The sequence below is a fragment of the Rana temporaria genome, chromosome 4, assembly GCF_905171775.1.
Source record: "Rana temporaria chromosome 4, aRanTem1.1, whole genome shotgun sequence".
Lineage (NCBI taxonomy): Eukaryota > Metazoa > Chordata > Amphibia > Anura > Ranidae > Rana > Rana temporaria.
In genome coordinates this window covers 183,584,243-183,656,331 of record NC_053492.1, presented here as the reverse complement: position 1 = coordinate 183,656,331, position 72,089 = coordinate 183,584,243, and the positions used below count along the sequence as shown (strand labels likewise).

Below are 72,089 nucleotides of genomic sequence, written 5' to 3'. Positions count from 1 at the left end.
GGAGTTCCCTTCCAACACATGATCTCAGTCTTATATAAGCTGCTCAACTCGGCTGCCCCTAGCCCTACACTGACCTATATTAGGGAATGGGAACGCGACCTCCAGCGTGAGTTATTTGATGAGAAGTTGAAGCACCTATATCAGTTGACACACTCCAGCTCAGTAGATACCAAGACGCAGCAGAATAATTACAAAATATTGACAAGATAGTATTTGTGTGCTCATAACCCATGCCCGGATTTACCTGTCCTTTTCTGAACCTTTGTTGGAGAGGTTGTGGTCAGAGAGGCACGTTCCTCCATATGTGGAGAGACTGTCTTGCAATAGGGTCTTTTTGCGCAGATATCCGGGACTGTGTAGCAGAGACTCTAGGCATAGACCTCCTTCTCTCTCCATTGTACATCTTACTCCATGTTCCAACTCTTCTACTCATAATGCTCTCCCTCATCTTCTCAATGCCATTAAATACAGTACTTGTGTTCCAAGTCCTTGTGTTCCAAGTCATGGGGACTTGATTTAAGAAGGTGACTGAGGAGTGGATTGCTACATGTAAAGGTACTTGGTACTCAAGACCGTTTTGAACTGCACATTGTTTAGTTTTTCTTAGAATTTTTGTCTCTTTTGCTTACATTCTGCTGTGAACAAGGAATCCCTGCTGACAGTAGATGAGTCACTGGTTGTAAACAGGAAAAGCCGTGTATCAGCCTTTCCTCATTCGTGTCTGACAGACGCGAGTAGAGGAGAGATGAGGATGCATACCAGGACCACCAGTAATGGTCACCACTGATGACCACCAGGTATGCCACCCATGGCCACCAGGGATGCCAATGTGTGCCCACATATGATACCAATCAGTGCCCATCAGCAATGCCTGTCAGTGGCTCCATAGCAGTGATGCCCATCAGTGCCACCCATAAGTACCCATCAGTGCAGCCTTTCAGTGCCCATCTGTGCTGCCTATGAGTACCCATCAGTGTCACATATTGGTGCCACCTTATCAGTGCCCGTTAGTGCAGCCCTATCGGTGCCCATCAGTTAAGGAGCAAACGTACTTATTTACAACATTTTATAACAGAAACAAAGAAAAAATTATAATTTTTTCAACATTTTCTGTATTTTTTTATTTGTTTAGCAAAATATCCACTTTCGGAAAATAATCTGTATGTGCATGCATGGTGTAGCACCCTTTCCTAAACATGGACTACCACCTAACTTTAGCTTTGGTGGATGGTAGTCAGCCCAATCTGAACGTGAAGTTTCTTTCATCACTGATTTCTTTCTTGTGTCACTGTTACCCCTGGCAATAGTAGTATGAGATCCACAAGAAGAGTTATGAACCAACCCAGTGGGAGGTTCTTTACCACTGACGCATGCTGGGTGGGGGATGGGAGGGATATAAATATTTGGGGCAGACCTTTTCAGGCTCTTACTTCCCCTAGGCTGCGGCCTGGGATGATGCTGCTGAAGTGACCTCATATATTAAGCTCATAGCCTGTGTGGGGCCTACCATGTGCTCTGGATGTGGCGATAGGCCTGAAGGCTGCCCTGCCTGTCAATGTGGAAAGCTGGGTCAAGATCAAGAACCAGAAGGAGGACCTTACTGGAGAAGGCTAGGATGCTTCCTACAGTGTTGCCAAGTTGGCTTAAAGATTATGATACTGTGAAGCTTAAAATGGATCTGGAGAAGTCTGAAAGTGTTCTTCTGGGATCCCTAACCCTCTCCTCCTTATGTGTGATGATCAATAAAACGTCTAAAAAGACAGAAAGTGACCGGCGCCCATTGTTTTTTCAGACCTTCATTTTAGTTATGGACTCATCCCTCGGGTGAAATGCCGGCCCATCCTTGTCTCTGGAGATGTCACCATGCATCCAGGGGTCAGGTGGATGCTACATGGGTAAATGCAGACCCACAGAATCATAGGTGTTTACTAGTGTTGAGCAGAATATGCCATATTCGATTTTGCGATATATCTCGAATATATATTCGAATATTCGAGATATATTTGCTAAATTCGAATATTCGTGATATTTTATCGAAATTAAATGATTGCGATTTTTCGCTATTGCGAATGCGAAAATAATTGCGAATTTTTAATAACTGCGGTAGGAGCACTCTGATTGGCTCACAATATTCTTGATATTTTGTCGAAAATTCGCAAAATGCGAATGCGATATTGATGGCGAAATTTCGACAACAGCGCTAGGAGCACTCTGATTGGCTGAGAATATTCGTGATATTTTACAATACAAAATAATTGCGAATATTCGGCAAATGCGGAAGGAGCACTCTGATTGGCTCAGAATATTCTTGATATTTTATCGAAATTTCGCAAAATGCGAATGCGATATTTATTGCGCAATTTCGACAAATGCTGGAGGAGCGCTCTGATTGGCTCAGAATATTCGTGATATTTTATCGAAATTTCGCAACATGCGAATGCGATATTTATTGCGCAATTTCGAGAAATGCTGTAGGAGCACTCTGATTGGCTCAGAATATTCGTTATATTTTATCGAAATTTCGCAATATTGCGAATGCGATGATTATTGCGGAATTTCCCCAAATGCTGTAGGAGCGCTCTGATTGGCTCACTCTGAAATCGAATATTCGAGATATTTTAGCGCAATTTCACAAAATGCGAATGCGAAATTGATTGCAGATATTTCGAAAACTGCTGTAGGAGCACTCTGAAATCGAATATTTATGATATTTTAGCAAAAAAATATTGCGATTGCGATTTTTCGATCGCGCATGCGCAATCGCGCGAACAACACGCGACCATTTCCTGGACCCTTGCCAGTTTCCAACTTTATGATCGCAACGCAATCGCAGAGCAAGATGGTTGGAAGTAATTTCACTGTATCTGAGCAAAAGATGCTGATTTGTGTAAGTATTTTGACCACTGTTATTTCATTATCTTCAACTGCATTTTAGTCTAGTTTAAAAGTTAGTATATATGATCAGATATTAGTATTTCACAAACAATGTGTCTCCTGCTTTTACAAAACTACAAGTCCCAGCATGCCTGGACAGCTGCAGACACCCTGGTTGGTAAATGTGTATTTAGGCACTTTTCCTTGTTATTTAGCATAATGAATTTAACATTTTTTTGGACATAGGACGTATGCGAACGTCCTGACTTCAGGGTCCTCAAGGCCCAAGGACGTTCGAATACATATTGCCCTTTAGATGTTGCAGAACTACAACTTCCAGCATGCCTGGGAATGCTGGCACTTCTAGTATTGTAAGTTCTGCAGGCCCACATTTTTCAGGCCTTTATGCACGGGTCTCTAAACTGTGGCACCCTAGATGCAGCAAAAGTAAAATTCTTAGCATGCACTGACAGACCGTGGCTGATGGGAGTAGTAGTTTTGCAACAGCTGGAGGTGGACTGGTCTTGAAACCCTGAGTTAGGTAACAAACCCGTAGTGTTTTGCAACCATTCTGCCTCCAGCTGTTTTTTTTCTGTTGAAAAGCCTGTGGCGTGCAAAACACAACCCAAAAACTCCACCCGGTGCAGGGAAAAATGTGCACACACCTAAAGAGTGACATCACAAAAAACTGCGACGGGTGCATACGTCAGTGGTCCTCCGAAAAGGTCCCGTCTCTGACCCCCCGGGGCGTTAGGCTCCTGACAGGGAAAAGAGTTACTGTGGTCCATACAGCCGAAGCCATATGGACCCATCTCGGTCCAAGCAGCGCAATCGCGCGAACAACACGCGACCATTTCCTGGACCCTTGCCAGTTTCCAACTTTATGATCGCAACGCAATCGCAGAGCAAGATGGTTGGAAGTAATTTCACTGTATCTGAGCAAAAGATGCTGATTTGTGTAAGTATTTTGACCACTGTTATTTCATTATCTTCAACTGCATTTTAGTCTAGTTTAAAAGTTAGTATATATGATCAGATATTAGTATTTCACAAACAATGTGTCTCCTGCTTTTACAAAACTACAAGTCCCAGCATGCCTGGACAGCTGCAGACACCCTGGTTGGTAAATGTGTATTTAGGCACTTTTCCTTGTTATTTAGCATAATGAATTTAACATTTTTTTGGACATAGGACGTATGCGAACGTCCTGACTTCAGGGTCCTCAAGGCTCAAGGACGTTCGAATACATATTGCCCTTTAGATGTTGCAGAACTACAACTTCCAGCATGCCTGGGAATGCTGGCACTTCTAGTATTGTAAGTTCTGCAGGCCCACATTTTTCAGGCCTTTATGCACGGGTCTCTAAACTGTGGCACCCTAGATGCAGCAAAAGTAAAATTCTTAGCATGCACTGACAGACCGTGGCTGATGGGAGTAGTAGTTTTGCAACAGCTGGAGGTGGACTGGTCTTGAAACCCTGAGTTAGGTAACAAACCCGTAGTGTTTTGCAACCATTCTGCCTCCAGCTGTTTTTTTTCTGTTGAAAAGCCTGTGGCGTGCAAAACACAACCCAAAAACTCCACCCGGTGCAGGGAAAAATGTGCACACACCTAAAGAGTGACATCACAAAAAACTGCGACGGGTGCATACGTCAGTGGTCCTCCGAAAAGGTCCCGTCTCTGACCCCCCAGGGCGTTAGGCTCCTGACAGGGAAACGAGTTACTGTGGTCCATACAGCCGAAGCCATATGGACCCATCTCGGTCCAAGCAGCCGAAGCCACAAGGACCCAACATCCTCGGAGGGACTGCCGAAACAGAACCCTCCTCGGTGAGGCTCCCCCTAAGGGAGACCCCATGAGAGCCGGTGAACCTAACCAGAAGGCCGAGTCTACCAACTCCCAAGACTTTCAGAGACCGGCCCGAGGACCAGCACCCTACTCGCCACACATAAAGTGCAAGCACCAAAACAAAAAGAGTGACAAACAAAACAGAACACGGGGAAAAATAATAAAAGAAAGTTGGGAAAAGGAAGATGGGAGAGTGAGGAAAGTGACCAATGTGAAATAATTCTGCCTCCAGCTGTTGCAAAACTACAACTCCCTGCATGCAACTGGCTGCAATTACCCCTCTCCCCCAATGTGAATTTACAGGGTACATTCACATGGGCTGTGGCTTACAGTGTGCTTCTAGCTGAAGCAAATTCGGCGCTGCAGCTCAAACCCTCAGCGGGAAACTACTGTGAACCCCATGCCTCCCCGTTATTACCGGACAGCCATTAACTGTCCAGGCATGCTGGGAGTTAAAGTATAATTGTTGTACAGCTGGTGACGGATGAGCTACATGGTGTATCAGAGCATGCTGGTAGTTGTAGTTGTTAAATAACATCAACTCCATTATTTATTCTAAATTAATTAATCAAAAAGTCAAAAGAAACAAACATATTCTTGTTCCTATATAAAGATAGGGATGAAAAAAAATAATCTATTGTACAGGCCCATTATCAGTGTCCAAAAAAAATTATAGCGGTCAGATGAATAGCAACGCATATCTCCCCTATACGTGTATCCTGTGTTGTTAATCATATATACATAATTATGCAAATCATAATGGCTGCTATATTTATGCAAAAAAGGTGGCGACCGAAATGGCAGGATATAAAATCTGTCATGTTACCCCTGTCATTGATTAATAAGGCGAGAATGCTTCCAATTGTTGAATACCATACATTTACGTCATATATCCATAAGGCTGTCAACAAAAGTATTACAATATACTTTGTTCTTCATCTTGCAGAAGTTCCTGGAAACAGGGTACGATGAGCTGCGGAGGCAGCAAGAAAAACAGGCAGTTGTAAGCTCCCTAATTGAGGAACTACGCGCCCAAAACGGCGAAGCACCCAGTCGCATGGCGATCCTCAAAAAGTGGTCCGACCTGAAGAGGCGCCAGATGAACCGGGTCAGGCGTATCCGGAATAAATATCATCCAGGTAAGTTATTGGTCACAGTTATGTTTTTTTTTCCTAAAGTGTATTTTGTGCGTGTACTCGAGAGAGGAGCCGGACTGCAGGAGTTGGGAGTAGGCAGGCCTCCCCCAGAGGTAATCTGCCACCTTTCTCCATGCCCCGGGTGGCAATGGCGGGTGTGAGGGGGTCCTCCCACACAGACCGTCCTACCTGCTCCGCTTCGAAGCCCAACGGGGCAGAGGGACTCCCTATAAGGGAGTGAGAGGATTTGCCCGCTCAACCAGCCCCGTTAGTCCTTCGCCTCTCTTTTTAGAGACCGCGTGGTCAGAGTGCGTGCATGTTAACCCAATTGCGAGTGTGTGTGTAAGTGTGGTGGTTTTTGTGGGAGGGAGGTAGGCGTACTAAGCGCAGGCTTACCTCGCATAGCACACCCACCGGGGGCCGGGCTGAGACCACCAAACTCAATTCACATGTAGCCGAGAGCGGGATCCGAACCCCTAGCTGCAGAGGTGAATGGCTTGTCAGCGCAGTGGCAATCGCGTTGAGCCACCGCAGCTCCTTTGGTGACAGTTATGTAAGGTCATATGTAATTAATGTAAGGTCAGATGTTGTTAACCAAGACGCCATGTTGTTGTAACATATATCACCACCAGCCAAGGTATTCATAGTACTGTTGGAAAAAGACATGGGACAGCAGACAGGAACACAGAAGTTATGTGGGAACATACTTTTCCCATTGCTTTGCATGGGACTTTAAACAAAAACCCCGACCCTCACCAATGGGGGTAGTTAAGGGATAAATTAACGATCCTATACTTTAAGTGGACGTATAGGTAACATGTGACCAAGTGTTATCGAAATATCTACAGCTGTTATGAAGTAACATGTATTTCCCATAGAGTTGAATGGGACTTTAAAGAAAAACCCTGACCAAGGCAAATGGGGGTGGGTAAGGGTTAAACCACCTATCCTATGTTTGTGGCTGACATATAAGTAACCTGTGTGCCAAGTTTCATGTAAATATCTTTAGCCGTTTGGACGTGATGGTGGAACATACATACATACATACATGCACACACACGTTGAGTTTTATATATATAGATTCCCACTAAATTCCTGTGTTAGGCGTGGGGTTGTTATAGTAATCCCGTGTACTCCACCAAGCCCTTTTTTTAACATGAGATCGTCTGAACAAAACAAAGGAGACAAAAACAGCTCATTTTACCATGGTGGCAGCCCAGCTCACGCTCAGTCCCCTGTAGTGCCCACAAGACCCTTTAATATAACATTGTCCCATTGGTTAACTGTCTATATAAATTAATTTGTATTCATATACAATACAGCAGAGTACACAGAATTTGCATACATCATTAGAAAACATTTTTATAATATATGAACATTGTGTTATTATAGGAGCTCCGCTACCAACTGTGCGCCCCAAGCGCACAAGGCGACAGGCCGCAGAGGAGGAGCAGGAGGAGGATGTGGAAGAGGAGGAGAGGGATGAGGAGGAGCAGCCAGGGCCATCCACATCACCACCCCCAGCTCCTGTGGAGGAGCAAGAGGAGGAGCTGCACCCCCCCCCCCCGAAACTTCTGGTGGAGTAGTGGGTGACGAGGAAGAGGAGCAGGATGAGACGGTTAATTTTACCATCAATCAGGAGGGTAAATATGTGCACAGAGATTAATAAAATTTCAACAATAAAATGTAGCTCTAAAAATGGACAGCATTTAAAGCAGGGCTGTGGAGTCGGTAGATAAATTTTCCGACTCCGACTCCTCAGTTTTATGTACTTCAGACTCCGACTCCCCGACTCCGACTCCTCTGTATTAATATGCGAATGTATTTTATAGATTCCTTGAGGGAAAGAAACGCAACCTACCACAGGACTACTGGCTGGGAAGCCAACAGTCTACTGTATTGCACAGTTTAAGCAAAAGACAAACACAATGAAAACAATCAAGTGACTGGATAGTAGAAGCAGGCATAAACATCAGGAACAGGATCTTTACCAGTTCAAAAATACAGACCACATTATTTGGCTGTTTTAGAACAAAAACAAAGCTTATCTATAATGAACCAAAAACAAAATCTGAAAAACCTAGAAATGGTTTATATTAATCTTGAAATGTAGTTCTAGGCTTAGCAAATGCAAATAAATGCAATGTAGAGTTCTAAGGAAGAGAATTGCCTCTGCCAGATCCTCTTTCATAGAGTCTCTTAAGTCCGACTTTATTATTTTTAGGGCTGAAAATAATCTTTCGTAACGGTCTTTGAAATCCAAATGTTTTTTTCTTATATCCTAACAGTTATAAAAAAGCTCAAGGGGAAACAAGCTGCCCTGAAAAATCTGACGCAGAGAATACTGGCAAATGAGCAGCAGATTCTTTTTTTTACGCGCCAAAATCAGCAGCTGGTGCAACAAATGGCGAAAACCATAGATGAGGTGGCAGAGCTTCAGAAGTTCATGTCTTAATTTTTATTTTATTTTTTGTTTTAATAAAAAATGTTATATTTTGCAAAGGTTTCATTTCTTATTGAAATTGTTAGTTTTTTAAACACATCTAACTTCACATCTAACACATCAACATCAACATCAACATCAACACATCTAGCTTAATAATAACCGAAAACATTTTATACTATTACTAGCTGAATACCCGGCGTTGCCCGGTCTTCCTATCTTAACCTTTTGGGGAGGAAAATCATAGTAATATAAATATACCCATCTTTTATATAAGGGTGTTGGTAAGGGTTAATTTAACTGTTATATATTTTTATTTGGCATATAAGTAATATGTATAGCAGGTATTATTGAAATATCTCTAGGCGTACAGAAGTTATGTGGGAACATACATTTCCCATTGATTTGCATGGGACTTTAAAGAAAAACCCCGACCCTCACAAATGGGGGTAGTTAAGGGATAAATTAACTATCAGTGGTATCAGTGAACAGCAGTGGTAATAGGAGTATATAGAGTGGGAAATAACTGCTGACATAGGTGTCTTGACTGAGCAGCAGCAGCAGTAGTAGTAGTAGTAGATACAGAGTCATATCACTTGGGCAGGAGGTGCCATGATGAACAGCAGTGGTAATAGGAGTATATAGAGTGGGAAATAACTGCTGACATAGGTGTCTTGACTGAGCAGCAGCAGTAGTAGTATTAGCAGTAGTAGTTGATACAGAGTCATATCACTTGGGCAGGAGGTGCCATGATGAACAGCAGTGGTAATAGGAGTATATAGAGTGGGAAATAACTGCTGACATAGGTGTCTTGTCTGATCCAGAGGAGTCATGGGAGAAAGTCAGGTGGTCAGATGAGACCATAATATAACTTTTTGGTCATAATTTCACTAACCGTGTTCGGAGGAAGAATAATGATGAGTACCATGCCAAGAACGCCATCCCTACTGTGAAGCATGGGGGTGGTAGCATCATGCTTTGGGGGTGTTTTTCTGCACATGGGACAGGGTGACTGCACTGTATTAAGGAGAGGATGACCGGGGCCATGTATTGCGAGATTTTGGGCAACAACCTCCTTCCCTGAGTTAGAGCTTTGAAGATGGGTCGAGGCTGGGTCTTCCAACATGACAATGACCCAAAGCACACAGCCAGGATAACCAAGGGGTGGCTCTGTAAGGAGCATATCAAGGTTCTGGTGTGGCCTAGCCAGTCTCCAGACCTAAACCCAATAGAGAATCTTTGGAGGGAGCTCAAACTCCGTGTTTCTCAGCGAGAGCCCAGAAACCTGACTGATGTAGAGAAGATCTGTGTGGAGGAGTGGGCCAAAATCCCTCCTCCAGTGTGTGCAAAGCTGGTGTAAAACTACAAGAAAGGTTTGACCGCTGTAATTGCAAAGAAAGCCTACTGTACCAAATATTAACATTGATTTTCTCAGGTGTTAAAATAGTTATATTCAGCACTGTAAATACATCAGGTCCGGGGCTCCATCAGGGAATGCATGACAAGGGACCCTTCAGCGCCCTGAACCGACGACGGGTGCCAGAAAGTCACCGCCGATCCAGGACTCATTCATCTTTATGAATGTGAGTCTGTCCACGGAGTCTGTGGACAGACGGGTCCTCTTGTCCGTGACCACCCCACCTGCTGCGCTGAATGTCCGCTCAGATAGTACGCTGGAGGGGGGGCAAGACAATAACTCCAGCGCATACTGAGCGAGCTCGCGGCAGGTGTCCAATCTGGCAACCCAGTACTCCATGGGGTCGTCGGTGCTCATACTGTCAGAAGCACCGACGGACGCCATGTAGTCTGCCACCATGTGGGCCAGCCGCTGGTGGTGACTGCTGCTGCTGCTGGTGCTGGTACTGGGTCGCTCGGTTTGGAAGAACATCCTCATCTCATCCATTAGGTCCCCTGCTCGGCTGCTGCTGGGTGCAGCCACCTGCTGGGTGAGATGAGGGGGGACAACTGGAGGCCGGGGAGTTGCCTGCTCCAACCGGCTGACAATGCCTGCCTGCAGTTCCTCCATCCGGTGCTGCCTCCGGCTGGCTGGGATGAACTGCTCCAGTTTCCCCTTGCACCTGGGATCCAAAAGGGTGGCCATCCAGAAATCATCCCTTGCCTTGATGGTCTTAACCCGGGGGTCCCTCCTGAGGCATCTCAGCATGTGGGCAGCCATGGGGAAGAGCACAGCCCGCTGTGACTCCTCACTGCTGCCCAGGTCAATGAGGTCCGACTCTTCATCCCTGAGGCGCTGCTGGTCACGCTCAGAGATGCCCAACCCCCGGACTATCGGTGCCCCCAACACCGGCTCTCCCTCCTGACCAGGCCCTGACTCCGGGATGACACCAGCAACCACCTCCTCCTCATCATCATCATCCTCCTCCTCCTCCTCCTCGTCCTGGCCCTGGTCTCGGTGGAGCATTGCTGACTCCTCCTGCTCCACCAAGGCACTCTCCCCAGCTTCGAGCAGGCGATCTAGTGTCCTCTCCAGCATGAACACTATTGGCAGCACGTTATTGAGGCCGACATGCTCACTGCTGACCATCTTGGTCGCCTGCTCGAAGGAGGACAACACTTGGCAGACCTGGTGTATCTGCCCCCACTCCGCACAGGCGATGAAAGGGAGTTGTGGTGAAGCCCTCTCAGTGCGTAGGTCCATCAGGTACTCCCTCACCGCCCTTCGCTGCTCCCACAACCTCTTCAGCATGTGGAGGGTGGAGTTCCACCGCGTCACACTGTCCACAATCAGCCTGTGAAGGGGCAGACTGTAGTTCCGCTGCAACTCGGACAGGGACGCGGTAGCGGTTGGGGAGAGCCTGAAGTGGCTGGCAATCCTACGCGCCTTTGCCACAATGTCACTCAACCCGGGATAAGTGCGCAGGAACTTCTGCACCACCAGGTTGAGGACATGTGCCAGACAGGGCACGTGGGTCAGACTGCCAGCACTGAGGGCGGCGAGTAGGTTGCTGCCGTTATCGCAGACAACCATACCTGCCTGGAGCCTTCGGGGTGTCAGCCACTTCTGGACCTGAGCCTGAAGTGCTTTCAGCACTTCTTCTCCAGTGTGTCTCCGGTCCCCTAAACTAACAAGCTGGAGCACGGCCTGACAGCGCACGTGCCCCACACTTGAGTAGCTACGGGGGCGCTTGCTGGGAGGCTCAGCAGCTGCGGAGACAGTGGCTTGAGGGAGACCAGCAGTTCTCCCCTGGACACCCCGGGGCGGCACCACAAGATCGGTTGCAGCCGATCCCTCACCGACGCCTCGGAGGGAAACCCAATGGGCCGTGAAGCTGATGTAGCACCCCTGCCCATGCCTGCTGGTCCAGCCATCCATTGTCAGATGAACCCTGTCGCTGACAGCGTGATCCAGCGACAGGGTTACATTCTGCACAATGTGCTGGTGTAGGGCAGGGACACCAGTCCTGGCAAAGAAATGGCGGCTGGGGACACGCCATTGGGGTTGGGCCTGCTCCAACATCTGCCTGAAGGGGTTGCTGTCAACTATGTTGAAGGGCAGCAGATGTTGGGCAATAACCCTTGCCAGGAGCCCATTGAGGGAACGCACACGTCGGTCTCCAGGGGGGAAGGGAGTGGTGCGGTCAAAGGCGTCTGAAATCGACGCCTGGCGCCGGACGGCAGTGCGGGACACAGACGCGGAGGGTGCTGTGGAAGTAGAGGTCTGGCTGCCGGTACCAGTACCTGTACTAGAGGGAGCGGGGGGGCATGACCTGCTGGAAAGAGATGAAGCTGTGGCAGGGGCTGCTGTACCCTGCTCACTTGTGGTGGTGGCGCTGCTACCACCACCACGCTTCATCTCGTCAAACACCCCCCAGTGGTTTATCCTCAGGTGCTGGTTCAGGGCTGTGGTACCCACCTGAGCCAAACACTTCCCTCTCTTCACCCTCACTTTACAGATCCGGCAGACGGCCACGGTAGGGTTGTCTGCCACCAGGGTGAAGTAGTTCCAGACAGGTGACTTCAGCACCGCCCTCCTGTCAGATGGGGTGACGCTTACTTGCACCTGCTGGAACTCGGTACGCACAGGTGGAGCTGCCTGCTGCTGCTGCTGCTGCTCCTCCTGACACCTCCTGCTGCCATCACCAGTGGAGACCCTGACGATGGTCTCCCTGGTGGTGACCTGGCGCACGTTTCACCAGGGTGCCTACCTTCCCCGTCGTCACTGACGTAGTGAGCCGACGCGTCAGATGGCAACCATGATGGGTCACCCTCTTCGCCCCCAGAGATGTCAGACCAAGGGCTGAGATGTGTTGGTCTGAGGGAACCAACTGACATGGAGCCTCTAGCCTGGCTCCGCTGTCCCCTCACCCACGCCTGGGTCTGACTAGGTGCTGCTGTTTCCTGCACCAAAACAGCAGCACCAGTTTTAAGGGATGTCTCTGGGATACTGCCAGCAGGTATCCCATCCTCCTCATCCATCCCTTCAAAAAGGTCCTGACCATCAGGACAGAGCTGGAGGTCTGCCTGATGCATGGCCTCCCCCAAGATATCCCTCTCACTGTCGCTGTCGAACAGTAAGATGCTGGACTCTTGGGGGCTGGGGGGGGGTACTACAGGCACCGGTGTAATGGTGGTACAACTGTGAGTCGGGACCGACGACTCAGTGGCACTGCTGTGCCCCATGTAGTCCACCACTACTTCAGCCTGAGATGGCAATATCGGGCGGCTGCCCGATGGGAAGAACTCCCGGATCAGGCGGACTCCCCTTGCACCCGATCCTCTACCACTAGTAGGGGCACGAGAGGTACCCCGTGCTGGCAGCGACCCAGCACTGGGAGTAACTCCCCTACCCCTGCTGCCACGGCCACGGATGCCGCTCATGATTGCTGATGTGTGTGGGGGGGGTAAACTTTATTGGGGGGGGGGAAATGTGAGGAAAATGTGTTTTTGTGTTTTTTTTACAAGACAGGCATGCAGACAAAGACGTACACAGACAGCTACTAAACTATAATAAAAGTAGTACACCAAAGACAAGGACTACAAAATTAAAAAAAAAAAAATGCACTGAACAAACACTAACTAAAGTTTTTTTTTTTTTTTTTAACACAAAACAGACACTAAACACACTAAGCTAAGCTAGATGAAATAAATGTACACTAACAGTGTGTACACTTACTACACAGAAATCTAACTAAACTGAACAACACAAAACTTAGCTTTTAGAAAAGCTCTTTAAGAAAAACTAAGCAAAATGTGCACTGAAATCACTAGCAAATATCACTGAACAGCGAAGCTGCAAGATCAAACAGTAACACAAGATGAACAAAACAGCACAAAACTTAGCTTTGAAAAAAGCTCTTTTAGAGAGCTCAGCAAAATGTGCCCTGAAATCACTAGCAAATATCACTGAACAGCGAAGCTGCAAGATCAAACAGTAACACAAGATGAACAAAACAGCACAAAACTTAGCTTTGAAAAAAGCTCTTGGGTCTATTGCTTTGAAAAAAGCAGTTGATAAACTGGAAAAGATGCACTGGAATCACTAAATAGCAATGCAGCACTATGCTGATGATGATATCAATCAATCAGGAACAAAGACACAGGAACACAGAAACAGCCTCCACACTCTCTAGCCAGCTTCTGAATCTGCAATGAAATGGTGCTGGGAGTGACTTTATATAATGTCCGTGCAGGCAGGTTCCTATTGGTTGCTAACCTCTGACGAGTGTGGAAGGAGAACTCTGATTGGCTCTGATGCAAAAGGGCGGAGAAAATAATCGCGCAATATTCCTATTGCCGAATATTCGCATTGCGAATATTCGGCAATATAAAATGATCGCTTCAGCTACTCGGCCCAAGGTCTCTAATCATACCAGCAATGCTTTTAGACGTCTATGGAGATCACTAGGATGTAATCTGTTTTAAAAATGAAACTGTAAAAATCGCTCTGATGCGGAAGATAGGGGCGAAGAAAATAATCGCGCGATATTGCGATTGCCGCATAATCGCATTGCGATTTTTCGGCAAAATTCAATGAACGCTTCAGCTACTCGGCCCAGGGTCTCTAATCATACCAGCAATGCTTTTAGACGTAGATGGAGATATCTAGGATGTGATCTGTTCTAAAAAAAAATTGTAAAAAATCGAATATTCGGAATTGTGAATATTCACCGCGAAATTCGAAATATAGCGCGATTTCTCGAATATGCTATATTCGAGTCGAATATTCGCAATGCAAATATTCGTGAGCAACACTAGTGTTTACACAAGTACTGGGTCGTAGAGCCTATCACTTCTATGGTTGGTTGTTTGCTCCACCTGTAGCACCTTGAGCGACGAGCGTGGGAAAACACTGGGAATTTAAAAATGGCCATATTTTATGTAAGCTGAATAAAAAGCAGCATCGCTCACATACTCCTGTCAGATACATTGGTCAATTCGAACATTGCTGCTGGGTCCTGGGTCACTGGTAAGAACAAGTCCATCCATATAGCCACAAATGTTTCCCAGGACAGCACACCAATATAGTGAATCACAAAACAAATTAACACAAAATGGCTTCAACTGGCTCTCCACTCATAAGGTAAGCACCTCTAAAATTGTTCAACCTTATAGGGTTTAATCATAGAGGCCTCAATGATTAAGCCCTATATGGGTGAACTATGTTAGAGGGGCTTTGCTGGTGGGTGAAGAGCCAGCTGAAGCCATGTTGTATTCATTTGTTTTGTGATTTACTTTATTGGTGTGTGTTCCTGGGAAATATTTAAGGCATATTATATATGCATACCTCCCAAGTTTTTGAGATAAGAATGAGGGACACCTATCAGAAAACGTATGCAGGCATAGGACACATCCCTTGCCACGCCCCCTTAAAGGAGAATTGTACAAAAAAAAATTGGTTAAACCCACATGTGCTTTTTTTTTACCACTACTATTCCTTTATATTGGCTTTTAGAATTGACAAATATGCAGCAATTTACAAATCATATGAAATGTTTAGCACTGTGAGACACTTTTTAATAGATACAAAGTGCATTCTATATACATCTGTATAGATCAGACCAAAATGAGGGACAAATGAGGAGGAATGAGCGACAGAGGGACATTGCTCCAAATCAGGGACAGTTGAGAGGTATGTATATGCATGCAAATATCTGTGCATGAGGCCTTACTCCACCAAAGGTCCCATTTAGTGATATTCTGGCCCACATAACCATTTATATATAAAAATAAATAAAAAAAATCCCAAACCAAGACAATTTTCCTTTAAATTATTTATAAGATATAAATACAACAAAAATAACATTTTTACACAAAATGCATTATCAAAAGATAATTTAAAATGTTCTGTATAAATAAAATCTAAGATGCTATAAAATAACTCAGATGTCTGGATTCTTGCAACAATTATTTACAATAGGTGAAGTGGGAGCAATAATTAGGGGGACAATAAATCCTTTTTTTTTTTTTTTGTGGTGGTCTAGGATGTCATCTTATTTCCTTTCGTAATGCATGGTTACATTCATTAGGTCAGCCTGTCATGTACCTGAAAAAAGAGGAAACAAACTTAAATCATATAGTTAAATGGTGATAAAGCTTACATTTTAAGATAAAGATAAAGTGCCAGATTCAGAAAGAATCTCCTATCTTTAGGCGGGCGTAGCGTAGCTCAGATACACTACGCCGCCGTAACTTAGAGCGGCAGGTCCCGTATTCAGAAAGAACTTGCGCTCTAAGTTACGGCGGCGTAGTGTAAATGGGGCGGCGTAAGCCCGTCTAATTCAAACTAGGCTGGTAGTGGGCGTGTTGTATGTTAATGAATCGTGACCCCACGTAAATGACGCGCTTAACGAACGGCGGAAGCGCGCGTATGCTAAGTATAACGTAAAATTTTCTCCGTAAATTACGCCGGCTCAATGTTTAGTCGACGTGAACGTAACCTACGCCCATCCCCATTCACGGACGACTTACGCAAACGACGTAAAATACGACGCTGTTCCGACGTTTCCGACGTCCATACCTAACATGACTTACCTCTGCTTTATGAGGGGTAAAGTTACGCCGGACCGACGCCTTACGTAAACGGCGTATATAGATGCGCCGGACGGAACTACGTTTGTGAATCGGCGTATCTAGGTCATTTGCATATTCGACACGGAAATCAACGGAAGCGCCACCTAGCGGCCAGCGTAAATATGCACCCCAAGATACGACGGCGTAGGAGACTTACGCCGCTCGTATCTTGGCAACCGTGAGGCATATCCGATTCTTTGAATCAGGCGCCAAGATACGACGCCTCACACTCAGACTTACGACGGCGTATCTGAAGATACGCCGTCGTAAGTTGTTTCTGAATCTGGCCCAAACTCTCATTTGAAAAAAAAAAAAAAAAACTAATCATCTGTGTATTCTTAACTCAAAAAAGTATCTTCCTTTTGCTCTTGACCTCTACCAAATCTTTTGCTGATGTGATTCAATTTCCTGTTGGAGGGTGGCTACATTTATTCTCCACGGTCTCACTGTATGTAGGAATGTAGCCACTTGCTCCTGAGATGGAGTATGGACTAGAAATTTGTAATGTGCATGTCCAAAGCACTCGCATATCAAATCGAGTTTCCCCATAGCAATCAATGGAAACTCAGATAATTATTTCCAGTGTCACTGCTAGTGTATGCAATACCACATGTGGCCAGAGGTGAGGGGGTCGCCAGAGATGTCTCCGAGTGTCTCCGGGGGCTCCCCCATCTCTGGCCACACGCGATACTGCACACCCCAGAGGCTTGAATCCTACTCGTTTTGTGAGACAACACTTGCAAATCAAGTCAGGATTGAAAAAAAAAAAGCAGTGCTCACATTGCGAAACGCTTGTAAACCATGTTACTCGCAATCCAAGGTTTTACTGTATTAAGTTTAAAAAAAATAAAAACATTTAAACTTTGTTGGAAGCAGCATCGATCAAATGCTGCATCTGTGATCAGATAGTCAGTGACTGTAATGCCCTGTACACACGATCGGTCAATCCGATGAGAACAGTCTGATGGATTTTTCCATCAGTTAACCAAAAAAGCTGACTGATGGTCAGTCGTGCCTACACACCATCAGTCCAAAAAACGATCGTGTAAGAACGCGGTGACGTAAAACACAACGACGTGCTGAAAAAAACGAAGTTTAATGCTTCCAAGCATGCGTCGTCTTGATTCTGAGCATGTGTGGATTTTTAACCGATGGACGTGCCTACAAACGATCGTTTTTTTTCTATCGATTAGGTATCCATCGGTTAAATTTAAAACAAGATTGAATGTTTTTTAACCGATGGATAAATAACCGATGGGGCCCACACACGATCGGTTTGGTCTGATGAAAATGGTCCATCAGACCTTTCTCATCGGTTTGACCGATCGTGTGTACGCAGCATTAGTCTCACTGGGGGGAGGGGAGCAGCTGGCTCAGGCTCTCAATGACACATCAGTCAGGCATCTGGGTGGATCCCGACTGTAAAGTCTGCATCTTTTCTGAGCCTGGACTGGCCGAGTGACATCCTCTAAGGCCGCGTACACAGTCGTTCCAAACCTGTCCTGTTGCAGTGGCCATGCACAGAACAGCCCGGATCCTCTTCTTCTTGGGTCCCTCTTCGCTGCTCCTGGCCCCTCCCTCCTGACGAGTGCCCCCATAGACCAGCAGCTTGCTATGGGGCCACCCAAGCCATGCATAAGCTCCGTGTATCCATTCAGAAACGGAGCCCCGACCCGGCCACACCCCCTCTCTCCTCTGGCTGACTGACTTTGAATGAAAGTCGTGGGAGCCAATGGCGCAGCGCCAGTGACTGTGCCCCAACCTATCAGGAGGAGAGTCCTGGATGGCCGAGGGAATCGTGAACATCTTTGGATAGAGAAGGGGCTCAGTGTAAGTATTAGGGGGTCCTGCTACACACAAAAGGTTTATTATCTTAATGCATAGAATGCATTAACCTTTTGCCTTTACAACCCCTTTAAACAAAAGCGTAAAACTTACAAGCATTATCTTATCTCCTTGATATCATCTCCTTTCTCTGACTTTCAGCACTTTAAAGCCCTTTACACATGGCGGGAGACATTTGCCGGTACAAAAAATACTGACCGACATTCTGCCCGTGTGTATGTCGGTCTGTCCATGAAAAAAAAAAACAGTAGTTTGTACCAGGCTTAAAGCCTCTGGTAAACACACTGCAATTTTTTTTTCTCGTGCAACCCGCTCAATTGGGAAGCCGCTGTACTAACCATGCAAGGTTAGCCAAGCAATCTCCCCTGCTGCTGTTGTGTTCTGACAGAGGTCGGCCCCCTCACCAGAACACTTTGATCAGCACCATTGGCTGAGAGCACAGACTGGGTGTCGGATTTTCCAATGCATGTCCGACAGAAGTCAACCAAACGTCCGGTTTCTGTCGGACAGACAGATATTCACACAGGCAGAATGTCGGCCGAGAAAAAAAGCCTGTCTGACTTTTTTTCTCAGAAAGTCCGGCCGTGTGTATGGGGCATAATAAGATTCACAGCATGGTTGGATGAACAAAGCCCAACTAGAATATAGTCTCATAATATATTTATTTTGCCAAGCTTATAGAATATGTTAGCTCCAAAATGTCATATTCCTGATATGTGTCTGTTAAACCATGTACATGTGATAAAAAAGTATCTTGTTCTCTATATTGCTTCCTTTGTGTGAAATACCCTGTGATCCTGCCTGTCCCCCTGCTTTCCTAATAAAAACTGACCACGCTGGGCATGAGAGCACAACCATCTCAGTTTTCTGGCTGTGCTAGGAGAACAGGCTGCTTGTCCTCCAATGATCAGACTTGTGCTGACACGCATCCCCCTCCCCCTACATTGCCATTCACTGGGAAGATTACTATACTGCTATTTCTCCACCCCCACCTCTCTAAGGCCCTTATGCAGCTGAAAACAGAGATTATGTGATCACTTATAAAAGACGTATAATAGGTATTTATAATTATTGTTATCAACTGTATATACACATATGTTTTACGTTTCATTTCTATTTTAAACCGAATGGGTTGTTTTACAAGACTCTGCCTGGATTGGTTTGGCTGTCAAGTAGTATCGCATGCAGATGTATTGATTAAAAGTGCAAGGAGATCAGTTCAAGTGCCATATTCCAACCAACCAGTTTGAATTCACCCTTTTTGGTTAACTAACCTCATCTAAATAAGGGCGTGTTGAATGTTTTTTCTATAGACAATTCTTCTTGATTGCTGTAGACTGCTCTCAGTTTAATGTGGTAGGACGTTGATGGTTTCAGGTTCTCAATAACCACACAGGCAAAGTCCTGTAATACATGGCCTGTAAATTACTGTCATGTAAAATACTTTTTAGGTGTGTTAATACAATGTTATAGTAATTTAGAACATTATTATAGAATATTTCCAGAATATTGCCATTTAAAATAGGAATATTTATGTCTCTATAGGCTTATAGGACCACTGAACCCCAAAAAGATGTTTAGGTGTAATAGGCGCCATTTTGTGTTCCACGCTGGAACGCATACGGCGACCGTGTGATGACGTCATCGCCCAGCGGGGCATGCGTTCCAGCCTGGAACGCGTAAGTGCGCTGTGGATCAGCGCTGTTTCTCGATACAGCTGCCTCGTATTAGTGCTTATGCACTACACCTGTGGGGGACCTATAAACAGAACAGTGTGCAGACTGCACACTGTTCTATTATTGTCGACCGTAGCCAGCTTGGCTACCAAGCTACCGGTACCATCTGTCCCTAAAGCTAAAGAGCATGCCAGGCTGGATCCCTGCTACATTTATGCTAATCACCGGACTGGATCCACGCTGCCACCCGTACTGGCACTACTGGGGACATCCTAAAGATATCTATCTTCTTAAATCCCTACACTACGGAACTCCATTGCTGCTAAACTACAATAAGACTCATCCTCTGCAAACGGATAAGTAGCCATTGTTTCACTTGTAGTGCCTTTAGAATCATCTACTACATATATTGCTTCTAATCAGTTGCTGTATTGAACTCTGGCTTACTAAGTACTAACATACTGCTTGAGATTGTCTGTTGTGTTCTCGGCTACTTGTTGTGGAGTATCTTAAATGGACATACACTCTCAAATTACCTGAGCTATATTTGCCTCTCTTATGCAACTACCAGTTGCCTACACCTTGCTTAATTATTACGTGCTTGACATAAGTTGTTACTTGTTTATGGGCCCATACCCGTAGTTACTGAACATGTTCGCTTTAACCTTTCTATGCTAAGGTTTGAAGGTATTTCATGACGGAGTCGTGTGACGTCACTCCTATCACGGCATGACCCCAGCTAGAAACAGCACAGCGTGCCCTTTCTAAAGTGTGCATACACTGAATACACCGCCGTACAGGCAATTGTAAATATCTCCTAAACCGTGTAGGTTTGGGAGATATTTCCAGCACCTACACGTAAGCCTTAACTTAGGCTTACCTGTAGGTGAAAGTGGTCTGTAAGGGTTTACAACCACTTTAATGTCAATAAACCTATGGCTATCCTATTCTAGCACCTTCAGTACTCCTAGGCATAGTCAGCATTTGTCTACTGACATCACTTCTGGCTCATTCCCAGCCAAATGGCACTTAGCTAGTTATGGCCTTTAGTATCCTCTTAACCTCCCTGGCCGTATGATTATGTCAGATTTTTGAATCTCAAAGCGGTACATTGTTTTGCATAGAAATTTGGCGTTTAATATTGTAGGCCTGTAATTCTTAGGGCACTTTCACACTCGGGCGGGCGGACGTCGGCAGTAAAACGCCGCTATTTTTAGTGGCGATTTACTGTAATTTTTGCAGCGCTAAAAGAAAGGGTTAAAAGCGCCACTGCAGCTGAGCTTTGCTGGCTCTTTGATGGACAGGGGCACTTTAGGAGTGGTGTATACACCGGCAGGACCCTCAAAAAAGTCCAACAGCGCCTCAAAGCTGCTGCTTGCAGGACTTTTTTGAGCGTCCTGCCAGTGCACCGCTCCAGTGTGAAAGCCCTCGGGCTTTTACACTGGAGTGAGAGGAGAGGTGCTTTACAGGCTCTTTGCAGCTGGTATTTTTAGCACTACAGCACCTGTAAAGCTCCTCAGTGTGAAAGTAGCCTAATGCCTCGTACACACGATCAGAATTTTTCCGATGGAAAAAGTCAGACAGAATTTTTTCAACGGATATTCCGAACGTGTGTATGCCCCATCTGACTTTTTCCGTTGGAAATTCCGCCGGAGTTAGAAAGAGAACATGTTCTGAAATTCAGTTCATCTGTATGGAACTCCGACAGAGAAAAAAACATGCATGATTGGAAACAATTCGACACATGCTCAGAAGCATTGAACTTCATTTGTCTAGGCTCGTTGTAGTGTTGTACGTCACCGCGTTTTTTATGGTCGGAAAAACCTGTCGGAGTTTATTCCTGACGAAAACTCTGATCGTGTATAGAGGGCATTAGTAATAACACACTTAAATCTGTCCAAACAAGAGTCTAGTAGACATTCCGGGTATGATAAAGTTTGAAACACAAAATCATAAATTATAATATAATAAATAACTATAAATGAATTATAAAAAATAATAATATAATAATACAATGTATTACCCCACGATTCACTATCGCTCAATTCTACAAATGATTCTAATTCTGTCGCTGTTTTCTAGCTGGTCTAAAACCGCTTTTGATGTAAAGAGACACTTTTTGGTTGCCATGGACAATCTCAAGTTTCCAGGCAGAAAGAACAGTATATATAATATAAAAGGGCATGCAGGGCACTGGATAAAGCATTAGGGACAAAAGGGAAGTGAAATGATTTCATACAGTAATGTAATCTGTAAGATTACAGTGAACTGTATGTGTTAATGTTTTGTGTACTTTTTGAATGTGGAGCACGTCTGCACGTGTGTCCTCATAAAAACCTGGCTTGCTATGGGGGCACAATCAGGAGAGGAAGAGCGGACAGCGCCAGCAGAGGACTCCAGAAGAGGAGGTAAGGGGACGCTCTGTGCAATACAATTACACAGAGCAGGCAAGTATAACATCTTTTTTCTTTTAATAAACAAATTAGGCTTCACAGTCACTTTAATCTCAATCTGCCATCCGTACTTACAGCTGGTAGTATCTGTGTACTGTAAACGGCAGTAGCTCCTGATATCTCTGCCCAGCTGAACAGGAAGCCAGTAAGGTTTTGCATTGGGACTTTTTGAAAGGCTTGCCATTGAAATTCCCCTTGAATTTTGCCATTTACTTCATGAAAGGCAGCAGTTAATTTTTCTGTTTTTTGAATAACATTTCTGGACAGACGGTGGCGACCTAGAGTTACAGATATAACGCATGTTTCAGAACTGGACATAAAACAACAAGGTATTAATCTGCGCATTTCAAAATAATATTGTTATGGTCTGGTTATTTCAAATAAAAGATTTGTTTTCAAATTTTTTCATCCTTTGTTGTATCTCTGTTGAGCTGTTTTGGCTACATGCCATTTTCCAGGCAGGTTTCCTGATGGTTAAAGCAGTAAAGCATGACTGTGTAATATGTGTTAAAACAGCAGCTTGTGCTCTTCAGCTTCTGACAACTCAGGATCACAATTGGGAGGCAGAGCGTCATCTCTCCATAACAGGAAGTACCTGAACAAGGATTTCATGGCAGTATTATTTTAACGCAATATATTTGTTTTAGTTTTGCATACAGTAAGGAAGTTGTCACAAGAGGCGATGGTAAGTCATCCAATGGGGTCAAATGTCTCGGTGACAACTAAGATTGGATTTCTTTCACCTTGGGGGAGAATTTCTTTCTTATTGTTTACAACCACTTTAAGCAAGAGAAGTACACTTTAGGCTGGGTTCATACTATTGCGAATTGGATGCTGTTGACCGCATCCAATTCACAATAGCAGGAGATTTTGACCGGCTAGTGGCAGAACCGCCATTGTAATATGGCCCTAAAAGTGTACCTGTTATATACACATGCTAGACATGTTTAAAGGAGTTGTAAAGGAAAACGTTTTTTTCACCTTAATGCATTCTATGCATTAAAGTGAAAAAACTTCAGAGTATACCGCCGGCCCCCCGTTATACTTACCTGACCCCTCAAAAGTCCTGTGCTCGCTCCTGACATCCTCTTGGTCGCTCAGCCTGGCCACTGATTGGCTAGAGCGGATGGATTGAAAGCAATGCAGCCATTGGCCGAAGGGCGGGGCCGAGTGATACAGTGGGCGGCTATGGCCGCAAGGACTTCACACAATGCGAGCTCTCTCGCATGAATGTGTGTAGTTCTTGCAGGGAGGACCAGAGACAGCCGCCGAGGGACCCCAGAAGACGTGGATCGGGTCCACTCTGTGCAAAACGAGCTGCACAGAGGAGGTAAGTATAACATGTTTGTTATTTAAAAAAAAAATTGGGTTTACAACCCCTTTAAGTCAACATATTAATATTGCAGACAGTAATTTCATTCCTTTTTTTTACATGTTGACTTTTTGTCAGGTTTTAATAGAACTTTGAATACTTCACCTCTGACAGATTGAACACACTGTTAATGTGTTTTAGATATTGCCTTTGTTTTAATGGTCACTCACCCTGTCTTGGACACTGTGCATCTTTCAGGTTTTTAACTTTCATGTTGTTGCACCTTGGTGTCTTTACAAATGTCATCTCTTCAACTGATGATGCCTGAAGGGTGAATGGCCGTACTGTTACTCTATACTTGCATGCAAACAGGAGCCCAGAAATGACAAAGTTTGAACCCTGCAATGAGAAATTCAAAAGTCCTCATTTAACTCATGTCCCATAAGATTACTGTATGCATCAGGGAAAAATGTAGTGTAATAAATTATATATATATTTTTTTCAATTTAATTATGTATGAAAGCTATCTACTGGCTTTGTTTACATAGCAATTCCAGATATTTCCCAGACAATTGGGAACAAATTCATTCATTTTTAATTACTGTTGTAAAAAATAAATAAATATTAAGAATTATCTTTTCACTGCACTTTTAATTTAAAAGCAATCTCCAGGAAAAACACAAATTTAGTAATAGAATTTATTTGGGGATATTGAAATTAAAAGTTTTTGACAAAATTGCCGGCCGTAGTATCCCTCTTACACCCCTAATCTGCCTCTTATTCTGCCCTATTCAGGATATTCCAATTTCAAGCACAAGGCTTATCCACACATTTCTCACTTCCATTCATTGGGTCATAGCCTTTAATTGGCGCTCCGCTTCTGTACCCTGGCCACAGATTCTCAGCCGTATAACAAACATCAAACTCTCAGAGAGGATTCACCATACACTATATGTTTCTATGCCCCAATATAAAAAAAAAATGGTCTCTCTGGGACGCCACGCTTCTGATTCAGGTTTAATTGTTACTAACCATAACCCTTTCTCCCTATTCAATGTATATTATCAATGATACTTGTATACATTCCTGTACCATCACTGTTATTCTTTTTTTTACCTTGACTTTTTCTACAATAAAATCACTTGTAAACAACAACAAAAAAAAAAATTTAAAGTTTTTTTTTGGGGGGTTGGGCTTTGGTCTTTGTAGCAGTGTATTAAGGGTAAATTCACATATAGTGCAGTGACAGTGTTTTACTGCATCGTAAAACGACTGTTAAAGCAAGGAGCCTGGAGCTGCACTGCAGCGTGCAGTGATAAAATGCAGCATACTGAAATTTTATCGCAGCGCACTGTACAGAACCGCATGCAGTGCTGATCCTGACCTCCCTGGGGCCCTAAGCAAAATGACATGTCACATTAAAGTTGAGAGTGAGGGGCTGAAAATGACTTCTCACCAGACGGGGCCTCTAGTAATTTGGGGGGCCCTCCGCAGCTTTGCGGGGCCCTAAGCGGCTTGCATAGTGAGCCTATAAGCCGCATGTACAGCATTGCGTAGCTCTACAGCGACATGAAGTATACTTTTGTTCACTTCAAATAAAGTTTGTACAAAAACAAAAAAGGGAGCTGTATGATGCCCTGAATCACACAATACATTGCCCCGTACCGCAGTCGGGAATGGACAGCTGCCGGAAAGGTAAAGCGATCCATCAGCTGTCCTTTCTAATTGTGAATTTGTCCTAGGTCAGTTTTACTCAAAACCCAGCTCCTTGTGTAATGGATAAAATAACTAATTTCTTTACTTTCAGCCTCACCAGGGCAGAGATTTTTCAGCTCACAGGACAATCTAAGCATCAGCAGACTGAGAGCAATCCTCACAGGTGCAAGTTAACTCTGTAGTTGACCCCTAACACACAAACAGCAGCCACCACCATGTGTTTTGTTGGAAACACACACTATTTACAGCATTCACTTTTGCAGTTCGCTGCCACGCCTAGACAGGAATGTAACAGGGATTTAAAATGCAATAGCCCTCACAGAAGCAAAAGTTCTTTAATATCTAATTTATTCAGAGATTCAACTTCACAAATTTAAAATGTTTTAAAGACAAGAAAATAAACTTTACATTTGTCTCCAGAACAAAGGGTGGGGTAAAATCTTTCAAAGGAAACACCTGTTCCTGTGACAACGGTCTACAAGAGGATTTCCCTCACTTGATAGAAATTTCCTTTTGTTTCATGTTTTGTCAGGGACCAAGACAGCAAAAAAACAAACCAAAGAAAGATTTAACACTTTCCCACTTTATTCAAAATAAAAATATTTTTTTTGGCTTTATCTACATTGTAATTGAAGCCATTGCGACATATATCTTCCTACAGTCTGGACTCAGGAACAGGGTATTATGGCTGAGCGCCCAAGACTAGTCGACACTAGCTTAGATGCAAGCTGGAACTCACTTTATCACATTATCACATTATCCTAACAATGCAAACTATAAAAAGGAATATAATTAACATAGCTAAGGAACAGTAATAATAGATGTAGCACCCTGGGGTTTAGTCAGGGTGCTCCTCACAAATTTACTTGCCAGGAGTAGTTACCTTGGCCAATTGCTAAGGATCCATAGATTTCTCCCTGAGTTTGACCTGGTTGCACTTTTTTCTGAGGCAGCATTCTTACTGAACGGGCACGGTGGAGAATCGGGAAACTTCAGGTGGTGATCAAGTCAGGGACCCAACTAACGGAGGTGACGCTTGCAGAGCAGCCTTGTGAGTCAAGCCTGGGACCGAGCCCGTTAGCAGGGGTAAAGCTTGAGAAGTATCTGGAGTGCCAAGCTAGGGACCCAGCAGGAAAGTGTGGGCGACGCTTGAGGGGGATACCACCGCAAAGCTTTAAGGAGCTCCAGGTATTCAGAGTCAGTGAATCAGAGGGTCCAGTGAGAGACCAGTTGCTCAAGGGGCTGAAGAACTACAAGTAGAAGTTGTAGTGAAGCAAAGAGGACTGTAATGAATTGTGTTAGGAACTTTTAAAGACTGTTGACATAGGAAAGAGTAATCCTGCACGTGCAGATGTGGCACCTTGCTGGGGGCCTTTTCCTGTGCGGCTGTCCTACTATTGAAGTCTCTGAGTCTGCCAATTAAAATTGCAACTGCTTAAGGGTGTCCTGGCCCTAACCCTCTTTCCCTCTCAAAATATAAAAAGGACTATTAAGAGAAATAAAACCTCTTTTACATCCAAGAAGTGTCTGGCACCCAATAACTTTATCCACCTTGTACCCACTATGCCTCCCAACCCACCACATACAGAAGGATGTAATCTTTGGCCCTGAAGGTTCTCATTAGACTGGAGAAGGCTTAAGACGTTGCTACATAAACATAAACATTAAGATAAATAAATAACTAGCCACCTAGATGACTCAGTGCCCACTCAGACTGTTCGGCATCAAGCCCACAACCCTGGATGCAAAGTACATTACACACTATCATAAGCATAAAAATCCCACACTGGTTCGATAACAAGGTACAGTAGTCATAATATTAATCACCTCTCCAAGAGATGATCAGACAGACAAACAATAGGTGACTCAATTAACAATGGGAATGCACACCTAGGAGGCACACAATAGGAAAGAAATACTTAACAGAAAGACATTTAACACCTTTATAAATAGACTATAGCAGGATACCCCAGTATCAAGTTGCTTTGAGCTGATCACATTAACACCTGCTCTGAGTCTCATTCTAAAGCAGTCATTGCTGGTTTGGGCATAGAGGCCCCAATATGTATCTGGGTCCCCCAGTTCCCAGAGTCTGTGTGTTCTGGGAGGATGTGGAGCAAGACCACTCCAAAGGTCCCCCAGGTACACACCTCCAAAAGAGTAGTGTTCACTTAAAAGCCAGGGCCCATAGTCAGTAGGCAAGAGGCCACCCTGCAGTCACATCCAAAAGCCACTGTCCTGGTCGGGTCTGTCACAAGCGCATCCACTTCTCATAGGTCCAAAAATAAATTCAAAGCGTACATACCCTGATGACATGTCACTAGCAAGACAAACATTGCACCTCAAAACTGATTTCTGATTTCTTCCAGTAGGAAATGTGTGTAATTAAATGTCAAATTTATAGGTTAGTTTATGTATCATTTCTAGACTGTAAGCTTTAACCAGCAGGGCCCTCTGATCCCTCCTGTATTGAATTGTATTGTAACTGTACTGTCTTCCCTGATGTTGTAAAGCACTGCGCAAACTGTTGGCACTATATAAATCCTGTATAATAATAATAATAATAATAAGTATAAGGTTTTTGATAGCATACATTAATAATTATTTAGGGCTCAATAGAATCAGATGCATTTTCATGCGTTTTACACTACTGCACAGGTAAAATAAAAAGACTATTGGTTTTAACAGGGCCAATAGCCACCAACATGTTATATATCTTTATAGTGCATGCTGCATGTTTTGGTGCACTGACCAGCATTTTTCAAGTCAAATGAAATGTATCTAAAAATTATTTAAATTACCAAACATGCATTAACATGTGCATTTTGGTTTTTACAATACATTAAAGCAAGACTGAAGAGATCTAAATAATACAAGAAAATGATACAGTACTGTTAGATTTTCAGCAAAACAACCTATGAACCTCAAACTCCAGCGTACCTATGCACGCTGCCCGCTTCCTGGTAACCAACAGTGCCCATCCATCCTCGCCTACTGAACGTCACTATTGGTTATGAAGCTGCTTATCAGAGTGGTGGGTCAATAGCATGGCTTAGAAGGCGGATGAAGCTGTCAGGCTCATGGAGAGCTGTGCTGAAAATCAGGTATTACAGGCAGACATAATAAACTACACAGTGTAGTCCCCGCAGTACCTATAGGTAAACGTTAACATTTTCAGAAGAATTAAAATATATTATTTTCTGACACACTCTTGCCTCAGTGGCGGTGCTCAGCGGTGGCTCAGGAGAAGAATGCAGCCAGCTGTTTGTTGGTAAAGTGGAAAACAAATCAACCTGTTCGTGTTTTTACCTTTTTGCCCCTTCTCTGTCAAGATCAATGGCACATCTATTAGTCCGCTCCCCACATGCCAGGGTGCTAGGGGTAACCTTAGACTCTGAACAGTCCTTTCAGGTCCACATACAAACCCTGTCCAAATAATGGCGCCTTAGCCTCCGCAACATTGCTATAATACACCCCTTTTTAACTAATGACACCACCAAGCTTCTAATTCACTCCCTCGTTATCTCTCGCCTCGACTACTGCCACTTCCTCCTCATAGGATTACCTTTACATACACTATCCCCGCTTCAGTCCATAATGAATGCCGCTGCAAGAATCATCCACCTTACACACCATTCAGTGTTCTCCACCCCTCTCTGCCAATCCCTCCACTGGCTTCCACTCACCCAACGAATAAAATTCAAAGTACTAACAATAATTTACAAAGCCATCCATCTGCCCCCAGCTACATCACTAACCTAGTCCCAAAATACCAACCAAGCTGCTCTCTTTGGTCCTCCCAAGACCTCCTGCTCTCTAGCTCACTTGTCACTTCCTCCCATGCTCGCCTCCAGGATTTCTCCAGAGCTTCTCCCATCCTTTGGAACTCCTTATCCCAATCTGTCCGACTGTCCTCTAATCTATCCACCTTTAGAAGATCCCTGAAAACCCTTTTCTTTAAAGAAGACTATCCTGCTTCTAACTAATACACTGTTTTACTTCCTCCATCAGCTCATCCCCCGCAGCTATTACCTTTTTGTATCCATTGACCCTCCTTTTCAGATTGTAAGCTCTAATGAGCAGGGTCCCCTGATTCCTCTTGTTCCAAATTGTAATGTAACTGTAATGTCTGCCTTCATTTTGTTAAGCGCTGCGCAAACTGTTGGCGCTATATAAATCCTGTATAATAATAATAATCAAGACCAAAGCAGCATACATAGTCCTTTACTGTACGTGATGGTGCTGTAAGACAATCTGCTTCTGGAGCATGAGGAAGCACTATCTGCCCAAGCAGTTGGGGATCAGGTAAGCAAAAGTGTTTCTCCTCTCCCTTAGACAAAGCAAACAATTACCCCTGCAATGTGGGTGCTGCCCCACTGCAAGGGACAGTTTTAAACATTCTTGGAGTTAGGCTTTAAGACTTTACCCTTTTTGTGAAATGACATACCTGTTTGATGGTGAAAATGTATTATTCTAAGATGGTTTAAAGTTTACACCAATATATTAGAGCTGTGCTTCCCAAAGTGGGAAATAATGCCCCCTGGGGGGCTGGTGCTGGAACGATCCAGAGTGTGGTAGCAGCATCAGGGCATTAAACAAAAATAAGGGGGTGGTGGAAGAAAAGAGATTTTTTTAAAACTGTTTGTACATATTTCATCTGTTGTGTAACATAGAATTACAATTGTAGTAATTTCTCTGCTAAATAAATACACAAAATGCAAGTAGTGGTGCACCGAAATAAAAAATTCAGGATGCACTTGGCCAAAAACCAAATTGGACAGTTTTTAAAATATAAATATATTTATTATATACAATGTTTAATTAATAATTTTTGAAGCGCTTTTGCGTTAAAAAAATAGCGCTAGAAAAGCTCAAGAAAAATGCATCCCTTTAAATTCTATTCATGTATTCACACTGGTCCGTTGCGATTTGGTTGCAGTGTAACACACCTCTCCATTGAAATGCATTGAAAACGTGGCATAAATGCATCAAAAATATTTTGACTTTTTGATGTGGTTTTTGAGTCACATGACCTAAGTAAATCATGGCAAAACCACAGTAAAATTGTGGCAAAATTGTAAACGTTTCTCGGTGGCCTAAATACTGATAACCCTATTTTCAGCCAATACATTTTGGTGGCCGATATATCAGTGCATCCCTAAATGCAAATCATGAATGATCAGTGGTCAAGTCTGCTGACAGGTCTTAAAGCCCAACTCTGGGCATAGAAATATTATCTGTTGCAGTGGGGCTGTGCCCGCACTGCAAGTGTTAGGTACTCGTTTTGTCCAGTTGAGAGGAGAAACCCTTCTACTTACCTGAACCACCCCCAGTAAGCTGCACTCCCCATGATCCAGTGGAGGACTGTCCCTTGTGCCCTCACTTCCATGGCTATTGACGCTGCTCTGGGCTTAAAGACATCGGGACTCAATACCACTAGAAAGCAAGGGTGCAGGAGCTGAAGGGATCGGTCTTGTGCGGTGAGGAGTTGCGGATCAGGTAAGTATATCTCCTTTCATCTTTCCCTTAATGCTCATCAAAAGACATTTCCATGTAGGTTGTTCTATGTTAGCTGTTAGATGTTTTAAAGGACATACTGTAGGTGGAAATATAGATACATAAAAGAATGCAAATTAATCACTGCATCTTTCTGTTTATTCTACTAAAGAAGGTAGATATCCAGGGGGCGCTTGGTAATTTATTTTTTCTGATAAGGAGGCAGAAGGCAAAATAAGTTTGGAAACCTCTGTGTTAGGCCTCTTTTATTTAAGAGATCCGATCGGGTCCACCTGTCTGTGATCCGATTTAGTAAAAACAACGGAAAGGGATTTGTTCCTGTTGTCTGGTGGTATCAAATGGCAGTTGGGTGGAAACATAAAACCTGTCCATTTACATCCGGCTGCCCATAGAGCAGACTGGACACAGACTTATTATCTGGCTGCTGTGCTCCGCTCAGTCAGGCCTCGTACACACAACCGTTTTCCTCGGCAGAATCCATCAAGAAACTTGGTGGGAGAGATTTTTTGCCGAGGAAAACAGTCGTGTGTACATTTTTCTTCGAGGAAACTGTCGAGGAACTCGTCGAGCCAAAAAGAGAACATGTTCTCTATTTCCTTGAGGGGAAAAACTCGACGAGGAAAACGATGTGTTTCGCCCGCCGAGTTCCTCGGTCAAGTGTACGAGGCCTAAGGCCGTCAAGGAAATAGAGAACATGCTCTCTTTTTGGCTCGACGAGTTCCTCGACAGTTTCCTCGAAGAAAAATGTACACATGACCGGTTTCCTCTGCAAAAAATCTCTCCCGCCAAGTTTCTTGATGGATTCTGCCGAGGAAAACGGTCGTGTGTAGGAGGCATGAGAGATAAGTGGACAGATCCCCTGCTGAGAAACAAAGGGATTTGGCTCAAGTGAAAGGGGCCTTCGAGATACATACCACCCTTTATGCGAAGATGCAATCATATTGTCCACATTTTCCTGAGGTTACAGGACTATAAAAGGTTTCCTGTACTATACACTAAGGTCTCACCTGAACAGTTGCTTTTCTTTCAGGAACATTTTCATTATTCTCACATAACACTGGTTTCCATTTTATCAAATATGTTTTGAATTCCACATGGTTTTCTGTGGACATAAACATTTGATTAATTATCATTACAGTATGCCTGCTGTTTTCACAATCTGGTATTTCACATAGCAAGCTGACACAAAAATTAGGCTTTTGTACCTTAGATCAAGGTGTTGTTTGCATGACAATGCCCACAACAACATAATAATGTGTGATATCAACCAATTCCATAAACCCCATACCTTCATGACTTAGTAAACATTTTGAAGAGTAAAATGTAACCACAGCAAGAAGAAAAAGGCCATATATTTAATAAGTATTTTAGTTTACTGACATTTTAATAGTTCAAACTGTACTTCAGGAAGGATCTGCCATGTATATGTATATTGGTTTAGCTTGCAAAAATGTAAGTATGCAGATGTCATGCCTGATTGGCTGTTGGGAAGCTGAAAATCATGAACGTAGTGAGAGTTACCGCAGTGATAGCTGCACGCTTCCAGGGCCCCCTTGGGTTCTGTGCGAGCAACTTCCCCTCTGCACACAAAACACAGGGAGTCAGGTGCTTGGAACCACCAACACTGATAAGAAAGCCTTGTATCTTTTCAATGAATGCAAGGCATTCTCTATTGGGTCAGGTGGTAAAAAGAGGATGTGATATCACAATTCCACCTCATCTGAAAACATTTTTTATTTACTAAAAAAAATACAAGGCGTTCTATGAATGGTGGCAGTGCCAGGCAAGAGACCCCCTGTGTTTTGAATGCCGAAGGGAAGCATCTTGCATAAATCCTGAGCAGGACCCAGAAGACTGTGGCTATTACTGTAGTAATGCCAACTGCCACAGTGCTTTTCAGTTTAACCTAAGGCCCATTAGATATGACATATGCACACTGTGACACATTGTGCCAAGCTGGACCATTGTAAGTATGCAATACAGATAATTCCTGGAATTCGGCTTTAACAAACAGCAGACAGCAAACTAACAGATAACAAACAACACACTTGCAAACATGAATTTTGATCAGAGAAAAAGTAATTGAAATATAAACAGTCAGTGTATATGCTTGATATTTCCATAGACTGCACATACAGTATATGTGATAAATAATTAAATTACACAAAACGTTAAACAATGTTCTACTTTTCATATGTATTAGCCATAATGACTAAGGCCCCGTACACACGGCCGAGGAACTCGACGTGCCAAACACATCGAGTTCCTCGGCCAGTTCAGCCCTGAAGCCGCCGAGGAGCTCGGCGGGCCGAGAGCTCCCATAGAACAACGAGGAAATAGAGAACATGTTCTCTATTTCCTCGTCGAGCTCCTCGTCGACTTCCTCGGCGAAATTGTACACACGGCCGGGTTTCTCGGCAGAATTCAGCCAGAAACTCGGTCGGAAGCTGAATTCTGCCGAGGAAACTGGTCGTGTGTACGGGGCCTAATACATCTCTATGACATACAAATTTTACTACATCTGAACAATAATAACAGTTTTCTTTTTTCAAATTGCTCCATCACAGTAAATTAGGAATAACATAAAGATGAGAGATATTACCTGATACTGGCGTCCATGATACTTTTATATGAACCTGATTATTGTGGTAAATGGAAAATGCTTGCAAAGTGCAGCTACCGGTAGTTTGAAATGATTTACAGACATCCATGGTATGCAAATTTGATAATTTTGGATCTATTAATTGCAAAGAAAAAGATATTGGGATATTAGTGTTTTTATACCCTGTATTACCTGATGTACGTTGTGCAATCTTTGCATATAAAAGGCCACATGTCAGTTTCAAGTGAGCAAGTTAAATATTCCACAAATAGTTGTACACATTCATATATATTCTGGGGTCTGTTTGTTGAAAAGCAATGATTTTATTCATGCGATTTTCAACTGGATAAACGTAGCTGTAATAAAAAAATCAGCAAACACAATGGGATTGATTTACTAAAACGAGAGAGTAAAAAATTTGGTGCAGCTGTCCATGGTAGCCAATCAGCTTCTAACTTCAGCTTATTGAATTAAAGGGATTGTAAAGCTTCCTGTTTTTTCACCTTAATGCATCCTATGCATTAACCTCCCTGGCGGTATGATTTTTTCAGAAAAAACATGCTGAAAGCGGTACCATTATTTGCAAGGAAATTTGGCGTTTTATATTGTAGGCCTGTAATTTTTAGAAATAACTCACTTAAATCTGACCAAACAAGATTCTAATAGGCATCCCGGGTATGACTTTTTTTAAAAAACAAAATTATAAATTATAATATAATAAATAATTATAAATAATTATAAGAAATAATAATATAATTATAATACAAATTATTCAATAATGTAATCAAATCAAAATCACTGAAATTTGCTCAGTTGAAGAATTGTTGCTGTCATTATTTTTTTTTTTTTATGACGAATTTCCCCACAAATCGCTATCGCACAATTCTGCAAGTGATTATAATTTATTATCGCTGTTTTTTAGCTGATCTAAAACTATTTTTGACATAAAGGGACACTTTTGGTTGCTATGGACAATCTACAGTTTGCAGGGATAAAGAAACGTTTTTATTATATAAAATAACATGCAGGACACTGGGCAGACCACTAGGGACAAGGGGGGTGTGTTTTTTTTACATACAGTACTGTAATCTATAAGATTACAGTACTGTATACTGTATGTAATGTGTTTGTTTACTTTTTTGAATTTGGCGCCGTTCTCCGTCCCCGTGCGTTGTAACGTCGCAGGGAACGGAGATCGGCGGCACAGGAGGACGATGTGTGAATCGAGCGAGGTCCCGCTCGCTCACACAGCGCGGTGGCATCGCTAAATCCAGGGACAAGGTAAGTAAACAGTGCCTGTGGATCTAGCGAGGCAAGCCCGAGTCTGACTCGGGGTTACCGCTCGCAGCAGGAAAATCTAACCCCGAGTCAGACTCGGGAATACCGCCAGGCAGGTTAAGGTGAAAAAACATCCAATAATTGCTGGCCCCCCGCGTCGAGAAGGCGATTGATCTCGGTCCGGTCTTCTCGGCTCATCATTGGATAGATTGATAGCAGCGCAGCCATTGGATCCCGCTGCTGTCAATCAAATCCAATGATGCGGGTGCCAGGGGGCGGGGCCAAGTCTGGCATTCGTGTCTATGGACGCAAATGCTGGACTCAGGAACGCACCCGCAAGGTAACCCTTTTTGGGAAAGCGCTTCCCAGAGGAGGTTAGCTGATGTGGGGAGGAGCCGAGACAGCCGCCGAGGGACCCCAGAAGACTAGGTTTGGGGCCACTCTGTGCAAAACGAGCTGCACATTGGAGGTAAGTATGACATGTTTGTTATTTAATTTTTTTTTTTTAAATTAAACCTTTACAATCACTTTAAGCTACAAACAAAACTTGAAAGCTGATTGGTTTCTCTGCTGCACCAGATTTTGCACTGTCCAATTTTAGTAAATAAACCCCAATATGTTGAAGTGGATTATACATGCAGGTTAGTTTCATTAATAACTGGTTTGTGGTTGGAGCCCAGATTTAAACCCCATGTTGCTTTTCAGCCTGAAATGAAGACAGACATGGTTTTTGTTTTATCCATCTGTATTTACTAGTGCAACTTATAACATCTAAGTGAAAGATATAACACCAACATATCAGAAAAAAAACAAAAATAGAATCACTGAGTTGGAAAAAAGATCACCCCTTGTGTGAGTATTTTGTTGAACCACCTTTTGCTTTAATTACAGGCTTTAATCTGTTGGGATTTGTCTCTACTAACTTTGCACATCTAGACTTTACAATATTTGTCCATTCTTCTTTGCAGAACTGCTCAAGTTCAGTTAAATTTGATGGTGACGGTTTGTGGACTGCAGTCTTTAAAGGGGTTGTAAAGGTGAAAGTTTTTTCACCCTAATGCATCCTATCCTAAACATCTGACGGTACCGGCCCCCCCGAACCCCCGTTTTACTTACCTGACCCCTCGAAAGTCCTGCGTGCGTCCACGTGATCCTCTTCGGTTCCCAGCCTAGCCGTTGATTGGCTAGGCTGGACGGATTGATAGCAGCGCAGCCATTGGCTAGTGCTGCTTTCAATCACAGTGGATGACGTGGGGCACCGGGGGCGGGGCCGAGTGATACAGTCGGCGGCTATGCCCGCCACTGTATCACAGGAGCGCGCTCGCAAAAGCTTTCCACCATGCAAGCTCGCTCGCATGAAGGTGGAAAGCTTTTGTGAGGATGAGCCGAGACAGCCGCCGAGGGACCCCAGAAGACAGGGTTAGGGGACACTCTGTGCAAAACGAGCTGCACAGTGGAGATAAGTATAACATGTTTGTTATTTAAAAAAAAAAAAGTTTGCCTTTAGTGTTCCTTTAAGTCATTCCTTAGATTTTCAATGGGGTTTAAATCTGGGCTCCGACTACACCGTGCAAAGACTTTCACTTTTTTCTCCTTCAACCATTGCGTGGTAATTTTTGTTGTGTGCTTTGGCTCATTGTCATGTTGGAAGGTAAACTTTCTTCCCATTGACAACTTTCTGGTAGAGGGAATCAGATTTTCCTCAAGAATTTGATGGATTTTGCCCCATCCATTTTTCTTCTATCCTGACAAGTGCTCCAGTCTATGCTGCAGAGAAACACCCCCATAACAGGATATTACCACCTCCATGCTTTACTGTAGGAATGGTGTTATTTGGATGGTGAGCTGTATTGGATTTCCACCAGACATTTCGTTTGGTGTTGAGACCAAGTGATTAAATTTTAGTCTCATCTGACCGTAACACCCTATTCTATGTGACCTCAGAACCTTTAAGGTGCGTTTTGGCAAAGCTCAGTTGTGACTGCATGCAGCCTTTATTGAGGAGTTGCTTTTTTCTTATACAAGCCACATTTGTGGAGAATTTGTGATATTGTTGTCACATGCACACAATGACCACTCTTTATCAAAAATTCCTGCAACTGCTTCAGCGTTGCTGTAGGCTTCTTGGAAGCCTCTCTGACTAGTTTCCTCCCTCCTCTTTCATCCAGTTTGGAGCGACGTCCTGATCCTGGAAGGGTCTGTGTTGTACCAAATACCTTCCATTTCTTAATAATAGACTTGACTGTGCTCCTAGGAATTGTTAAAACCTTTGAATTTTTTTCGTATCTATCTGCTGACGGGGAGATCTTTTGACAATGCCTTGCAATAGTTGATTGTTTGCTTCAGTAGCACTACCAAGGTCTGAAATGCTTCAGGAAAGCTCTTTTCATGCTGAGCGAATCAAAATGACCACAGCTGATCACAGCTGAAAGTGAAATGTGCCATTGAGAAGATTATTAGCTACACCTAATTGAATTTACAAGTCATTTTTAGGAGGGGGTGATCCTTTTTCCACTCAGTGATTCTATTTTTTTCTCCTGACATGTTGGTGTTATATCTTTCACTTAGATGTTATAAGTTGCACTGAGTAAATACAGCTGGATAAAACAAAACTGTGTCTGCCTTCATTTCAGGCCGCAAAAAAACAAAATGTAATTATTTTAAAGGTGGTGATTCTTTTCTATACCGACTGTAAATATTTTAAAATGCACTGTAGGTTAACTTTCAGGCACCAGAGTTATGTGCATGCAATTAGGTTTATTGTCTCCATGTACCCTGGACTGGTTAGTATTAGTGCTAGGTAAGTCGCGGTCAATACCCTACCTTTCAATGTTGTGCTGATAATAAGCTGTGACTTTGAACTCTTCAGTCGTTTCTGACCCCAAAATGAGACTGCTTGTATTTTTACTAAATACTCAGTATTAGGCAGCAAATTTTCTAACGAGAACTCTGTGTTTGCCTGGAATAACACAGAAAACTGATTAACTGAACAGTGTAATATGAAGGGAGGCTGAAATTCCATAGCTTTTAATATTACACACCCCATCTGTTAGCCTCCAGCTGTCTTTTTTTCTCCCAGCCTGCAGATCACTATTGGTCTTACTGCTCCAGGATATTCTGTAATGGTGAATTTTTAGGTCTTGCTCTTGTGGTGCAGCCCAAGTAATACGCACAGTTAGGGTACCATCATGGATAGTTGTTAGGTTACCCTGTCTGAGACCAGTAGGAGCAGCTGGTGGCAATGGATCTGTACAGAATAATTAATGCAAAATACTGTTCAATTATTAATTTTAGTACATAGCACAATATAAAGGTACTACCCAAACACATGATAAGTATAATAAAATGTAAACAAAATGCTGTCTTTTGCATTGTTTATTGGTTAAAGACCAAATACTTATATCTGTTGTAGACCCAGAATTCCCTATAATAGATTATAGCGCTAATTCCGTCTTTCCAAAAGTCCAAAGTGAAAGTGTATCTCTTTATCACCTGGACTTTGTGTTATTTCTTTATAGTGCATTATGTAAATCTCTTTGAAAAAGTCGGACCCAATTGCCTGCTAGTAGCAGTAGTATTTAGGCAGACTTGAAAATTCTGTTGGGCATAAATTTCCTCTAGATTCTTCAGCAGATATATGGAGTCAGTAAGAAGAGATATAACTTATTAACAACTGTGTAATATTGAAATATTTGTTTTGGGCGGAGTTGGTCTTTTTAGTAACCTATCATAAGAGCATATTAGACCAGTCCCTAACAGGCACCAAAAAAGCTTAGCTATGCGGTTTGTTCTGAGGATAGCATCTCCGTGAGCGCCCACTGGAAGCTACACAGCATGCAGATTACAGGTTGCATTGGATGCTGGTTCCATAATATTCATAATTACAGACAGGCCCTGATATTAATACCAGTCACATTCTGGGACTTAATACTCAGTTTGAGTTATCCATCTGCACATAGCTGAATAGTTCTATTTATATAGACAGTTTGGGCTCATTTGTATAAATGTAGAGTCCACCTCTATCTGTATTCTACAAGGTCCCCAGTTAGAAACACTGGCACACGCATGCAGAGCAGCATTCAACTGTCTCAAGAATAAAGTCTGTATGTTACTTCTGCACAAGAAAATTTTAAAATACTATCAACAGCTGACAAAGTAACTCATTTTGACATTGTAACTCATTTTAAAATGGAAATACTATGAGGGTTATTTACTAAAGGTAAATCCACTTTGCACTACAAGTGCACTTGAAATTGCACTGAAAGTACACTTGGAAATGCAGTCGTTGTAGATCCGAGGGGGACATGCAAGGAGAATAAAAAACAGCATTTTAGCCTGCACATGATTGGATATTAAAATCACCAATGCTTCCCCTCATTTCAGATCTACCCCTCAGATTTACAGCGACTGCACTTCCAAGTGCACTTTCAGTGCAATTTTCAAGCTTTGCACTTGTAGGGCCAGATTCTCGTACATCCACGTATCTTTGCGCGGGCGTAACGTATCCGTTTTACGTTACGCCTCCGAAACTTAGACGGGCAAGTGCTGTATTCTCAAAGCAGTTGCTCCGTAAGTTGCGGCGGCGTAGCGTAAATCGGCCGGCGTAAGCCCGCCTAATTCAAATGTGGGACAGGGGGGCGTGTTTTATGTCAATGTTCTGTGACCCGACGTGATTGACGTTTTTCACAAACGGCGCATGCGCCGTCCGTTGAAATCTCCCAGTGTGCATTGCTCCTAATACGCCACAAGGACGTATTGGTTTCAACGTGAACGTAAATTACGTCCAGCCCCATTCATGGACGAGTTACGCAAACAACGTAAAATATTCAAATTTCGTCGCGGGAAGGTCGGCCATACTTAACAGTGGTACGCCGCACTTACGCCACCATATAGCAGGGGTAACTTTACGCCAGGAAAAGCCTAACGTAAACGGCGTAACTGTACTGCGTCGGCCGGGCATACGTTTGTGAATTCGCGTATCTAGCTGATTTACATATTTCGACGCTTAAATCAGCGTACACGCCCCTAGCGGCCAGCGTAAATATGCAGTTACGATCCGACGGCGTAAGAGACTTACGCCTGTCAGATCTAAGGGAAGTCTATGCGTAACTGATTCTAAGAATCAGTGGCATAGATACGACGGCGCAACTCAGAGATACGACGGCGTATCTGGAGGTACGCCGTCGTATCTCTTTTGAGAATCTGGACCGTAGTTTGTACTTGTAGTGCAAAGTGGATTGGCCTTTCCTAAAAATAACCCCCTATGTAAATTATAGTGGCAGCAAGCTCTTATTATTAAAAACATTATACACTGTATGGGCAAGCAAGCTCTTATTACTAGAAAAACATGCTGCAGATCTTTTGCAATACACTGTATGATAGCTGTAGGAGTATAAACAATTTAAATAGTGCAGGAAAAACAGTTGACACAGAGCAAAATATTTAGATAATGATTAGTTTGTAATCCTGTTGTGGCACAAGTTATAGATTTACTGTACTAGCAAATGGTTAGTTAAAATAGAATATAGGCAATCTTTTTTTTTTTTTCATTTTGGATAGAGCAAGGGAGGGTTATAACCCCTGTCAGATTTTTTTTCCACCATTGCAGATATTTTTGCTCTGTGTACACAGCAATTGCTATAGCTTCTGCTATGTAAAGCCTCATACACACAATAAGAAAACAGGATGAAAAATTCCACTTTCGACGATAATCTGATTGTTAGTACACAATTTTTTTTTTTTATTCCTAGTGTGATACCAGATCGTTCGATTTTCGTTTAATCAGTAGAGTTTTTGTCCGAAAATACAATACAAATACAATACAGCACTTTTTTTCCTGTTGTACGAGAATTTCCGTACTTTAGTAACCTATTCATATTCAATATGGAGACTAGCATGCAAAAAAATATAAAAAAATGGACGATAATCTCATTGTGTGTACAAGATCTTTTCGTTTAGGACACTTTGAAGTTGTCATTTAGAAGTACAAAGTAATAACATTATTGCTATTCTGTTTCATTTATGTGTAGATCAAGGGGGTGATCTCTGTTCTGCATGTGGTGTCCGTTAAGGTATATGTGAACTCTTATCTTGTAAAACAATCCATTCGGTTTAGAATAGAAATGCAAGGAAAAATTGTGTGTGTATATATTAAAAACATTATAATACCGTATTTTCTTTTTTTAATATTTTTTTTATTTTAGAAGTGCAACCTCTGTTCTCATCTGCATATGGGGCTTAGAGAACGGGGGGGGGGGGGGGGGGGTGAGACTGCGGGGGTGGTCGGGGATGAAGATCATATCAACAGGATGCAGAGAAACAGAAATATACTGATCTTCCCAGTGAAGAGCTATGTAAGGCTGGCCATGCATTATACAATTTTCTTGTACAACTTTCCTTTAGATTTAACAAAACCTTATAATAGAAGGTAAAACCTAAACACTTTCAATTTGGATGCAATAGGGCAGGCCCTTTCACTACATAGTTAAAGGTAAATCTAAAGAAAATTGATTAGGAAAATTGTATGGTGTATGGCCAGCTTTAGGGTGTGTGTAAGCAGGCAAACAAGCAAGCTGGGATGGTTGTGCTTCCATGCCCTATGGTGGTCAGTTTGAAACAGGAAAGCAAGGGGCTGGCAGGATCACCCGGTATTTTACACAAATGAAGCAATGCAAAGAGAACAGGATATGTTTTAAAACAAGTACCGTATATACTCGAGTATAAGCCGACCTGAGTATAAGCCGAGGTACCTAATTTTTACCACAAAAAAATGGGAAAACGTATTGACTCCAGTCATCTGCCCTCTATCTATCCATCAGCATACATGTGCTTCCACTGAGGAGACTTTAAATTTTAGAGTTAGGACTGCAGTACACAGGGAGCCTTGACGGGGCCCGCATGTATTTTCAAATGCGTGCAACTAAACCCCTGTTTTTAACACACTGTTAGGCCCCGTACACACGACAGAGTTTCTCGGCAGAATTCACAGAGAAACTCGGTCAAAACCCGGATTCTGCCGAGAAACTCTGTCGTCTGTACAGTTTTGGCTCGATGGAGCCGCCGAGGAGCTCGACGAGAAAATAGAGAACATGTTCTCTATTTTCTCGTTGTTCAATGGGAGAAGGCGGCCCGCCGAGCTCCTCGGCGGCTTCATCCCAGAACTCGACGAGGAACTCGACGTGCCAAGCACGTCGAGTTCCTCGACCGTGTGTACGGGGCCTGAGACAGGTGAATTTGGCTGGTTGCTGATTGGTTGGTAAGTTGAGCTTGGTTATTCTGTGTGTTTGTTGACATGCGTCCGCCCTTCCAATGCTCCTTGCTGTGAAGACCAGTCATAAGTAGGGGCAGTGACAGTTGTTTTTTGACTCGAGTATAAGCCTAGGGTGAGAAATACAGCAGCTACTGTAAGTAGATAAGAGGGTCAACAATGGCCATTTGCAGCTTCACTGTGCCCATTGCAAGCCTTACTGTGCCATTACAAACCTCATTGTGCCCATTACAAACATCACTGTGCCATTGCAAGCCTCACAGTCCCATTGCAAACATCACTGTGCCATTGCAAGCCTCACTGTGCCATTGCAAGCCTCACTGTGCCATTGCAAGCCTCACTGTGCCCATTGCAAACCTCACTGTGCCCATTACAAACATCACTGTGCCATTGCAAGCCTCACTGTGCAATTGCAAGCCTCACTGTGCCCATTACAAACATCACTGTGCCCATTACAAACATCACTGTGCCATTGCAAGCCTCACTGTGCCATTACAAACATTACTGTGCCCATTACAAACATTACTGTGTCCATTACATACATTACTGTGCCTAATGAGAGTCGTGTCATCCATACAGCCAGACGGCGGCCATCCATCCAGTGTTCAAAAGCCACGCCTCCCCCTCGTTCTCGTCTGTGATAGGGGAACACTCAGTTTCCCAGCAGTGAGTTAGTGCTCAGTGTTCCGCCTATCACGGACATCCTCTCATCCTCGTCCCACTCATCCTCGTCGTTATAATGTGCAAAGACCCATAGAATACAATAGAAGTGCTTCTACAGGCAGGTAAAAAAAAAGTCAAACACCTGTAGAATCAACCTTTTCTTTTGTCAGTGAGCATGGAGCCTTAGCACTGCTGGTAACATCATTAACATTGCCCAGTCTGGAATAGACGCACCAACCAAATTGGTGCTCGCTTGAGCTGAACCTCTGTCTGCAGGGAGAAGTGAAACATTTAGCTTTTGGTTGTTAGGGAGCCAGTGGCTACTCTATACTCAGCCTGAGGAATCCTGGCTGACAGGTGAATGTAAGCAAAGAGCAAAGGGGCAGGTACAGTGTAAAGAATATATATATTTTTTTAAATGGCATGGAGTCCCCCCTCATTCATATCAGATCATTTAAAGTGTTACTAAACCCACATCAGTAAAATCAGTCTGTATATGCATGCTTGTTATACTCACTGTGGAACCTATAGGGTTAATTTTCTGCATTGTGTAGAAAGGCTGTTTGATCCTGTCTTCTCTTAACCTCCCCTTCTTCCACTGTCCCCAATATAGCTGCTGATAGAACAGAGACTTGAGGTCAAGCTGCACATACTCAGTCTGGTGTGTATTGCTAGGGAGTTTTTTCTTGGGAGAGTGCATGTGATCAGCACAGGGCCAATAAGCACTGGCCAGACAGAGGGTCTAATAGGACAATCAGGGGAGCATGAAAACTCCTCCTACAAGCTTTAACCAGACACTGATAGAAGTCACACGCCTGCTATATACCGCTGATGACAAAAGTTAGTTTATATTTACTAAAATATTTTAGGGCTGTGGAAATGAAACATTAATTCCTCGATTAACCGTTAATCGTACTAGTGGTGCAACGGATCGTAAATGATCCGTGATCGTTCGGATCACGGATCATTTACGATCCGTTGCACCACTGGGTCACCACTGGGTCACCATATGCGGATCAGCACATCACGTGATCCGCAGAGCTCTGCTGCTGCCTTGGCCATAGGAAAGGCCACGGCTTCGGCCTAGCTCCCGAAGCGGCGGCCATCTTGGTCCACCCAGCGGCGGTAAATGCTCAAAAACGTCACTCACAAGGTTTTTTTTAACATTTTGATCCATTGAAAAAAAAAAAAAAAAAATTTCTTCAAGAAAAAGCTTAAAAGTGCTAAAGCGGAAAAACGCTAAAAACCCTATTGCAAAAACTTTGAAAAAAGTTGAAAAACTCACTGCAAAACTGCTGCCGTTTAATAACGTTATTTTAAAGTCCAGTATGCATGAGGCCTGAATGAGTTCAGGGGCAGTTGAAAAAAGCATCCAACTGCCTCTGAACGTACGTTTAGCAGCGTCCTGTGTACATGGGGCCTTACTGACAGAATAGGAAGTGAAAGGAGATCTTCCACATAAAGAGAGTGATAGCAATGGCAACTTGTCAGAGGTTCTAACATTTTCCTACTTCATCCAAAACTACAAATCATTGTTAATAATATTAACAAAACCTACAAAACCTAGTAATCTAGTGATTAGTTCAATCTGTGTTCCTCATACTTACTATTGGTGGTGCCTGAGGACAGTACTGGAAACCCCTATGAATTGATTCTTACCTTTCTTTGAATGGAAATGTTTACTTGGTGTGGTGAATCCTAGGGTGCCATGTACATTCACTGCTGCCACTCTGAACTGATACCATCTGTTTGGCCTTATGTCAGGCATACTGAAACGGTGTGTTGCTGTCTGTGGAAAAATAGAAGACATATTTTTACTGCCTCTTCTGACTAATTTTCATACACATAATTTATTATAGAAAAATTACCTTGATTTTCAACATGCAACTACACAAAATAGAAAAAAAAAATCCTCCTTTCAAATGTATTGTTTTTTTTGCATTTCAACACATAACTATGTGTCATCAAGTCCTTACCAAATGTTGAAATGATACTATCAAACTCATGTGACAGCCTACACATTGCAGATTTTATTTTAGCAAAATAATAAATCAACAAGAGTAAGCCATGCTATCAGGGTACATGTGTTTTATTTATTTCCCTGTGCTCTTTACAATTACTGTACATATAAGCCAAGTATATAAAAGACACCAAGGGGGTTATTTACTAAAGGAAAATCCACCTTGCACTACAAGTGCAAACTACAAGTGCACAATGCACTTGAAATTGCACTTGGAAGTCGCTGTAGATCTTAGGGGGACATGCAAGGTAAGTAAAAAACAGCATTTTAGCTTGCACACGATTGGATAATAAAATCAGCAGAACTTCCCCTCATTTCAGATCTTCCCCTCAGATTTACAGCGACTGCACTTCCAAGTGTACTCTCAGTGCAATTTCAAGTGCACTTTGCACTTGTAGTTTGCACTTGTAGTGCAAAGTGGATTTGCCTTTCGTAAATACAGTAACCCCCCATGGCTTTTCCATAAAGTCAACTAATATTTTACTTTGAATGCTCTTCTTGAGGTGTTCCCTTGCAGAAATCAAGCACTTATAACTGTTACATACTAGTAACGATATTATAGAAGGTCAACACTGACCACTGTTATTGTTTGCCAAGATGTAGACTGATCCTCACTAGGCTGAATGCCATAATTCCATCTTCTTTGCAGGATGTACAAAACTGGTTCTGCAGAGACATTGAATCTAGACTTCCATGTGATTCCTATGCTTCCATTGAAATGTTCATTAAATATGAAACCAGTGTTAGGTTTTAATGGCATGCCTGTAGGATAGAAAGGAGACTTTAGATATCCATGTGAACGCTATGATTTAAGTCTATCTATCCACGCAGATAGATTACCTTTGTTCTTATTAACTGGCACCTGGCAGGTGAAACCGCATCCATTGGCACAGCACTTCTTTATGCCAGGGCAGTCTTTGTCAATACTGCAACTTAACACACAAGCGGCAGTAAACCCAGACGCTCGGTGTGGAGGAGGGCAATCTCCCTGCTTGTTCATTTTAAGAGATTTCAAAAACTCACAGCTGGTCACACATTCATGGTGGTTCTACGTAGTGCAAAGAAAATACATAGAGAAGTTTTAATATATACAGTAAAATACTTTGACTTTATTTCTACAATAGTCGTAAAATTAAAACATTGGGTTGGTTTGCCTTTACTAATACGCACATTGCCTATCTACCATTTATATTTCCACTGTTGTACTTCTGTAGGTTGCATTTTCTTTAGGCTTTGTTACTGAATGGAACAGAGACATACTTTAAAGAGGAATTAGAGCCCTAGAAGTGCAATCATTGATATGTAGCCAGTTGGACCCATGCATGGAGCAATCTCAAATTCTGCCTGACTGTCATACTGTATATGAAATGGCACTTTTGTTAATGTAGGAGGGCATAGGAGGTGTATACAGGGAATATGTTGTTTAGAACAACCCCCTACAAGGGATTGCCATAAACACGTTTCGTGTTTTCCATATGTAGCACTAACCCCGAAGGAGCTGCTGGTTTATTTTGGGTGGCATGTTACCTCTATATCCCGCCATCTAGGGTACTTGATGAGAGCTGCAGTAAAGTCAATGTCCACACGACAGGTGTCTTTCTGTGCTTTTATTACCCAAACGATAAACAGTAGAAAGGTAAAGGGATAGCAAAATAGAAGATAGCAAATTCAGGTGTAACTGGATATGGAAAACAGTCCTGCTTCCAACGACAACTTTACTTCGCCACTCCAGCCGGAGTGGGTACAGTGCACCTGGACAGGCCTCTCTCACCAGCCTGGCAGCCAGAGTGTCACTCGGATGAATAGGATTAAGTCTCTGCCACAGACCCTCCTGAAGATTGGAGACAATTGTGGTCCAAAATCCTTCTTGACTGGATTTAGCACCTGGTTCTCCTTCACATAGCTTCTGGTTTGATTAGCAACTGATAGGCGACCCACGTCCAGCCTCTCAGAACCAAAGTGTCCTCCGATGAATAGACAGGCCTCTCCCGAAACACCAGCATCATGCTCGGTATCTCCCGGACAGGTTCCTCATCAGTCAGCTCCCTTCAATTGGACGGACAGCCCAGGACCACTTGGTGAAATAGGGACCCAGTCGACTCACTGGATCTATAATCTAGATGAATGCGCTCTGGACCAATGTGGTCCCGGAGCCAAGAATACACGCGCACGCACCCCTGCCAGGAGGGGCACACATGGGGTGGTGTGACAACTGTCAAGCTCAAGGGCGGGAACACAGCGACCCCGAAACCAATGGCGACCAACCCTCCTGATTGGCTGCCGGGAAAAGACATCCAACTACACTTGACCCCACTGCTGCCACCTGTCGGCCTGGGGTGGAACTCAGTACCCCAGACAACGACAGTATGCACAAACAGTACAGCCAAACTGAAGCAGAGGCCCCAAAATGTAACCAAATAAACAGGTTCCGAGCCAACTACCTCTCTGAACTCCCTCTAAATTTACCATAGCACCGGCTCTGAAAATAGCCAGGCACTACGCACATATTTCTAGATTAATTAATTTACATATAACATCTCTTACTTTGCCATTCCTTTGCTGTTTATCATTGTCATTGATGGCCAAAACCAGTGTAAACATTGCTTTGTTTACATTTAGCCTATCTGCAGTCTGCACTGTACTATTGAGCAACATTCTTGCAGATCGGGACTAAAATAGCAAGAATGGCATTTGATCACACATCAGTCTGGTTTATGTCTTCATTGTGAGAAATTATATAAATCGTGCTAACTCTAAAACATAAACACTTTTTGAAAGCGCAAAATTATGATTTTAAATGTGAGTGATATATGATGATATATATATCTCACTAATATATCAAAGACAATGGAGATTGATGGCCACTAGAAGGCGCTATGTGGCAATCTCAGAACCCCTCAGTGTTAGTAAAACAGTGATATGATAGTACCAACAGAAGAATTAATTATATACATTTCGATCAAAAAACACATGTAAACGAAAACTGGAAACAAAAATAAAATTGAATTGAAATTAAAAAAAAAAAAAAAAATGAAAAGTTAAGGATTAGAAATTGTGACAATAAAGTCCATAAGTTTTCAACAGATGGATTATCAGACACCCGTGGTTTGTGCCAAATTTCAGATAGGTTGCAAACGTGTCCAAAGAAAACAGTGATGTATCCTTCACCAGACTATGGATTGGCTCCTTACCAAAACTCCATGATCCCTCATTACAGGGGATCATAAACAGTGTGTAATGGGTAGTCACTCCTAGTCTCATAGTTCAGACATATGCGTTCCAATTTCGGTCTCATTCACAAGTGATTTCACCGGCATCAATGCCCACCATGTAAAAATAATAATAATAGCTCCACATAGTGTGTTAAATGAGTTAAAAGATCGTTTTGAATCTGATGTGCCGGCCGGTACACAGATTCTCAGACACCCGTTCACTGGGGGGAACGTTTGGAGCTTCTTGGGTGACGACAGCGCGCCGCTCCGCCCTACGTACGTTTCGTAAAATATTACTTCTTCCAGGGGAAGATCGTCTTTATTTCCTTCTTTTGATATCTCCAGTTAGGAGCTGAGCCAGCAACTGTTTGCAGATGATTCAGGCCAACCTTACCTGGTGTGGTGTTTTCCTTTCTACATGATTTGCTAAGTAGTTGTAATATACCGTTTTGTATGTACAGTTTAGCTAATAAATGGCAACATTGGAAAACTGGGTTTGGATGGGAAGGTTTGTTTTACCTTCAGGCGTTAAACAGTTAAGCTGTTTAATACACCCATGTATGCATAAGTGAGGTCAAGATTCCAAATATAACTCATGAGGGTTATTGAACATCAACACTTGCAAGTCAGAGTCCGAAGTTGTAATTTACCGTAGTTGGCTGAATATGCTAATTCCAGTCTGAATGGAAGTCAAAAAGTTGAGATACCATTAGACATTACCTCACATTTCTTGTGACACTGCTGTGAAGCTTCTTCCCATTGGCCCATGCATGGCTGCATACACTGAAAAATACTAGAGTTGTTAGAACACATCCAACAGTATTTAAACACATCGCTTTTATCATAAAATCAAGAACTCCTCTTAAACCACAGGATATTATATTAAAGAATTCCATACATATTTATCTTTTATAAGATGCATTAAAAGTAGATCTTTTAAGCCTGCATGAATCAATTTCAGACATGTCACAATAGCAGCAACAGTAAAATCTTTTCAAAAAGCTCTACTTTTTATAATTAAAAGCAGTCTTTGTGCTCCAGTCAAGTGACTTTGCTAAGATAGGGTTGTCATTTTTTCTTCAAGCCAAAACCGAACACTTTAGTGGCACACATCACTTTATTTATTAATGTTTTTAAGCGGGAACGCTGTGGACTCTGGTGTAAAGAGGAACCCTGATGCAAGTGGGTTTTTTGCTCACCAAGGCCCACAGTTACATCAGTTTCCCCCCCCCCCAACCACAGCCTTTGCAGCTTATTGGGAGTGGGTAACATACTAAGTATTTTTTTAAGGTGAACTTATCCTTTAAAATAAAAATATTTTGACAAAACCACATTTAATTTGTTAGAAAATTGTGACAAAAATTACAACGTCAAAAAAACTAAAAATACCTTTTGCTAAATACCTTAGACCAGTGGTCATCAACACTGTCTCAGGACCCACTAACAGGCCAGGTTTTATGTATTACCTTGGGGGGATACAGACTAGAATACTGCAATCACTGAGCAGCAAATGATATCACCTGTGATGTATTTCAGTTATCTTGCAAACCTGGCCTGTTAGTGGGCCATGAGGACAGGGATGATGACCACTGCCTTAAGCCCCATACACACTATTGGATGTTCTGCAGCTTTCTTGATTGCCTGCCTGATTGCATGCAAATTGAAACTCTTAAGGTTTGACCTCATATTATATGATTAAAAAAAAAAAAACAGTGATATCTAAATATGCCTGCTTAAAAAAAATTCTTGTCTTTCATCAAATGGCAACTTAAAGCGGAGGTCCGCCTAAAAAACCCCACTAAAAGCCAAAAGCTACAAATACTGCAGCTGCTGACTTTTAATAAATGGACACTTACCTGTCCAGGGTACCCGCAATGTTGGCAGCCGAAGCCGATCAATTGCTCGGCTCTCGGCTGCCCCGCTGCCATCCTTGGTGAGGGAATCAGGAAGTGAAGCGTCGCAGGTTCACTTCCTGGTTCCCTACTGCACATGTGCGAGTCGCGCTGAGCGTCCTCACTGGTCTCTGCTGTCTTCTGGGACCTGTGTGTTTCCCAGAAAACAGCAAGGGGGGAGGGAAGTGGCGTAACCCCTGCAGGGGTCTATGCCCGGAAGTGGGTGAAAACACCTGTATTGTACAGGTATCTGCACCCCCTCACCCTGAAAGGTGCCAAATGTGACACCGGAGGGGGGGAGAGTTCTGAAAGCAGAGGTTCCATTTTTGTGTGGACCTCCACTTTAACATAAACAGACCACGAGAATGTAATCTAATATATAGAAAAACATAGATTATATGGCAGATCTGGCTTGTTTTGAAAATAAGGAGCATTTCTAGGGCATTCACAGACAAAATGTGAGTGTCACTCAGTACAGCATTCAGCCCTTTCCAGCCGCAGCGTATTTTAGCTTGCCATTGACTGTGGCAGGTTGTAGTGTGCCAGATTAGTGTGCCAGATCTCTCTGGCACACTAAAACCCTGGGATGTAACTCACAGAAGCTAGATGTCACCCTTACAAGGGGCCTTAGAGCTAAAAGCTACCAGTCTTAGTCCTGGATGCAAAAAGCCAAATGACTGCCTGTTTGATCCATTAATAATCCACACCTGTAGCATTGCAAAAGACCACACAATATTTTTTTTTTTTTTACTATAAGTATTTTGTGAAGGTGTGGGTAGCACTCAGTAGCGGCCCATCCATAGGGGGCGCCCGGGTCAGTAAAAAAATAATAATAATAAAAAATGTATGCATTTATCCCCCCCAATGCAGTATGTTCGCAGCCTCTGTTAATCTCGAGCAGTATGTCCGCAGTCTCTGGTAATTTCGTGCAGTATGTCCGCAGTCCCTGGTAATCTTGTGCAGTATGAGTATGTCCGCAGTCTCTGGTAATTTCATGCAGTATGTCCGCAGTCTCTGGTATTTTCGTGCAGTATGTCCGCAGTCTCTAGTAATCTTGTGCAGTATTTCAGCAGTCTCTGGTAATCTTGTGCAGTATGTCTGCAGTCTTTGGTAATTCGTGCAGTATGTCCGCAGTCTCTGGTAATCTCATGCCCATTTGTCCGCAGTCTCTGGTAATTTCGTGCAGTATGTCCGCAGTCTCTGGTAATTTTGTGCAGTATGTCCGCAGTCTCTGGTAATCTTGTGCAGTATGTCCGCAGTCTATGGTAATCTCGTGCAGTATGTCCGCAGTCTCTGATAATCTCATGCCCATTTAGAGTCCTTCATTACTAACAGTGTAATTTTTTTAATTGTTTGCGCCGATCTGTAAGGCTGCGCTATATACCATGATTTGTGATGCTGGGGCTATATTCTCTGTGCTGTGATGCTGAGCTGTATACTCCTGACACTATGAGTGGAATACAGGGGACGGAGTGGGTGGATTCTATAAGAGGTGTGGCTTATGAGAAGTGGGATGGACCAAATGTGGAGGGGCGGGGTCTTGCGCCCCCCATCCTGAAACTTCACCAGCCGCCACTGTTAGCACTCCTGGCTTTCATTGGTTTAGCATTCTTATTATCTGTCTGGGTTATTTCATAGCAGTAGCTGTGTCTTATTTATACACTATATTACCAAAAGTATTGGCACACCTACTTTTACACACACATGAACTCTAATGGCATCCCAGTCTTGGTCGGTAGGGCTCAATATTGAGTTGGCCCACCCTTTGCAGCTATAACAGCTTCAAATCTTCTGGGACTGTCACCAAGGTTTAGGAGTGTGTCTTTGGGAATGTTTGACCATTCTTCCAGAAGCACATTTGTGAGGTCAGGCACTGATGTTGGACGAGAAGGTCTGGCTCGCAGTCTACGTTCATATTCATCCCAAAGGTGTTCTGTTGGGTTGAGATCAGACCAACCAAGTTCCTCCACCCCAAACTCGCTCATCCGTGTCTTTATGGACCTTGCTTTGTGCAGTCATGTTGGAACAGGAAGGGGTCATCCCCAAACTATTCCCATAAAATCGGGAGCATGAAATTGTCCAAAATGTCTTGATATGCTGATACCTTAAGAGTTCCCTTCAGTGGAACTAAGGAGCCAAGCCCAACCCATGAAAAACAACCCCACACCATAATCCCCCCTCTACCAAATGATTTGGACCAGTGCATAAAGCATGGCCCACAAAGACATAGATGAGCGAGTTTGGGGTGAAGGAACTTGGCTGGCCTGCACAGAATCCTGACTTCAACCCGATAGATCACTTTTGGGATGAATTAGAGTGCAGACTACGAGCCAGGCCTTTTCATTCACATCAGTGCCTGACCTCACAAATTTGCTTCTGGAAGAATGGTCAAACATTCCTATAGACACACTTATAAACCTTGTGGAAAGCCTTTCCTGAAGAGTTTAGCTATTTTAGCTGCAACGGGTGGGCCAACTCAATATCGAACCTTACGGACTAAGACTGGAATGCCCTTGATTGCAGAGTGGCTCAACAGAGTAAGAGAGACAGGGACCATGGAGGACTTGGTCCTCTCAGCCCAAAATAAGAGAAAACAGTACAACCAAACATGGATGAGATGGAATTTATTTATGTATTCAGAGGAGGGGAAGAAATTACTAGACGGGGTACCGGAGGAGTGAGGTGTACCCAATAGGAGTTAGGTACCTGTAATCAGTGGTATGTACCTGCACATAGGGAAATACAGAAATCAAATCCATCATCTCTTTATTTTTTGGGGGAGGGGGATTTTATATACATTTTTTTTCTGTTGTATTGGGGGATAGGGGGGACATTTTCCGATGTAGAAAAAGGGAAGGGAAAGAAAAAAGAAAGGGGGGAAAATAGAGAGATGTCATCAATTAATATCTTAAGGCCTTAGAACCACGGCAATGGTGAAAGAGGGAAATATAAATAAATAAAAATTAATATATAGGTATAACTATTATGGATTGCCATGCCGATTTAAAGGTACTAAGGTTGGGGGGAAAATGTAAATGTAAATGTAAATGTACATATACTCGATGGACTGTAGTTGTGATAACGTGTTTGTTGATATCTCCTTTTTTGATAAAATAAAATATTAAAATATGAAAAAAAAAAGACTGGAATGCCATTATGCCAATAAAGTTCATGTGTGTGTAAAGGCAGGTGTCCCAATACTTTTGGTAATAAAGTGTATGTCTTTATTAGGAATTTTGTTAAGCCTGGTAGAATGCATTGTGTACAGTAAGGGAACCAATATTTAATCCCCTGCTGATTTTGCAAATGTTCCCACTAACAAAGAAATGATCAATCTATAATTTTAATGGTAGGTTTATTTTAATAATGAGAGACAGAATATCAACAAAAAAATTCTGAAAAACGCATTTCAAAAGTTGATTTGCATTTTATTGAGTGAAATAAGTATTTGATCTCCTATCAATCAGCAAGATTTCTGGCTCCCGGGTGTCTTCTATACTGGTAACAAGCTGAGGCTAGGAGCACTCTGTGTACCTGTATAAAAGACACCTGTCCACAGAAGCAATCAATCAGATTCCAATCGCCCCATCATGACCAAGACCAAAAGCTTTCCAAGGATGTCAGGGACAAGATTTTAGACCAACACAAGTCTGGAATTGGCTACAAGACTACCAAGGCTACCAAGACTACAAGGCTACCAAGCAGCTTGGTGAGAGGGTGACAACAATTGGTGCGATTATTTGCAAGTGAAAGAAACACAAAATAACTGTCAATCTACCTCGGTCTGGGGCTCCATGTAAGATCTCACCTCGTGGAGTTTCAATGATCATGAGAACGGTGAGGAATCAACCCAGAACTTGTCAATGATCTCTAGGCAGCTGGGACCATAGTCACCAAGTAAGCAATTGTTAACACACTACTTCATGAAGGACTGTGGGGCAAATCCACAAAAGAGATACTCCGGCGTAAGCCGTCGTATCTCTGGTTCTAACTTTGGAACTGATCCTCAGAAGCAGTTTTCCTAAGTTAGGCAGAAGATCCGACATCTGTAAGGGACTTACACTGCCGGATCTTAAGATGCAGTACCGCATCCGCCACTGGGGGCATTTCGAGTCGAAATGCCTCTGTTAGTATGCAAATTAGCACTTAGGGCGATCCTCAAAGCTTTTGTACCTAGTTTTTTCGCCGTAAGTGTTAGTTTGCCTGGTGTAAAACTAGGGCTGCTTTTACAAAGTGTAAAGTTAGTCACACCTTGTAAAGGCCCATTCAAGCGACGGCATTTGGTATGCATTCCCGAGGGAGAACTCCATGCCAATTTTCAAAGAAAAAAACGGCATGGGTTCCCCCTCAGGAGCATACCAGGCCCTTAGGTCTGTTATGGGTTGTAAGGAGACCCCCCTCCGCCGCAAAATTGACGTAGGGGGTCCCACTACAATCCATACCAGACCCGTATCCAAAGCACGCTACCCGGCCAGCCAGGAAGGGAGTGGGGACGAGCGAGCGCCCCCCCCCCCTCCTGAGCCGTGCCAGGCCGCATGCCCTCAACATGGGGGGGTTGGGTGCTCTGGGGCAGGGGGGCGCACTGCGGGCCCCCCCACCCCAGAGCACCCTGTCCCCATGTTGATGAGGACAGGACCTCTTCCCGACAACCCTTGCCATTGGTTGTCGGGGTCTGCGGGCGGAGGCTTATCGGAATCTGGGAGTCCCCTCAAATAAGGGGGCCCCCAGATACCGGCCCCCCACCCTAAGTGAATGGATATGGGGTACATCGTACCCCTATCCATTCACCTGTAGGCAAAAAGTAAAAGTTAATAAACACACAACACAAGGCTTTTTAAAATAATTTATTATTCTGCTCCGGAGGCCCCCCCTGTCTTCGTTATTAGCTCAATTAGCAGGGGGGGCTTCTTCTTCCGCTCTCCGGGGGTCTTCTTCCACTCTCCGGGGGTCTTCCGCTCTCCGGGGGGGGCTTCTCCGGACTCCGGGGGGCTTCTTTCATCTTCTCCCCTCTTCTGCTCTTGACTCGGCGAACCCCGGTTCTTCTGCAGCTCTCCGGTGCCTTCTTCTTCAGCGCTGGCTGCCTGCTATGTTTGTGTGTTAGCTCGATTTCAAACAGGCAGCCGGCGCGGTCTTCTGTTGCGTCAGGGTCTTCTGGTCTTCTGTTCTTCCGATGTTGCCTCGTCGCCTGTTGTCGCTGTAATGATGGAAGCGCGCCTTGCATCCCATATATATAGGCATCACCGTCCCATCATGCTCCGGCAGGTACCCACGTGGTGGGTGCACGTGGGTAGGCACCCACCACGTGGGTACCTACCGGAGCATGATGGGACGGTGATGCCTATATATATGGGATGCAAGGCGCGCTTCCATCATTACAGCGACAACAGGCGACGAGGCAACATCGGAAGAACAGAAGACCAGAAGACCCTGACGCCACAGAAGACCGCGCCGGCTGCCTGTTTGAAATCGAGCTAACACACAAACATAGCAGGCAGCCAGCGCTGAAGAAGAAGGCACCGGAGAGCTGCAGAAGAACCGGGGTTCGCCGAGTCAAGAGCGGAAGAGGGGAGAAGATGGAAGAAGCCCCCCGGAGTCCGGAGAAGCCCCCCCCGGAGAGCGGAAGACCCCCGGAGAGCGGAAGAAGAAACCCCCCCCGGAGAGTGGAAGAAGACCCCCGGAGAGCGGAAGAAGAAGCCCCCCCTGCTAATTGAGCTAATAACGAAGACAGGGGGGGCGTCCGGAGCAGAATAATAAATTATTTTAAAAAGCCTTGTGTTGTGTGTTTACTACATTTTACTTTTTGCCTACAGGTGAATGGGTAGGGGTACGATGTACCCCATATCCATTCACTTAGGGTGGGGGGCCGGTATCTGGGGGCCCCCTTATTAAAGGGGACTCCCAGATTCCGATAAGCCCCCGCCCGCATACCCCGACAACCAATGGCAAGGGTTGTCGGGAAGAGGTCCTGTCCTCATCAACATGGGGACAGGGTGCTCTGGGGTGGGGGGGCCCGCAGTGCGCCCCCCTGCCCCAGAGCACCCAACCCCCCCATGTTGAGGGCATGCGGCCTGGCACGGCTCAGGAGGGGGGGGGCGCTCGCTCGTCCCCACTCCCTTCCTGGCTGGCCGGGTAGCGTGCTTTGGATACGGGTCTGGTATGGATTGTAGGGGGACCCCCTACGTCAATTTTTCGGCGGAGGGGGGTCTCCTTACAACCCATAACAGACCTAAGGGCCTGGTATGCTCCTGAGGGGGAACCCATGCCGTTTTTTTCTTTGAAAATTGGCATGGAGTTCTCCCTCAGGAATGCATGCCGAGCGTCGCTGTCATTTTTTTTTCTAATTATTTGTTTTCCCGGCGCGTCTTTTTTTCACCCGTCGCAACTTTAGTGTCCCGTCGCAATCCACAAAGCCGCCCGGCGTCAATTACGTTCGCGCGATGCACGTCGGGAAAATGACGTCACACGCATGCGCAGTACGGCCGGCGCGGGAGCGCGCCTCATTTAAATTGTAAACGCCCCCCGGAGAGGAGGAACGCCTTACGACGGCGGCACTTAACTTACACGGCTTGAAATTTTTACGTAAGTGCTTTGTGGATCAGGCACTTAGGTAAAAACTTTAAGTCAGTGTAACTTAACTGCTGCAAGTTAAGTTACGCCGCCTGGCTGAGGATTTGGCCCTAAAATCCTGCAGCGCCACAAGGTCTCCCTTCTCAAGATAGCTCATGTAAAGGCCCATCTGAAGTTTGCTAATGAACATCTGAATAATTTAGAGGAGAACTGGATGAAAGTGTTGGGGTCAGGTGAGACCAAAATCAAGCTCTTTGGCCCCAACTCAACTCGTTATGTTTGGAGAAGGAGAAATGCTGCCTATGACCCCAAGAACACCATCCCCATTATCAAACATGGAGGTGGAAATATAATGCTTTGGGGGTATTTTTCTGCTAAGGGGACAGGACTACTTCACTGCATCAAAGGGACGATAGAAGGGGAAATCTACTGTCAAATCTTGGGTGATAACCTCCTTCCCTCAGCCAGGGCATTGAAAATGGGTCGTGGATGGGTATTCCAGCATGACAATGACCCAAAACATACGGCCAAGGCAACAAAGGAGTGGCTCAAGGAGAAGCAAATTAAGGTCCTGGAGCGGCCTAGCCAGTCTCTAGACCTTTATGCCATAGAAAATATGTGGAGGGAGCTGAAGGTTCGAGTTACCAAAGGCCAGCCTGGAAACCTTAATGACTTGGAGAGGATCTGCATTGAGGAGTGGGACAAAATCCCTCCTGAGATGTGTGCAAACCTGGTGGCCAACTACAAGAAACGTCTGACCTCTGTGATTGCCAACAAGGGTTTTGCCACCAAGTACCAAGTCATGTTTTGTGATGGGGTCAAATACTTATTTCACTCAATAAAATACAAATCAATTTATAACTTTTTTTGCTGTTATTCTGTCTCTCACTGTTAAGATAAACCTACCATTAAAATTATAGACTGATCATTTCTTTTTCAGTTGGCAAATGTACAAAATCAGCAGGGGGTCAAATACTTTTTCTCCCTCACTGTATGCTAACACAGGTTCCTCCTTAAAAATGTAAAAACAATACATGTTCTTTATATGGTATATAGAATATATAGAATGAGTATGTTATCAGAAAGCAGAATGCACCAACATGTAGTGGCCCAGATTCAGAGAGCAATTGCGTCTGCGTAACCATAGTTACGCAGCGCAATTGCTTACTTGCGCCAGCGTAACGACTTCTCCTGATTCAGAGAGCTCGTTACGCCGACTGCAGCCTAAGGGCTCTTTCACACGTCCGTTCCGTTCGTCCGTTTTTTGGACGTCCGTTAACGGACCGCAATGCCTCCCTATGGGCTAGCGTCCGTTAGCGGATGAGCATCCGCTAACGTCCGTTAGCATCCGCCTGCGTTCAGTTCCGTTTTTTTGGACGGAAGAAAACCCTATTTTTCTTCCGTCTAAAAAACGGAACGGACGAAAAACTGACGTTAACGGATGATCCGTTTATCATCCGTTCCGCTAACATCCGTTTTTCTATGTAAAAAGCCCCCAAAAAAAAAAAAAAAAAAACGGATGAAAAAACGGATGGAAAAACTGATGCAAAAACTGATGCAAAAACTGATGAAAAACTGACGAAAAACTGACGAAAAACTGATGGAAAAAACGGATCAACTGATGAAAAAAAAACTGATCTGAAAAACTGAACGGACGTGTGAAAGAGCCCTAAGATATGCGTGGCATAAGGCTCTTATGCCCTCATATCTTAGGCTGCATTCTTACGCAGGCCGCTAGGTGGCGTTCCCGTAGTGGTCAGCGTAGAGTATGCAAATTGCATACTAACGCCGATTCACTACCGTAGGCGCGCCCTGCGTACGCAGTTTACGTCGTTTGCGTACGTCGTGTTTAGCGTAAGGCTTCTCCTGCTAATAGCAGGCGCAGCCAATGCTAAGGATACCCGTCGTTCCCGCGTCGCGAGGTTTAAATTTTACGTAGTTTGCGTAAGTGAATCGTGAATGGTGCTGGACGCCATTCACGTTCACTTTGAAGCAAATGACGTCCTTGCGACATCATTTACCGCAATGCACGTCGGGAAAGTTTCCCGACGGAGCATGCGCTCTACGCTCGGCGCGGGAACGCGCCTAATTTAAATGATTCCCGCCCCCTACGGGATCATTTACATTAGGTGCCCTTACGCAGGGCATTTTTGAGGAGCGCCCACGCAAATTACGTGGCTACTGCTTCATGAATGAAGCGTAGCGCAAATAATTTGCGTAGGCGCAGGGTAAAAAGGGTACACTGCGCCTCCGTAAGGAGCGCGCAGCTGTACCTGAATCTACCCCAATGATGACATTCTTTAATGTAAGTGTAACAATTTGAAGGGTCATACATACAAACACTGGGTGCACAAGCATATCTAGTCTCTGTATTCATAAGCCACATTAAAGCTGGCCGTACATAGTATATTTTCAAATTAATATTTGTCAAAAAAATAATTATGAACGTTTGTATGAAAATTCCTGAACTAAAACCACAAACGCTGATAGAAATTTGTTCTTTGGAGAAAATATTTCCACCCTGCTCCTATTAAATGTTCTTGTCACTGCGGTCAAATAAATATTGATTTGACCCCACTAATGATTAAGAATTTTAAAAAGAACATATTTAAAATGAAAAATGTTGAACTAAATTCTTTTAGCATATGGCCAACTTGAGCCTCTGCTGATTTCAGGTTCCTGCATTCTCCAAGATAGGTGGCATTTGTGCATTTCCATTTTAAATCAACACATTTCTTCATTGCTGGTATCAAAGCAACCACACATTTTTATCTTCTAAACACTATTTATTTCTAGACAATAATTTGTACTTACCTGTGAGCACCGCCGCTTTTTCCCACACCAAGCCAAAATATTATCATCCTAGAAACAAAAAATACATACTAAGCCCAGCAAATTGATAGCAGGTATACATTTCTACATTTCTATAAAACCTGTGTAAATAACTAAATGAAATGAAACCATCTAATAAATTTCAAGTGTAAATTCAAAAAAAAATTTTTTTTTTTTCGTTTTTTAAATGAAAGTATATTTTTTCATTTGTTAGGGATACATTTGCAAATCTTTTTCTTTTTATTTAATATTATAGATAGATTTTTTTTTCGACTTCTGGTGATATACAAAAAAAGGCACCCTGCAAGTGCTTCTATTTGACCATATGAATTTCTACTATAAATTCACTAAGGAAATAGAACAAAATAACATAGACTCAGTGGGACTGATTTACTAAAACTGGAGCGTGCAAAATCTGGTGCAGCTCTGCATAGAAACCAATCAGCTTTAGTTTTTTTTTTTGTCAAAGCTTAATTGAACAAGCTGTAGTTAGAAGCTAATTGGCTACCATGCACAGCTGTACCAGATTTAGCATTCTCCAGTTTTAGTAAATGAACCCCACTATAATTTCTTTATGTTCTGTGACCCAAATACCTGAAGACTTCTGAAGCTGGCAGATAGCTGTGTGATGTGGTGGGTCAGGCAACGTGATGTGCATCTGGCTAATGTTATCTTCTTCTCGGTGTCTCCTTCATCCCTTTTGTCCACTCTCCTGGTAAAAGCAGCACCCATTACAATACTGTACACCAGCAAAACACCAAGGTTCCCATCAAAGAAAAGTACAGCCATTCTTACAGGTAACTGGCACTCTCTCAAAGCTGTAATGCTCTTATACATGAATCTGTTAGCAATCTATGTCTGGGTGGGTGCTACGTCTAGCAGGGTCACTCCCCCATCTATAGGACCCCACAGCATTTTCTGCCTTCACAATCTAACATACATCCTGGCTGTTCTCAGATTTCTACATATGTTTTGTACAATGAATGATTTTATTGGAGTCAGGGGTGCAGGTGACACTTCAATTTCACGATTTACAGTAGCATAAAAAAGTCATTTTGCCACAGTGGCTGTCAGTATTTAGCACGCAAACAGAGGGGCAGATTCACATACATCGGTGCATATTTGCGTCGGGCGTAGCGTATCTAAGATGCACTACGCCGCCGTAACTTACTTGTTTTTTTTTGAATCCTCAAAGAATTTGCGCCGTAAGTTACGGCGGCGTAGTGTATCTTTGGCAGCGTAAGGGCGCGCAATTCAAATGGATGTGATGGGGGCATGTTTTATGCAAATACGTTGTGACCCGACGTAAACAAGTTTTTTTTTTTGAACGGCGCATGCGCCGTCCGTGGGGGTTTCCCGGAACAAGCCAATGTTTTCGACGGTGACGTCATTTTACGCAAATCCCTATTCGCGAACAACTTACACAAACGACGTAGAAAATTCAAAATTTGACGCGGGAACGACGGCCATACTTAACATTGAGCACGCCTCATAATAGCAGGGGTAACTATACGCTGGAAAAAGCCGAACGCAAACGACGTAAAAAAATGCGCCGGCCGGACGTACGTTCGTGGATCACCGTAACTAGCTAATTTGCATACTCGACGCGGAATTCGACAGAAACGCCACCTAGCGGCCGCCGAAAAAATGCACCTAAGATCCGACGGCGTACTAAGACGTACGCATGTCGGATCGATCCCAGATGCAGTCGTATCTTGTTTTGTAGATACAAAACAAAGATACAACGCGGGAACTTTAAAATTACGCGGCGTATCAATAGATACGCCGGCGTAATTCTTTTGTGGATCTGCCCCATAATATCTACTGACGACATTTTGAATTGGGATTGCAATTAAATAACAAAGACGTCACCATTGGCAATAGAACACATTTTTCTTTTATTTAAGAGTTGTGCGCAGGTATTTTATCATTTACATATACTTCTATACAAGTAAGAAAAACATTTTTAAAAGCAAAAAATAATACAATTATACACTTCTTTTTGTACAATTTTACCAAAACTGTATAATATGAGGTCAGACCTAAACACTTTGAATTTTTATGTAATCAGGCAGGCCCTTACACTACATAGTTGAAGGCAAATCTAAAGGAAATTGAATAAGAGTATAATGTATGGCCAGCCTAAAGCTGGATACACATTATACAACTTCTCGTTGTTCGATTTCCTTTAGGCCTCGTACACACGACCGAGGAACTCGTCGGGCGAAACACATAATTTTCCTCGTCGAGTTCCTTGTTAGGCTTGTCGAGGAACTCGACAAGCTTGCTTTGCGTACACACAGTCAAGACAAAATCTCCTCGTTCTCAAACGCGGTGACTACAACACATAGGACGGCAGGGGAAGTTCGATTCCACTTGCACAACTCTTGGGGCTGCTTTTGCTAATCTCATGTGTTTGTGTGTTAAGTAAAAGTTTGGTAAGAGACGATTTGCACTTTTCAGTCTGTTACAGCTTTAAAAATGTGTTCTCTCCATTACAAATGCTACTTTTACTCCCGTCTCATACTTTATTATGACCAAGCGCGGGTTCCTTAGCATACACACGCTAGAGTTGCTTGTCGGAAACCAGCCCGACGAGGAACTCGACGAGTCAATTTGACTCCCGTCGAGGAAAAAGAGAACTTGCTCTCTTTTTGGCTCGACGAGTTCCTCGACAGTTTCCTCGATGAAAAATGTACACACGACCAGTTTCCTCTGCAAAAAAAACTCTCCCACCAAGTTTCTTGATGTATTCTGCCGAGGAAACTGGTCGTGTGTACGAGGCCTCAGATTTACTTTCAACTATGTAGTGCAAGGGCCTGCCTGATTACATAAAAATTATAATAAAGTAATAAAGTGTTTAGGTTTGACCTCATATTATATGGTTTTGGTAAATCTAAACGAAAAAATCTAAAGAAAATTGTATAGTATGTATCCAGAGATACCAACGATATGGGGCTCATTCTTGTTCCCACCCATACCAGTAATATTTTGTTTATTTTATTCTTGCTGAAGTCAACATTATAAAAGTTTGATTTATTCCCACTAACAGCACAATAGGACTTATTTTACTTCCACCGATTAGACATGTGCACACTGAAATATTTTGTTTTGCAATTTCGTTTTCGTCCGAAAAATAAATGTATTTAGTTACTCCCGAAATTCGTTTTAATTTATTTTGTTTCTTTAAAAAATGCATTAGTCCAAAAATCCGAAATAATTAAGGTCGAATCTGTCATTGAAGGCTTATGGTGTCGAATGTTCTAAGAAGATTTGACGGAGCAGCTAAACTGTACGACGCCACAATCGTACATTTCCGGTTGAATGTTCAGACTACAAGCTATAGTAGAATTCTAATGTTTTATGACTAGTAATAATTATATTTATTAATTATTATTACTAGTCAACCAACATTAGAATTCTTCTATAGCCTATGGGCTGAGCATTTGACCATAAATGTTCGCTCGCGGCAACTGCTTCGTCGAATCTTCATGTCGAATCTTTTCTCTCTATGTCGAATAATCTTGAACTAATAGTTAGGTTAGGCACATTCGACCTTTTTTGCTATTATCTCTATAATGTCAAATCTTTTCTCTCTATGTCGAATCTTTCCTCTCTATGTAGAAAAATCTTGGACTAATAGAGTTAAGGTTAGGCACATTCGACCACAGATCGCTAATGTCAGCGTCATGTCGAATCTTTTATCTATATAGAATATTTGCAACGAAAACGAAAATAAAGCATTTGTTTATGTCAGATTGTTTGGTTCTTGGATTCTGTGCGTTTGTTATCATTTGTTAAAACGAAAATGAAAATACCCGAAATTCAGAAGAAAATGCATTCAGACAAAAAGGAATGCACATGTCTACCACCGATGATAAGGCTACGTTTATTCTGAATGACATCATCATGTGGTTTATTTTTCTCCTTCTGACAGCGATGATAGGACTTTTTTTTATTCCCTCTGACCATGACGATGGGAATTATTTTACACCCATTAACACCAAAAGGAATAATACAGCAGTATGGAGATGAGCAGAAGAATGGAGCTTCCTGGAAAGGGATTATCCCTATTATATATATGTCTATTTCTGGTTTTAGTGTAATATGTATGGCTGTCACTATCTTGCGTCCTGAGATTTTCACGCCATGCAAAAGGCTTAGGTGGTCTGTACAGCCTGGACAGGGTATAGAACTAGTGTTGATTTAGATGCGGTCATCCACTTAATTTGTGTAAACAATCATAGCCTTGTGCTCTTTAAATTTTACACTATTGTTATAAACTGTCTTTTCCTGGCCACTCTAAAAACAATTTAAAGGACAACTATCACACAAATATATCATATTTTTTTACTGCAAGTAGGTAAAATGTGTAAATATAGTACTAAGTATTTAAATTCCTTTTTTTTATTTCCTCCTTTAGAGGCCTCGGCGCTGTATGGCGCTGTACGTCATTATAATGGTATAATAGACCCTAAGCTTTTTAAAATCTCTACACATGCTTTTTCTGTATTTAGCACATTACAAATTTACTCAAAATAAAACTTCCAAAATGAAAATACAATATCAAGCTCTTCATCCCTAAAGAAACATTACTTGACATTACGTGAATGAAGGCATTTCCTCTAATTAGCTTCTTCTGCCTGCCACAATAGGTTAAGAGATAACCTAGACATATTCAAAGAAGGACACCAAGCGGAAAAACAGATCATTTGTAATCATTTTCACCCCTGTTGAGCTGTCTTATTTAAACTGTATGTGGAAGGGAAAAGTCAGGACTTTTCTCAGAGATAGATGAAGATTTTCTTGATAGCCTCAGAGTTCAGACATACTAGAGGATGTCTTAACTACTCATGAACTTGTGACCTTTTTAACTGGCCCTCAACCCAAGTTGTATCACATTGCGCCATCCATTCCTGGAAAACATCACGTAGCAGATTTACACTATCAAATACCACACCGACTAACAGCATTTTAATAGCCATTAATAGACAAGGTGGCCAATGCTTTGACACCCTTAATAGGTCTAAGGTTAGAAGTTCGCATTAGTAACACAGGATGTTAACCTTCCGTTTCCTAAAAACTTTTAGGTAGCTGCGTGAAAATAGGCATTTTATAAAAGAACCAGACTCGTGATAATTTAATACACAGACAAGACATTTATGCTCACTTATTTAAACTAACATAAAATTAGTGCCTGTTAAACATCAGTATGAGACATACCATGAGATCCAAAGAAGAAATAGTCCTCATAATTGTACCAGGTACTTCCTATGTAAGAAAGTGATTTATTTTCTAAAGATAAGTTAATGGTTATTCATTACAGCTGGGAATATCTGTTATGTAAAAAACTGGTGGATAGGGCAATTGCAAAACCTATAGGGAGTGAATAGATTTTTGTTTTTGTTGTTTTTTTGTAAATTGTCTGTTTTCAAAACATTTTACATTTTAGAAAGAGTTGAAAATGAGAACAGTATTCTGGAGAAGATATATACTGTATATACTTGAGTATAAGCCGACCCGAATATAAGCCGAGGCACATAACCACAAAAAACAGGGAAAACATATTGACTGGAGTATAAGCCTAGGGTGGGAAAATTCAGCAGCTACTGGGTTAACAATGCCCATCTGCAGCCTCACTGTGCCCATTTGCAGTCTAATTGTGCCCAGTTGCAGTCTCACTGTGCCCATATGCAGTCTCTCACTGTCCCCATAGCTGCAGTCTCTCACTGTGTCCATGGTTGCAGTCTCTCACTGTGCCCATGGTTGCAGTCTCTCATTGTGCCCATATGCATTCATACCTTTTTATTAGTAAAACAGCGCGTGTCTGCCGCTGTGTAATCCAGCCAAAACAAAACATATGCAGCCGTACCTTTTTATTAGTAAAACAGCGTGTGTCTCCCGCTGTGTAATCCAGACTCCAGTCTATTCGGCAGTCCTTTGGAAGAAAGCCCCGCCTCCTCCTCGTCTGTGATAGGCAGAACACTGATACAGTTTCCCAGCATCGTATCAGTGTTCCTCTATCACGGACGGATGAGGAGGAGGCAAGGTTTTCTTACAAAGGATGGCCGAATAGACTGGAATCTCGATTATACAGCGGCAGACACACGCTGTTTTACTAATGAAAAGGTATGGCTGCATATGTTTTGTTTTGGCTGGATTACACAGCGGCAGACACACGCTGTTATACTAATGAAAAGGTACAGCTGCATATGGATTACACAGCGTAAGACATGCTTTTAAACACATGTTTTACTGCTGACTCTAGTATAAGCCGAGGGGGTAGTTTTTCAGCCTAGAAAATGGGCTGAAAAACTTGGCTTATACTCGAGTATATACGGTAAGTGCGTACATTTCTTAACACTATAATTGTTACACTTTAGGCCCAATTAAACACTTAAAGTGGTTGTAAGGACAGATTTCTTTATCTCAAAGGGGAGTTCTGGCTGAAATATGATAAAAATACCACTAGAATACTAATGCCTCGTGCAATGTAACAAAGGTATGCTGTAAACTATGCCCAGTTTTCTATTTGTACAGCATCGTTTTCTTACTTTGTGAAGTTCGCGGCCATCTCCAGTGTGGGCATCTGTAGCCACAGTGTCCTTCTTCCTGTATTCCGTGCATGCTGGCTATCCAGCATGCACCTGCCGATCTCGCGCATGTGCAGTGCCATGCAATCTTGGTCAATTTGACGAAGATTTTCCATAGACGCCAATGTTAAATGTTACGGGAGCAGTGCCATGCAAAGCTGACCAAGATTTTCCATAGACGCCAATGTTAATGGGGTTGTAAAGATTGTTTTTTTTTCTAAATAGGTTCCTTTAAGCTAGTGCATTGTTGGTTCACTAACCTTTTTCTTTGATTTCCCTTCTAAATGTTTTTTTTTCTTTGTCTGCATTTCTCACTTCCTGTTTCTCCTCAGTAAGCTGTTCTGGCTGACTAACCCCCAGCCAGAAAAGCTCGGTTGATGGGGGCAAGCTTACTGAGGAGAAACAGGAAGTGAGAAATTCAGACAAAGAAAAAAAACATTTAGAAGGGAAATCGAAGGAAAAGGTAAGTGAACCAACAATGCACTAGCTTAAAGGAACCTATTTAGAAAATAAAATACTAACCTTTAAAACCCCTTTAATTGTTACTGGAGCAGTTCCATGCCAAGCTGACCTATGGGATGAGTGCTATGCCAAGCCAGGGATGGACTGGGACAGAAATTTGGCCCTGGACTTCATCCAGACTGGCCCACTTTGACAGGTCTCTCCCATGGCGGCCGGATAACTCCCCCCCCCCCCCCCCGGCCACCCAAGCCCCCTCTCCCCCTTCACTAGCCACTAGCTGTTCTACTTTATTAGAGTAGAACGGCTGGTACTGGTACTCTTATAGGCAGTACCAGTGGGGAAGATAGACATTATTTCACCCGGGGGAAAAAGAATCAGTTCGGTGCCCCCCTTATGAGACAAGATTAGGCAGATGTGAGAAACTCCCAGGCCATAGCTGTTGAGTCAGCTGTCTGTCCCCTACCCCCATGCTCCTCTTTCGTCCCCCCTGCTTCTTTGTTCCCCCCAGGTGAGCGCTGCGGGGAGGGAGAGACAGAGGAGTGGAGGGGGGCAGCAGTCCGCTGTCAATGAAGCCGGCCCACTGAGCCACCGGCCCACCGGGAAACTCCCTGTGGTCCCAATGGCCAGTCCATCCCTGTGCCAAGCTGATCAAGATCTCCCAGGAGCCAATGCAAAAGCAGAAATGATATACAGCACCGCGGCCTCTAAAGGAGAAAGTGAAATTAGATATAGGCATAAATTAGGTAAGTGAACAGAAAAAAATAAATAAATTGCCAATTCATTTTAAGGATGCACATTAGTGCTGCATGGTGAGGAGTAAAAAATGGAACTCCACTTTAATGCATTCTATGCACTAAAATAAAAAGCCTTATGTGTGCAGGAGCCCCCCTCATCCCCCTCCGATCCAGCGATGTTGAACGAGAGCCCCCCTCCCCGCGAGCTAGCGCAACAAAGAAAACGTATATAGAAGTCGCGCCCACATATGAAAACGGTGTTCAAATCACACATGTGAGGTATCGCCGCGATCGTCAGAGCGAGAGCAATAATTCTAGCACTAGACCTCCTCTGTAACTCTAACCTGGTAACCGTAAAAAAAGTTTAAAGCGTCGCCTATGGAGATTTTTAGGTACCGTAGATTGTCGCCATTCCATGAGTGCATGCAATTATAAAGCGTGACATGTTTGGTATCTATTTACTCGGCGTAACATCCTCTTTCACATTATATAAGTTGCGTTTAAAACACCGCCGCTCAAATACCGTCTGACATAAAATATTGCAACAATTGCCATTTTATTCTCTAGATTCTCTGCTAAAAAAATATATGTAATGTTTGGGGGTTCTAAGTAATTTTCTAGCAAAAAATATGGATTTTAACTTGTAAACACCACATGGCAGAAATAGGCTTAGTCATGAAAGGGTTAATGACTAGGCCATTTTTTGCATTAAGGCACTGCATCGCTTTAACTGACAATTGCGCGGTTGTGCAAAATTGTACCCAAACAAAATTTATGTCCTTTTTTTCCTCAAATAGAGCTTTCTTTTGGACGTATTTAATCACCTCTGCGGTTTTTAATTTTTGCGCTATAAAAAAAATAGAGCAACAATTTTGAAAAAAAAAACAACTATATTTTTTACTTTTTGCTATAATAAATATCCCCCAAAAAAACAAACAAATTTCTTCATCAGTTTAGGCAATATGTATTCTTCTACATCATTTTGGTAAAAATATTGAACCCCTTTTGTTTTAATGCACCTGGAATGTATTTAGCTAATTTAATCATTTAAGCTGAAATTTTACATAGACTTTACTATAATAGCATAATTATTTAACGTAAACTTACCGTATATACTCGAGTATAAGCCGAGTTTTTCAGCAAATTTTTTTGTGCTGAAAATGCCCCACTTCGGCTTATACTCGAGTCACCTTTTTGCGCCTGATCTCCCAGACTTTTGCCCCACTCTTCCTCTACAAGTGTGCAAAGTTTGTTGTCCGGGAGACCTACGGCCGGGGAGCACTGATTTTTCAAAGCCGAGCACCCCTTCCATAGACTCCCATGTTAAACGGTAATTTCTCCGATGAATCTGGGGACCCGGTACCGGCCGGTCGTAGGTCCCCTGGACCCGGAACTTGGCACCCCTTTCATAGACTCCCATGTTAAATGTCAGTCTAGTCATGGACACAGTGAGGCATGGGCATAGTGAGGCATGGGCACAGTGAGGCATGGGCACAGTGAGGCATGGGCACAGTGAGGCATGGGCACAGTGAGACATGGGCACAGTGAGGCATGGGCACAGTGAGGCAAAGTAAGGCACAGTGAGGCATGCAGATGGACACCCTAGGCTTATACTCGTTTTTTTGTGGTAAAATTAGGTGCCTCGGCTTACATTCGGGTCGGCTTATACTCGAGTATATACGGTAATGTATAGCTTACACGCATATGCAGTACACACTTATTGAAAGTTGAATATTTGCAAGGGGAGGTTAGCCAATGCCATTATCATGTAACCAGTTGCTTTTTCCTGCACTGCATTAAAATATAAAATTTAAATGTAATGGCATTCTCTTTTTGCAAAAGTTTTAAGTACAATGGGTCATGATTGAATGCAACCCAAAAGATTGTCAAAAACGTTTTTCTTTTCGGTTAAGAATAATTTATTTTTCAATTCATAATTTTTTGAGTAACAATTATTATGGATCATTGATGTTAGAATTATGTACATAAAGTGTTACAAATCCCACAACAGTAAAATCAGTCTGTATATGCAGTAAAGAATGCTTGTTATACTCACTGTGGAACTTAGGGGTTAATCTTCTACATTGTGTACAAAGGTTGTTTGATCCTGTCTCCTCTGATTCTCTCCTCCTTCTACTGTCCCCAATATATTTCCTGATAATACAGGGGACAGGCTGCACGTGCTCAGTTTGGTGTGTATTGCTAGAGATTTTTTTTTTCTTGGGAGGGTGCATGTGATCAGCACAAGGCCAATTGGCACTGTCCAGATAGAGGGTTAGGGGTCCTGCATTCTGATAGGACTGTCAGTGCAGAATAAAAACTCACCCTGCAAGCTTTAACTAGACACTTATAGAAGTTAAAAGACTGCTATATACTGCTGATGAGAAAAGGTATTTAACAGATTATATTTACTAAAATCATTGCATTTCCATGTTCTGTGTACTGTGGGAGACCGTATATAGTGAATGCAGGGTCCTGGCTTTACTAACACTTTAAGGGTCGGTTCACATCTGTGGTGCATTTTAGGTTTGTTTTATGTGCATTACCATTGAACTCTATATACAGTAATGTGCATTTTCAAATCTGTAATGTAATGTGACGACACTCAAATCTTTTTCTCTGCCCCTCAACTCACTCCTTCATTTTCCTCACGTATCACTAATTTACTATCAGATATATCACTTTGGATGTCACACCACTTCCTCAAACTCAATCTATCCAAAACGGAACTTATCATTTTCCCTCCCCCACGTGCCTCTTCCCCTGATCTCTCTGTCAAAATTGATGGCACAACTATCAGCCCATCCCCACATGCCAAGGTCCTAGGAGTAGTCCTGGACTCTGAACTCTCCTTTAAGCCTCACGTTCAATCACCAAATCTTGCCGCCTCAACCTTCGCAACATCTCCAAAATACGCCCCTTTCTAACCAATGACACCACAAAGCTCTTAATTCACTCCCTGGTCATCTCTCGCCTTGATTACTGCAACTCCCTTCTCATTGGCTTACTGCTGCATACTCTAACCCCCCTTCAATCCATCATGAATGCTGCGGCCAGACTTATCCACCTTACCAACCGCTTTGTCTCTGCTACTCCTCTCTGTCAATCCCTCCACTGGCTTCCGCTCGCCCAACGAATTAAATTCAAAATACTAACTACGACCTACAAAGCCATCCACAATTCTGCCCCCAGCTATATCACTGACCTAGTCTCTAAATACCAACCTAATCGTTCTCTTCGTCCTTCTCAAGACCTCCTACTCTCTAGCTCTCTCATCACCTGCTCCCATGCTCGTCTCCAGGACTTCTCCAGAGCCTCTCCAAGCCTATGGAACTCATTACCCCAAACTATCCGTCTATCTCCTTCTCTATTAGCTTTTAGAGGATCCCTGAAAACCCTCCTCTTCAGAGAAGCCTATCCTACCCACACCTAACAACTGTATTTTAATTTTGTCCATCTGATCACCCCCCACATCTACTACCCTCTGTTCCACTTCACCCTCCCTTCTAGATTGTAAGCTCTAATGAGCATTGCCCTCTGATCCTTCCTTTATTGAATTGTATTGTAACTATAATGTCTTCCCTGATGTTGTAAAGCGCTGCGTAAACTGTTGGCACTATATAAATCCTGTATAATAATAATAATTTTGATGAAAGCGCAACAAAGATGCAGCAAGCATGACTTTTCTTTGTGCACCACACCTAAAACACACCAAAAACACACAATTGTGAATGTGGCCCTAGTGCTCCTCATCATTTTAACGTTTATACAATTTATACAGTTATCACTAGTTATTGTTATTTCTTGTTCAATGCATAATTGTTTTTCAAATTAATGCTTGAAGTTCAAAAAATACTATTTCGGAAAACATACAGCTTTATGTTGTTTCAGTAGCTTGGTCTCTGGTGCATGATTAACGGATATTTCTATATACACTGGTCACAGAAAAGCGATAATTAGTGTGATTAATCATTTACATGAATGTGACTTGGGGTGAGGGTGGATGGTACGAGAGTGTGCGGACATCAAGTTCTGCAAATTAAATTTGGAGGTTTTCATTCTGTGATCATTTGGGCCTAATTGTTTTCAGATGGTTGTGACCTACCCGTGCAGACATGATTGATGGCTACTAGACCACATATGAGACTGACATTTTAACCTTGAAACACTGTAACTTGGTCACTGTTCTGCAAATTCAAACTACACAAAACTGGCATATTCTTGGAAATTAAACAAGAAAACATGTAAAAAAAAAAAAAAATTATATATATAAAAGAGATGTTAATTGAAAAGAAATGTATGATAAGGTTTGTAAATTAATAGCTACCAAGCTTCATTTCATATAATTAAATCTCTTGCTACACAGTTTCATTCATTCACTTAGTTTACCGAAAGCATATTTTCTAACATATAAACACAATCATACTTGCTGCGTGCTTGTTCAGGGCATTGGATTCACACAATAGTCACATATAAGCTCTGTAATTTGCATAATAAATTCATTTCCTGTGATAGTCAGCTCCATCTATTATTCTATTGGACATGCAGTTGTTTCTGAAACACCTCAATCAGGAAAATACTACCCCATGACCACTAGATGGAAGCTGACAATCCTAGTAAGTAAAACATATTATTCAGATGGCCGTATGAATGCTTGAGACATTTGCACTGTAAATGTTTTATGAGTAGACCTCAAAGTGTCCTAGACTGTTCTCAGATGCAGACCATTTTCCTTGAAAGCACTTTTGCTGTGAAGTTAAGGGGTTGTAAACCTGATTTTGTTTTGTTTTTTTAATAAAAAACATGTCATACCTCCACCGTGTAGTTCGTTTTGCACAGAGTGGCCTCAATCCTCCTCTTCTGCGGTCCCTCAGCAGCGATGGTGGCTCCTCCCCACATCGAGTGTCCACATTGGAGATGGTCTCTCCTTGGTGGACACCCATGCGGGTGCGCTACTGTGTCTTGCATCTGTGTCCATTCACACAGAATGCAGGACTCGGCCCCCGCCCCCCCGGTGGCGCGTCATTTGATTGACAGCAGCGGGAGCAAATGACTGCGCTTCTATCAATCTATCCAATCAGGACATGAGACACCAGCTACAGATGGTGTGCTTCTTC

At 43.1% G+C, this 72,089-nt stretch overlaps 1 protein-coding gene across 3 annotated transcripts; it reads right to left on the bottom strand.

Moving 5' to 3' along the window:
* Positions 1 to 19,331: 19,331 nt before the first annotated feature.
* On the bottom strand, positions 19,332 to 60,177 carry LOC120936805 (anosmin-1-like). Of its 3 annotated transcripts, none has more exons than XM_040349465.1 (13): positions 59,778 to 60,177; positions 59,166 to 59,213; positions 48,613 to 48,675; positions 45,521 to 45,728; positions 45,258 to 45,442; positions 44,320 to 44,449; positions 37,772 to 37,977; positions 37,554 to 37,689; positions 33,453 to 33,587; positions 31,858 to 31,952; positions 23,848 to 23,941; positions 22,381 to 22,583; positions 19,332 to 19,580 (listed from the first exon to the last, which is right to left on the bottom strand). In XM_040349465.1, exons 1-13 carry the CDS (start codon positions 60,018 to 60,020, stop codon positions 19,452 to 19,454), a joined length of 1,875 nt encoding a protein of 624 aa, XP_040205399.1. In that variant the 5' UTR covers positions 60,021 to 60,177; the 3' UTR covers positions 19,332 to 19,451. The 3 variants fall into 3 exon arrangements, with proteins under 3 accessions (XP_040205399.1, XP_040205398.1, XP_040205400.1); XM_040349464.1 differs by having other exon boundaries at positions 23,848 to 24,016; positions 59,778 to 60,175; XM_040349466.1 differs by lacking the exons at positions 45,258 to 45,442; positions 45,521 to 45,728 and having other exon boundaries at positions 23,848 to 24,016; positions 59,778 to 60,175.
* Between the last annotated feature and the right edge of the window lie 11,912 nt (positions 60,178 to 72,089).

Excerpts from the sequence above, each read along its gene's own strand:
- LOC120936805 (XM_040349464.1), bottom strand. The coding sequence starts at position 60,020 with ATGTATAAGAGCATTACAGCTTTGAGAGAGTGCCAGTTACCTGTAAGA. Across the intron at positions 45,729-48,612 it reads AGTGTCACAAGAAATGTGAG|AACCACCATGAATGTGTGAC; the intron begins GTAATGTCTAAT and ends TGCACTACGTAG. Across the intron at positions 44,450-45,257 it reads CTTGGCAAACAATAACAGTG|ACAGCAACACACCGTTTCAG; the intron begins GTCAGTGTTGAC and ends ATTTTTCCACAG.